General features: G+C 40.8%; 4 protein-coding genes across 4 annotated transcripts; 1 reads left to right on the top strand and 3 right to left on the bottom strand.

Moving 5' to 3' along the window:
• Positions 1-6,280: 6,280 nt before the first annotated feature.
• On the bottom strand, positions 6,281-8,704 carry LOC147460682 (uncharacterized). Its single transcript, XM_086503763.1, has 4 exons — positions 7,627-8,704; positions 7,285-7,530; positions 6,778-7,170; positions 6,281-6,630 (listed from the first exon to the last, which is right to left on the bottom strand). The coding sequence occupies exons 1-4, from the start codon at positions 8,702-8,704 to the stop codon at positions 6,281-6,283; spliced, it is 2,067 nt and encodes a 688-aa protein (XP_086359889.1).
• A 607-nt stretch (positions 8,705-9,311) lies between these two features.
• LOC147460681 (uncharacterized) lies at positions 9,312-10,961 on the bottom strand. The gene has a single exon (XM_086503754.1). The coding sequence runs from the start codon at positions 10,959-10,961 to the stop codon at positions 9,312-9,314; it is 1,650 nt and encodes a 549-aa protein (XP_086359880.1).
• Positions 10,962-21,298: 10,337 nt separating this feature from the next.
• Positions 21,299-24,889, top strand: LOC147460680 (uncharacterized). The gene is made up of 7 exons (XM_086499242.1): positions 21,299-21,519; positions 22,083-22,237; positions 23,381-23,514; positions 23,642-23,868; positions 23,987-24,184; positions 24,364-24,444; positions 24,523-24,889. The coding sequence occupies exons 1-7, from the start codon at positions 21,431-21,433 to the stop codon at positions 24,743-24,745; spliced, it is 1,107 nt and encodes a 368-aa protein (XP_086355368.1). The 5' UTR covers positions 21,299-21,430; the 3' UTR covers positions 24,746-24,889.
• Positions 24,890-53,262: 28,373 nt separating this feature from the next.
• On the bottom strand, positions 53,263-70,052 carry LOC147460679 (uncharacterized). The gene is made up of 3 exons (XM_086508400.1): positions 68,613-70,052; positions 56,034-56,402; positions 53,263-55,711 (listed from the first exon to the last, which is right to left on the bottom strand). Exons 1-3 carry the CDS (start codon positions 69,783-69,785, stop codon positions 55,610-55,612), a joined length of 1,644 nt encoding a protein of 547 aa, XP_086364526.1. The 5' UTR covers positions 69,786-70,052; the 3' UTR covers positions 53,263-55,609.
• Between the last annotated feature and the right edge of the window lie 2,037 nt (positions 70,053-72,089).

Below are 72,089 nucleotides of genomic sequence, written 5' to 3'. Positions count from 1 at the left end.
CCCCCTCCCCCTCTCTCTCTCTCTCTTATATATATAGTTGTGTTTGCTTGATCATCGCCGATACGTTTCAAAGCAGCCCGAGCACTATCTCTCTCTCTCTCTCTCTCTCTCTCTCTCTCTCTCTCTCTCTCTCTCTCTCTCTCTCTCTCTCTCTATCTCTCTCTCTCGTGTTTTAGTGTGTGAGAGTATTCCATTGGTGTTAGGGTTAGTGTAATTCCTTGCTTGTTTGTGGGTTGCTCTAACGATTCTCCTCTTTTGCGTCCTAGTTCGCTCTTAAACTAGGTGGTGCCCCTTGTGTAGTTGGGATTTGGCGGTGGGTTTGTTGTTTTGGTTTGTGTTGTGTTGTGCCCCAGCCCCATTGAGCAGCACGGGAGCCTTGAAGGGTGTCTAGAGGCCACTCTTCTTGTTGCCCGCCCCGGACCGCCTCACTAGGAGGGGGGGAAATGTTAGCCGCACTACTAACAAAGGAGCCTTTGTAACAACCTAATTTATATTTCCCATTTTTTTGAGCAATTTGGATGTCTCTTGCTATACGCCTTCGTAGTTTATTGATTCCCATACTAAAAATGTAAAGGATAATGTGATTATGAGCCAAATAAAGCAGGGCTAAATGCTTCGAGATTGTATCAATAAACTCCTAGGCTGTAAAAGAGTTAAAAGGTTACCCTTTTTTTACCTAAACCTTTGTCTAAGTTATAAAAGCCAATTTTTGTAAGGGTTTTGTAAGTTTTTTGGATAATAAGCATACAACATTTCTATAGAGCACTGTGTACTCTCCTTCTTCTTTCTCCAGCTCATAACTCCCTCTTGAAGTGTTTGTTTGACGTGCCATCTGCTTCGTTGCGTTCATAGGTGAAAGCTCTTCATGACATTGTAAGCTCTTCTAGATTGTATCAGTAAACTCTTGGGTTGTAAAAGAGTCATAACATTATCCGTTTTTGACCTAAAACCTTTGGCTAAGGTATTTTCTAATTGTGTTGTATACAATCATAAGCAAATCAAGTCCTCCAAGTGCAATCAAATTCAAAATATAGTATTGAATCTCTTATACAATTGTATCACTCTAGAGGCTAAGTGACACTTCTATTTGTATCAAGTATTTTTGGATATAAATTGATTTGTTTTAAGTAGGGTGGCATATTTTTTCAATTCATGGCCAATTACTGGCACAAAATTGACACATTCTGGACTCATTAACTATACTTGGGTGTGAGGTTGATAGTTGCAGCATTCTCCTCGGGGGGTGCACTATGTAAACATGTTAATGTACCATGTGAGGTCAACAAGAGGGGTTTTAAAATACAAAAAATTTAGGCAATTTAATAGAAATACATAAAAATAAGGGGTTTTTGTATTCCATTTTGGAAAAAAATCATAAAATAAGGGGTCATTTTATTCAGTCAAACATGTTAAAAAATGGGTATTTCAATTACCCTGCAAACGCACGTTATATAGGGGGGTACTTAATATTGAACCCCCCAAGGCACTCTCCAACTTGTACAAGAATTATATTTTGTGAAATCAAGAGGCTTGAGTTTTGACAGCTCTGTCAATGACATTTATGATTCTTTCAATGACAACTCCCTCTATATGCACACACTAATGTCATATATCCTCTAGGTATATACGTCTAATAATTCACTCCTATTTTCACCTTATCTTTTCCTATATTGTTTTATGAACTGTGAAATCCGTCATCTCTAATGTCGTGGCTTGTACTTGCACGTATTGGAATTTTTTTTGAGATCATTTGACATTAAGCTATATAGCCACTCACACGAGCTAAGGTGCTTTGGGTATTGGAATTTCTTTTAAAATCATTCGACACTAAGCTTTGCATCCACTCACAGGAGCTAAGGTGTTTGGGGTAGTGGACAACCATTTGTAAATACTTTGATACTCAAACATACTCCAATTTGGTGCCAAATAGGTAGTACATGTTTTGTCTGATTTGCTTTTCCTACTCAATGTGGGACGCATGTCTAACCTCACCATCCTATCTTATTGCAGTATTAGTGAGAACCATGATTAATTTGTCAAACCATGGGACGAAGCTGACTAGTGCATAGAGGCGACAGGAGGTTGTCAATCTCTCAGAAAACAACTAACAACTCACATCTAACTCAGGCTACACTCAAGTGACTGAAATCACCAAAAGCCATTCGCTCATCGCGGCAAACGAATCACATCCGTTACAGCATCAAATGACATCCAAACGTAATGAAACTTCTAAGACATGTTTATAAGACCTAAGCACACATGCTTATGGTCTCAAACCCCACTTTAGGTCAAGTTCCAAAATTGCGATTATTAACATCCAAACGACATCCAAACGTAATGAAACTTCTAAGACATGTTTATAAGACCTAAGCACACATGCTTATGGTCTCAAACCCCACTTTAGGTCAAGTTTCAAAATTGCGATTATTAACAACAGTGGATTTTTGACCTAGTCGTTTTTGACCTAGAATGCATCTAAATGCTTAGCAATGATGCCCCAATACCCCAACACCAACTATAAAATCATGCTACAATGGCTGGCCACCATTGCCCTTACTATGATTTTGTTACTCGAGCATATAATGAAAGAGATTTGGATTTGGATTTGGATTTGGTTTGTGATGATTTTTTATCGACAATGTTTATGAAATTGGACTTGCAATTTATGAGAATTTATTATTGAAGGATGCTTGGGACCATTGCTATCCTGATATATCAAGATATGAAATATACAACTTATTCCCTTGTATAGGACAACAAATATGCAGTATGTGAATGACGATAGGCATAAGAAAATTTTATTTGTTTAAGTTTATAAGTTTATTTTTGCACATGATGTATCTGGCACATAATTTTAACCATTGTTGTTGACAAGCATGATTTATCAGATTAATGATATAGCAATTGAGGACAATTGTTTCCTAATAGAGAGACATATAATGGGATTTATTTATGATGCATTAACAATTAATTATTACAAATGATCGGTGGAAAAGCATGACTAGTTTATAGATGATGAAATATGATAGCATTCATGAATATTTTATTATTAAAGTGCTCTTTATGAGCAATGGTGACATACAATTTGTAAACATGGAAAAGGGAAAGAAGTCTTTGTGAAAATCTTACGAGTTTTGATCTCACATGACAAATTCTGATGAAATGACTTACCAACGATTTGGTAATCTCATATTCAAGAGAGCTAGACCGACTCTTGGAATATAGAAATAGTAATGAGGGACCTAAAAGTGGTTTGGGTAGCTTAGTGGGAAGAGATATGACAATTTCCATTGGAAAATCTTCCAAAGAACCGAAAGACTTATTTGACAGTATGGACAAATATACGCAAGAGATTTTTGAGGCGGGGGTAAATTAAATAGTATACGTAGAACAAATTATTTGGAAAAAGAAGGGAATGAGGTTGGATATTTAGATCTATTTATAGATGTACCTATCTCTACCTTTCCGACATTTGTTCCCCTCCCTCCTTTACAATATGAAATAAACTCAACTTTGGTAGGGATAACTGAGTAGTGCATCTAAATCATTGCAAAAAAATGATTACAAAGAATCTATAAATAAATACAAAAATGCTCACTGTTTGCACGGGGGAAGATTGCACCCGGTGTCTATGTTGTTTTTTTCTCTTCTTACCTCTCCTCTCTCTCTCTCTCAGTGCTTGTGTAACACTCCGCTCTAGGAGGTGCACTCACACCTTCTCTCATGCTCTATCGCGCCCTCTATTTCTCTCCTACCAATCTCGCTTTGCATTCGCGTGTCTACGATCTTTCAGGTTTGCATATTTGTGGTTTTGTTGTTTGTCGTATGCTATGCTATGCTATTGTTTGTTTGCACTGATTATCGAGTATCCTTAGCAAGGCAGAGTAGGGGTATTCAACCATAGAAAGAGAGGCATTGGGAATAGTATTTAGTGCCCTTAAGTTTAGACATTAGAATTAGAAGCCTTTCCATTACAACTAGGTAAAACGACACCACCTTTGGCGGCGGCATGGCCCCTCTTGGCCTCAAATCCCTCGCTCTTCCAAATTTTCATAAAAGCAGATGAAAAAAAGTTCTCTCTCTCTCTCTCTCTCTCTCTCTCTCTCTCTCTCTCTCTCTCTCTCTCTCTCTCGTGCGCTTTCATGTATGGAAATGAACATTTAAAAAGATTTTATTCAACCCAAAATGCAATGACTTATGTCCAAAACTATAGCATTACAAAGACCACTTATTGCGTTTAAATTGCAAAGCTATATAACTGCAGCATTATGTTTCAAGTGCAAAACATACAATGCTATCACAATGTGATTTACACACTAACTATGCACTGACATATTCCAAATCGTTGCTATACCAAATTATTTATAGCATCCTTGAAAAGTTTGCATGGCAAGATATTGTTAATGATCTCTAAATACGCAATCAAAATGTCAAAATGTCCAAAATAATATCTATGCACAGTACATAGAGATGCAAGCTTTCTACATCCTAAAGCGCAACCTACGACATGCTCTACCATGGTATCGAACCACCCATGGTCCACAATGTAAGACACATCGACCAATCACTGGGGGGATAGACCCCAGAACAAAAATGCGTAGGGACCAACTACCATGGGTTAGACTTTGAGAAAACACAGCATTCATTGGGAGGGTTCTTCCGAGCTCTGCAATGGTGATACGTGCTTTGAATCCTCTACGGATAGCAATTTGGATGTAGCAGAGCAAACTTGGATCATATGAGGCCTCGAAAAATCCCACCAGCAAGAATTGTGGGTAGTTTTGTAATATATATCCAATCAAAAGTCTATTAGTATAAACAAAATAGAGACAAAATAGAACCTGGTTACTTTACGACATCAACATTGTTACCTTTCTACATCCAAAACCTCGAGCAGATGAATAACCTCCATGGCCCCTCCATAGTATTGGATCTAGAACATAATGGGTGATTGTGAGTTTCAAATTTGTGTGTGTGTGTGTCTGTGTGTGTGTGTGTGTGTGTGTGTGTGTGTGAGAGAGAGAGAGAGAGAGAGAGATAGAGAGAGAGAGAGAGAGTGTAGCATCTTTTACCTTGGATGTGCCGATGTCGCCTTCCTAGCGTATAGGTCACGAAGGCGTTAGGATCCATCTTCATTCAAAAGAAAAAAGTAAATGAAGATCAAAGATTGGTGCTATGTGTTAGGAAATAAGACGTAGCTAAATAGATAATTGAGTAGATTACTTAATGGAGAGAGACAGATTTACATACACGAGATTATAGAGTAGAGAGAGAGAGAGAGAGTACACACGATATACGTGGTTCACCCAATGTGGGCTACGTCCACGGGAAAGCAGCCACTCAATGGCTTTAGTACTTCAAAACAAGAAGTAGTTTACAAAGGGATTATACCCTTAATGGAGCTCCCGCCTTGCTTCACTCTCACCACCTCACACTCACCTTGTTGCATCAACTTCACACTATGAAATGTGTGTAGAAATGACCTCCTTTTATAGGCCAAAAGGGCTGCCCTCTCTTATGAGAGACAGCGTGGTGTAGCCGCCCTTGTGCGAATAAGTCCAAATCGGACCCTCCAATCCGCCCATGTGTGGCCGCCCTTGAGAAGACAAGTCCGCTTTTGAATTCGGCCACCGGCCATTGAATTCGGCCACCGGCCACCGGCCATTGACTTTCGACCACCGGCCACCGGCCATTGACTTCCGACCACCGGCCATCGGCCATTGACTACCGGCCACCGGCCAACCGACCGGTTGTTTTCCGACCACTTTCCGGCTGCCGTCCGGCCATAATATTCCGGCGAAAAAGAATATTCCGGCGAAAAAAAAGTCTCGGGGGCCTCCGCCCCCGAGGCCTTTAAAGTTGCCCCTGATTCTTGTCCGTGAAAATTTTGGTTTCCGGTGAGTGATTTTCCTTCACGCACGATGGATTCTCCTCATAATGGGAGCCTTACAAATGTGCGATTTTACCACAGAAAATTACAAGGGTAAATCAAGCTCCATACTTAACACTATGTATTTTGGGGAGAGAGAGAGAGAGAGAGAAAGAGAGACCAAAAATACATAGCACAATTATGGAGATCCCCTATCATATCACTATATAAGGCCTCAAAATGTAATATTCCAAAGAAGACACCTCTCTGATATATGAGCAAATTGGTAGACTAAAAATGTACGTTTACAAAGCTTATAAATGAGATGGGTGCTTATATATTATATCTACATAGCTACTACATAATCCAAATCTTGCAAGGCTGAATGGGTCTTTACACCTGCATTTCATTTCATAATGAGGTCAATTGCAACACTTCCTTGTAGACAATGTTAGAAGTGTATGTCCTTTGGTCTTCCCCTTTCCTCACACTTGTGTGGTGACCATCATCAACCACAACCTTGATGGCAGAAGACGATCTCACGCGAGACATTGCCACATACAATTGACCATGGGTGAAAACAGGTGTTGGGAGATACAATCCAAGCACTCCCAATGTTTGGCCTTGCGCTTTGTTGATCGTCATCCCAAAAGCACATCTCAGGGGAAATTGTCGACGTTTCAACTCAAAAGGGAGGCCTTCTCTAGCTCCCATGAGAAAATCAATCCTTGGGATGAACACTGCATTTCCTGCATGTGACCCTGTAATGATTTCTGCTTCAATCACTTTGCTGTGGAATTGCTTACAAATCAAGCGTGTTGCATTACAAAGACCACTTCTTGGATCCAAATTGCGGAGCAACATAACTGGAGCATTTTGTTTCAAATGCAAAACATGCGGTGGAAAACCTCCTCCAAGATCTAAACTATTTAAGAACTCGGTTGTGAATAAAATGCCATCACAATGTGATTCACACACTAAGTCTGCACTGACATATTCCTTATAAGTACCAGGACATTTCTGCAATACCAAATTGTTTATAGCATCCACATCCTTGTTGCGAGGTGCCAAGATTGCCCTGTCCTTGAAAAAGGTTGCATGGCAAGAGAGTGTTTCAAGGTCTCCATATATGCAATCAATAAGACCTTGCAAACTATTTTGTGCTGGCATCATGCAGGGTGGCAAAGCTACATTATCATCTCTCTCCCCATCACAAACATTGCCATTCCCAATATCAAGTGTCCATTGCACAAATTCTCTTCCTCTAACATTATTGCAACAATTGACCACTCGCATGTTCTCTGTTAGACGCAGAATTTCTTTACAACACCAAATGTATGAGCGGCACAAAGATGCATCAACAATGTCTGCCCTTCAACCTCTATGTACAACAGGCAAGATCTATCTAAAATCACCACCAAGGAGGAAAACCTTTCCGCCAAACACCATGTTATTATGCATCACATCTCTTAGTGTCTTGTCAAGAGCCTCAAAAGCATGTCTATGAGTCATGGGAGCTTCATCCCATATGATCAATGAAACCATTCGCAACAGCTCAGCAAGTTGGCTATTTACTTTAATATTGCATGTCGAGTCAGAAGTTATATCAATAGGGATCTTGAATCTAGAGTGTGCGGTCCTTCCATTGTCAAGAAGTTGTGCTGCAATACCAAATGATGCGCATGCCAAAGCAACTTTGCTCTCTCCACGTATGCGAGAGAGCAAGGCATTATAAAGATAGGTCTTTCATGTTCCACATGGCCCATCCAAGAAGAACACAGTCCCACTATTCATGCCAATGGCTTCTAAAAATCGATTGTAAGCTTCCCTTTGTCCAGCATTCAAAGATGATTCAATTCGAGCAGACAGGACTCTTTGTTCCTCCACATTATACATTAACTCTTCAACAAGCACTCCATGATCACTCATTACTTGCAATGTGTGATCCACCTGGGGCATTCCAGAGTAATCTGAGAGCCTCTTTCCATATTGTTGAAGCATTGTCTCCAAGTTCAACAATGCTTGGTTTTGTGCCATGTGTTCATAGATACGCTCATTAGTTGTGGAAGTACTCATATGATATACATGGTCCTCAGAAAGCTCCTTACTGAAGTGATTCCATAATGCACCAGGACATATCGGCTCACAAAAAACCAAAATGATTACAAATAGTAGCCGTAATTGTTTTCCTGTTTGTTGAAATGAAGCTTCCTCTAAACAAAGAAACCATTCATCATCAACTTGCAATAATCCCCGTGCATTGCATGCTTCTTTAAATGTTTCATATACTCGTCCATTGAAGGTCCGAATATCCTCAAAAGACCTACATCCTTTGCACTTGTTGAGTAACATGCGCAAATAGTATAACTCTCCGGAAGTGGGAACTATGTTGTACATTCTTCCAATCACGTCTCCTTTCTGTCTTGTAGTCCATGTTCTGCTTGTTGACTTCCAAACCCACTTTGTTGGGAAGTCTATGTACAACAAATCATTGGCCTTTGGATATCTTTGATTTGCAACAAACCACTCAGTGAGTGTAGTCTTTTTACTGGCCTCTCTCTCCACCACACTCTGTATAGTCGCTCTATCATTAAATACTTGATTTTGATGAGGTAAATGAACATGGAGGCGTTGTATGTCAGGTTTCTCTTGATGCAAGTCAAACCCAAATATCCGCCAGATAGCCTCGAATGCTGATACATATCGTGCATTAAGATAGTTTGTAACTTCATCTAAAATCCCTGCAGTGTCTTGTAGAGCAATAGTCGCCCTGTCGTGTCCCTTATACACATACTTGTAGAGATATAGTCGCCCTGTCGTGTCCCTTATACACATACTTGTAGAGATATTTCACAGCGGATATAGTGGAGCAAACCTCGACATTGATATGTGCATTGTACCTTACTGACAAAAATGGATTGTATGGGACAATCCATTTATTATTCATTTGCACATTCTTATAAACAATGTGATTTCCATCATCCCTCCTCATGTATGTTGGGTATCCTTCCCTATCCACATTAGTCGATCCATTGAAGCCTCGAGGGTATTTAAACCTGCACTTTCCCTCTACCATACATGGAGCATTTCTATTCAAGTTTCCACATGGACCATGTACATTACACCGACTGATAATGTCATACAATTGTGGAAACATCACCTTATTAGGAAGCTCCGCACACACCATCTTATCATAATGGGATATCTCTATTGGTTTGTGTTCATGAGAAAGTATCAATAGAATGTGGGCATGGGGAAGGCCTCTCTTTTGGAACTCAATCACAGAAATGTGTCCAATGACCTTACCAAAAATCTCTCCCTTAATCAGCAAGCCCATCAAATCCTTGAACTTATGGTAGAAAACACGTGCAGTAAGGTCAGGACGATTGTTGGATGTTTGTCCAGGCAATAACGCGTCCTCTATCTCCTTCCAACCAGGATTTCATGTGAATGTTATGAAGAGATCAGGCTTCCCCCTTTTACGTACAATTGCCATGGCATCTTGATAAAGTTGGTGCATATAGCGTGGACTACCAGCATATGATGAAGGCAATACCACCCTCCTGCCAACATTAGCACCCAATAACTGTTCTCTATCACCCCTTGTTCCATCTCTTGCTCCGATCATGTCAGCCAAACCTTGATACACCTCACTGCGTAGATCACTTTGATGATTGCGAACCCATAAAAGCCTCAACTCCTCCATACAACTGTATGCATCAACAATATATTGTTGCAGTAGCCTACCACCACGTAGAAGACATTGTGTTGTGTCATCCATGATTTGCAATCTATACTTGTAGAAATCCATTGTAGAAATATACCTTGTATTCCCTCCCCCTTGCTCTTTGCTTTCCCGTGGCCTGTCTAATGCCTGTATGTAGGGATTCCAACCTTCTTCACCACTTGTAAATAGCAACACATATAAGAGAGGCATGTACGACCTGTGGCAATTTGAGATTCTTCTTAGACCACCACCAGAAAGATTCAACACAATATCTCGATGGCCAATGTTGCTCTCATCGCCTTGACCAGGCATGATTGCAGCAACTTCCGCACCTGTTGGAGCAAGGTACTGCCAGCCATTAGTACGTTTCTCAGTGATGACCATCATTATGTCAGGAATATTGGAAGTTTGAACCATTGATGCAAACTGCATGAAAGCTTGAACGTACGGATTTACGTGATGCATCATTGATTGCAAGATTTCCAAAACATCTGGCCTGAGTTTAGAAACATGTTGCATCCTATTTTGCAACTCATTCTCAGTGTCAAAAAAATACAACTGAGCAAAGCGAGGGATTTGATCTGGCTGTTCTTCAGGCATCAATGGACCAATTCTATGATAGATAGATCCATGCACTTTGAAGGTATAGATTCCTTTTCTTTGACAGAGAGATTCATCTATATGAGCTCCTAAAGAAGCAAATGCCAACACACTATTGTATGCTCTAATATGTTTTAGAAATTTCTTGCTTCTAGTATTACCTCCGTGCATTAATTCTCTTAATTCTAAAGGAGGTTCACATAATGGTGGCAAAGAAACACTCCCTGAGTTGCAACAACTTTTCCCCACAAATGTGCGAATGGTCTTCACTTCTATCTTCCAAGCAAAAGCACCACAAAGGGAACATGAAAAATCCAAGCTGCCTATGTTGTGAAGTATAGACTTTTTGTGAAAAAGTGACAACATAGAGATATGCATCAAGGGTGTGTTTTCAGGATATATGTAGGTGATGGATAGGCAATGCCTTTCAAATTTGGAGTAATCTCCCTCTCTAGAGACAAATATGGGCTCCCCATGAACATTTCCATTATTGACTTCCAAATTGCTTCTCACTTCAATCTCCTCTCGATTTTGGAGAAGCATTGGATCAATATCTACATCCATTCCAACCCTTCCCTGAGAGAATTCATTGCATTGATCCACATTTATCAAATGCTGGCAATCTTCCAAGCGAGCTACATTAATCCCCCCTAGAGAGCGCCGAACTCTCTCTTTTGCTGCCTCACGTCGCGTAGCTCGAGAGGCTTGACAGATCCTACTATGTCTTGCATGTCCAAGAGACAACACCTTCGGACCAATAGCCATCTGTCCCAAAAAGAACTCTTATAAGTAATCTTAAATGTGGAGAATTAAGGAGAGAGTGGATCTTCTCTCATAGTCTCCATCCCTGACGTTTCATGTATGGAAACTATGAGAGAGAGAGAGAGAGAGAGAGATTACAGAGGGGGGAGGAGCTTGTGCAACAGATTAGCATGACTACTATGGAACAATAGTTGTGTGTGTGTGTGTGTGTGTGTGTGTGTGTGTGTGTGTGTGTGTGAGAGAGAGAGAGAGAGAGAGCTGGTGCATAACACAACTTTGGAGAGCACCTCATTTAACATGTTATGGCCACAATTTTAGAGAGAGAGAGAGAGAGAGGGGGCTACTTTTCTTACAAAGACCACTCCGAAAAGTAGCTCACAGAGAGAGAGAGAGAGAGAGAGAGAGAGAGAGAGAGAGATCTTGAAAGAGGCAAATCTATACACCTTAAAATAGGCATTGGGACTTTGTGCATCAAATTAGCATGACACTTAGAGAGAGAGAGAGAGAGAGAGAGAGAGAGAGAGAGAGAGATGCGTTGCATAACAACTTTGGAGATCACTTCTTTCAACATATCATGGCCACAATTTTAGAGAGAGTGTGTGTGAGAGAGAGAGAGAGATAGATAGATAGAGAGAGAGAGAGAGAGAGAGAGAGAGAGAGAGAGAGAGAGAGAGAGAGATCTTGAAAGAGGCAAATCTATACACCTTAAATTAGGCATTGGGACTTTGTGCACCAAATTAGCATGACACTTAGAGAGAGAGAGAGAGAGAGAGAGAGAGAGAGAGAGAGAGAGAGAGAGAGAGAGAGAGAGCTCGTGCATAACACAACTTTGGAGATCACTTCTTTCAACATGTTATGGCCACAATTTTAGAGAGAGAGAGAGAGAGAGAGAGAGAGAGAGAGAGAGAGATCTTGAAAGAGGTGAATCTATACACCTTGAAAGAGGCGAGAGAGAGAAGGGGAGAGGAGTTTGTGCACCAAATTAACATGACCATTTAGAGAGAGAGAGAGAGAGAGAGAGATCTTGAAAGAGGCGAATCTATACACCTTGAAAGAGGCGAGAGAGAGAAGGGGAGAGGAGTTTGTGCACCAAATTAACATGACCATTTAGAGAGAGAGAGAGAGAGAGAGAGAGAGAGAGAGAGAGAGATCTTGAAAGAGGCGAATCTATACACCTTGAAAGAGGTGAGAGAGAGAAGGGAAGAGGACAACAACGAGACACTTGAAGTTGTTGAGAGCTTTAAGTACCTTGGCCTTGAGGTTCCATCCAATCACAAGTGGCATGAATGTGCTATGCGTCGTTTGGAAGCGGGAAAGAGAGCATATTATGCATTTGAGAACATGTGTAATGCGGGAAACATCAAGTGTTGGGTTCTCAAGAAGTATCTTTTTTATGCATTGGTGACACCGGTTCTTCTTTATGGAGTTGAAGTGTGGGGCGGGAGCATCTCAAAGTCTACTTGGAAAGAGTTTGAGAATGTCCAAAAGCGTTTTCTTACAAACTTTCTCCAAGTTAAGACACAAACACCATATATGCTCCTACTTCTTGAGTCGGGATCTCTTCCAATTGAGGTTATGGGCATGGAAAGGGTTGTGGAGTACATGATAAAGATGCGTCAAAACCCCTCACATCGACTTCCTACAATTGCATGGGAAGCAAGCAAAAAAGTTCAAAAGACGCATAAAAGCAAGATCTTGAGCACGGGATGGATGCAAGACATAAATAAGTGGTTTGGGAGATGGGATGCATTACACTTGCTACATGATGCTTCAATTGACTCTCAAGTGAATGAAGCTTTTCTACAACGCCAATGTATTACGGCTTGGGAGAAATCCGGTGGGTCACGCTTCATACATTACACCACCTATATTGCCCCCAACTACAAAACCATGTTCTTCGCTGAGAGAGGAAACCGTACTCACACTTACATGCTTCAGCCTATTCCCTTGTCCGGGATACGCACTATCGCAGCAATTCGGCTTAGCTCCCATTTCCTTCGATGCGAGATAGGGCGTTGGGGCAATGGAGAAGAGTCAAATCGATTGTGCACATTATGCTCACTACAAGTTCGAGAGTCTGAGTACCACACACTACTAGAGTGCTCAGCTTTTGATCACATCCGAACTTGCTTCTCTCACATTTTCAGCCATAACTTAGACCTACACACTTTCCTCTCCCAGCCAAAGTGTGGGCTCTCCATTGCGACTCTCATCACTACAATTTTGGAGCATCGAGAGTCACTCATCAGCCATACACATACTACATCACATGTAACTTTGGTCCCATAGGTCATATTTGACCTCCGAGGACGATAATAAAATCTATCTATCTATCTATCTCTCTCTCTCTCTCTACCTATCTCTCGATTTCTGTCTTTCTCTCCATTTCTCTCCCTATCCCTATCTGCGTCGGCTACTTCTCTCTCTATCCGCTATCCCCCCTTTTCTCTCCATCTATCTCTCGATTTTTTTTCACCATCGTTGTAAAGAATTTCCTCCCTCTCTCTCTCTCTCTCTAACTCTCTAGTGGGTGCAGTTATTGGGTGCCTCTCTCTCTATCCCTACAAATCTCCACACCAACTACTCTCTCTATCCCTCTTTCTCTCCATTTCTCTCTCTATCCATATCACGATTTTTCATCTCTACCAATCTCTTGATTTCCCTCCTCTCCTTATCCCTATCCGCGCCATTCTATAATGTCATTTTGACATTTTGAAGACGTCAATATTTCATTTCATTACATATCTCCCTCTCTCTCTCTCTAAATTTTTTCCTCATCCTCTCTCTCCATCTCTATAAATCTCCGCGTTGGCTACTTCTCTATCTATCCTTCTTTCTCCATTTCTCTCCCTATCCCTATCGCGCTTCCTCCTTCTCTACCAATCTCTTGATTTCCCTCCTTCTCTCCTTATCCCTATCCGCACCGTTTTATAACGCCATATTCACCTTTTGAAGACGTCAATATTTCATTTCATTACATCTCTCTCTCTCTCTCTCTCTCTCTCTCTCTCTCTCTCTCTCTCTCTCTCTCTCTCTCACACACACACACACACACACGCATAAAAAAACGCACTCATAGATCATTTTGACCTTTCGAAGACGTCAATATTTCATTTCATTACATCTCTCTCTCTGTCTCTCTCTCTCTCTCTCACACACACACACACACACACACACACAAATAGCTTGAGTTCTTTCTTCTGACTCTTCTATCACAAGGGACAAAAAGAAGCAGGGCTGATAAGTATTTTTGGAGCACCTCATCTACATCTCTATTAAACCGTCCATTACGTGATCACACAAACAACTATCGCAGTAATAGCAGGTGTTTGGGCGCTCTGTTAAAGGCAAGATATGAGTCGCCAAGACTAACCCATACTCCCGTGTGCGTGGAGTATAGTTAAAATAACCTCTTAACTGATGACCATAACTTCGATACAAAAAGATCTTTTGAGATGGAAGGAATTGGGCTAGCAGGTATAACCGCTTTGAAAAACCTGGCTTCATTGAATGTTCTATGTAATAATACTGTGGCCCTAGGCCCAGAGCCTTTGTAACCATCGCCAATCTGATATTATTCCTAAAATGCTCACGACCCCAAAGGGTTACACGAGTCACTCAATTTTTGTATGACCACCATTTAGTCTGGGAAACAGAGATTCCTAATTGTGAGAATAGATATAGTTCATAACGGAGTAAAGTTGCTCTCCGTGTAGAGTCACCTGATTGATAAAGGTGTGCTTTTGCTATGGAAAAAACCAGTTCTCGATTGTAGGCCATTTTTTAACACTCCTGATATGCAAACATGCGGATATGTATATTACTTTTTTACAGTTACTCCTTACTGTTACCTTGGATTGGTTTATATATTAGTGTCTTCTGGCTTTTATAGACTCACTTTTTGACTTTGAATCGGAATTGGAAGTATGAATTAATCACAAAAAAGTGTTGTTAATATGCAGTATATCGTACACTGTTAAGTTCCTTGCTGGTATACTGTACCCCAGTTGTTGGATGCATGACTTGAGCCGAGTATAAGGGTTTGTGGATTTTGTATTGGGATGTGTGGGATAAACCTGAGCCAGGTTCAAAAAGCTCGATAGTCGATTCGAACCAGGTATCGACTGCATTGGTGTTTCTAGTTGGTATACATTATGTGACTAGATATATATTTGACTTGACCTTGCTTTAAGGTAAATAAACATCTCTTTATACTGTACCCCAGTTGTTGGGTGCATGACATATGGCGAGTATTAGGGTTTGTGGATTTTGTATTGGGATGTGTGGTTAAACCTGAGCCAGGTTCAAAAAGCTCGATAGTCGATTCGAACCGGGTATCGACGGCATTGGTGTGTCTAGTTGGTATACATTATGAGACTAGATATTTTATGACTTGACCTTGCTTTAAGGTAAATAGCATCTCTCTCTCTATATACACTCTGTAACGTATTTTTTACTGCCTCTCTGTTGTGTCGGGCTGCCTGCAACACGCTTTTGCCTGCGCTAGGGTTGAGGTGGCAGGTGAGTGTAGTTGCAAATACTGAGGTGAGTTAATCAAGGTCAAACCGGATCTTCAGCTAGGATTATCCCTGAGTATCTCGCCCGTATGGGTGTCGTCTAATTCTGTAGCTGGTCCGTGTTAGTGGCGGATCTGCTCCCGATTTGCTTCAGCAAAGTATAAATGCCCCCTAAAATTGTGAGTACTCTTACTCACTTGGCATCGTGCTGTATTCACTTGTGTGCATTCTATACTGTGTGGGTTAGTAGATATTTTTTACTGTGTGCTCAATCATGCCGAAAAAGAACGGGAAGGAGACTGTGGACGCCTCATCGTCTCCCAATCTACAGGTTATATAAAAAATTCTTTGTCTTGCATTTGGAATCTCTGTGTAGCTTTGCTGTGACCGGTTTTTGGATTAAAAAAAAAAAACCCAGGTATTTTGTTTTCGGATATTAAACCTAAAGCTATTATGTCATGTATTATTCTGAAGATTTGCTAATAAAAAGATTTGAATGGGTTTTTTAAAAAAAACCAGTAATATAGAGTTAGGAAAAATGGAAAATTTTTCCGGATACTTTACTTACACGTCTTTGGGAGTTATTGTAAGTGCGAGTACATTTCTGCTCTGTGACAGTTTGGAATTTATATACTTCTGTGACTAATGATGGTCGTTGTCGTAAAATAAACAAAAAATTGAGTTGTAACCTGGTTCTGGAAACTAAGTGAATGGCTCAGTTAAACTAAGTACTGCCTGGATTCTTGTGAATGATGGTAGTATTCTTGTGAATGATGGTAGTAGTATGCCTGGTTGCCGTATACAGTGCTGTAAAACTGGTTCTGGAAGCTGAGTGAATGGCTCAGTTAAACTAAGTACTGCCTGGATTCTTGTGAATGATGGTAGTAGTATGCCTGGTTGCCGTATACAGTGCTGTAAAACTGGTTCTCTGATGAAAAATCTTTTTTTTTTTTTGAAGGGGGAGACTGCCAAGTAAGAGGCTGTTTTGCTACTGAGGAAAGAGTACCGTATGGTACTTATTAGAAAGGAATTGTATATTAGGGTGATGATGTTATGATTTGGTTAAAAAACTGCTCAATAGATGAAATGAACTCTTGTAAATTAAAAAAAAAAACCAAAAACTCACAAAAAAAATGAGCTGTAATGATCATATAATGTTGATTAGATATTTTGGTTTATGGCTTCACTAATTTACTGCTGTCCATTGGGTAAAATGTCAGTCACATGAATAATTTACTCTCTAGTTTGGGTTCCTATTCCAGTAGATCAGTGGTACACTTGTTTGAGGGCACTTAATACAGGTTTCGGAAAAGGTGTCCTGACTTCTGTTATTGAGTTGGTAGTATGTAGTATCTCATAACCATGTGAAGGAGTAAAGGTTTGGTTTTGGAAATTGACTTAACCATTTTTTACCATACTACATCTCCTACTTGTAAGATAGAACTTGTTTTTTGAGCTTATACTTATCTCACTGAATCGGCTAAAAATCTATTTTATATTTACTTCGTACTAGCTTCTGTTATGTTGCTCTTTTTCTTATTCGTGATAATGCTAAGAGTTGCTACACATCCGGTATTGAATATGAGTGGCAATACATACTCGGATTGTATATGGAGCTAAAGTATGGCAGCACATACCGGATTGATTAAGCTGGTTCCAAGATACTTGTTTTTTTTCACATACGATGATGTTTTTTGATAATGTTCGGTGACTTACATTACTTCAACAGGGAGATTGAGTTCTATAGGGCTTGGCTGGGTTTGAACCTCGGCTATTCTATAAAATTTGTTGGTCTTCATTTGCCGGCTTCCTAAAAACACTCAAAGTATATAGGAGCTGACTCTAACCTAGCATCTTGCAGTATATACAATAGTGCTTCTAGAAGTTGGTTATAAAGGCCTCGGTATTATAAGGAAAGTCATATAAACTCCCTTTATACTGATCTTTTCTGGTTTTTCTTATGTCGTATCTGTCTCGGACCAGGTCTGAGTCTGATCGAAGGACTGACTCACCTAGGGCTTTATGTTTTTTAATAAAAACAACAGTTTATTTCTCGCTAGGGATACAGTATAACAGACATGACATGATAAGCATTGATATTTCTTGAGAAATATAGTCTTTTTATATATAAAAATATATATATAAATCTTAACAGGGGGAGTGTACTTAGATTTATAAATTTGTAAAAATCATAAATGATCCTTTTTGAATATCTCAGGGTGATTTTAAAATCGGTTCTTAAAGTAGGACCTGTTCTAGATGTTTTCAAACCACAAGGATAAGGTTGTCCTTAATTGAGCTGGGTTTTGGCTTGAGATTAACTTTACCTACCGACAATGAGTGAAATTCTCTCCTATCAGATCAAAAAAGAAGTTTTTCGTTTCTCCAAAAAACTTTAGTGTAGCAAAAGATGTTTCAAAAAAAGAGAGATATATATATTAAATTGAGGAATAAACAGATACATAGCTGCTTTATGGGTGTTCAATTTCCTTTATCAGATTGGCAAAAATGCCAAAGAAAGGTTTATTTCAAAACTGAACAATATACTTGTTAAGAACTATATGTTTTTTTAAGGTGACATGGATAACAACTGGGATGCCCTGCATCACTTGCATACAATCACGTGCTAACGAATTGTTTTCTTGTGGCTATGGGTGCAGGTGAGGGCTACCTTCCTTGATTAAATTGTCCAGTTCTTAACAAATGGAGGATATCTTAGTGTGATGCAAATTATCCCAGACTTTGGGTTTATGGATTCTTGAACTATATCTTGTTATCTTCATTACCTTGTACAAAATTTATTTTCAACTGCAAATAAATTATTGTGCAATGCCACTGTACTTTTCTAGAATTTTTGGTCTGTGAACAGCTAGTGTTCGTTTGCGTATATTTATATAGATTTAAAACTGCTACACACACACACACACACACACACACACACACACACACACAAATTAACTCATAGGTGATTTTGACCTTTTGATGAAGACGTCAATATTTCATTTCCTCTCTCTCTCTCTCTCTCTCTCACTCACACACACACACACATAAAAAAACACATAAGTCATTAATATATCATTTCCTCTCTCTCTCTCTCTCTCTCTCTCTCTCTCTCTCTCTCTCTCTCACACACACACACACACACACACACACACACACACACACAAAACGTAGGATAAATATATCATTTCCTCTCTCTCTCTCTCTCTCTCTCTCTCTCTCTCTCTCTCTCTCTCTCTCTCTCTCTCTCTCTCTCTCTCTCTCTCTCTCTCTCTCTCTCTCTCTCGCGCGCGCGCGACGGGTTGACAAAGGGTGAGGAGAGCGTCTGCGGCTCGTCTGCAGCTCACGCACAGCGGGCGACTGCACAGCGGGACAGAGAGGGTGCAGAGAGGGTGGGGCAGGGGGGTCAGCGGCTGCTGGTTGATGACAGCGTGGGTACAGCGAGGTGGCGACAACGCCGCAAGAGAAGAGGGTGCAACGAGGGTGGGGCAGGGGGGTCAGCGGCTGCTGGTTGACGACAACACAGGTGCAGCGAGGTGGCAACAACGCGAAGAAGAGGTCGCGCGAGTGCAAGTCAGGGGCGGGCGGGTTTGGAGTGCAAGTCAGAGGGCAGCCAGTTGACGACAGCGCGGGCGGGCGACTACACAGCATGCAGCGAGGTTGGTCAGCGGCTGCGGGTTGACGACAGTGAGGGTGGGGGAGGTGCAGGTCAGCGAGGGTGGGGGAGGTGCATGCGACAGAGGAGGGTGCAGGTCAAGAGAAACTTGAACAACTGCCTTCTTGAACAACTGCGAGAAGAATGTACCTGAGCCTCTGAGCAGCAGTCGACAAAGCTTGTAGAATCAGCAACAGCAGTCGAGGAGGCCGTAGAATCAGTAGCAGTAGCAGTCGAGGAGCCCGTAGATTGGAGAGAAGAGCCCGCAAGTGTTTGTCAACTCGCAGCCGTGTCTGCTTCTCTCTCTCTCTCTCCCGCTCTCACAATTGTTCTCTCAGCTGCCGTGTCTGCTCTCTCTCTCTCTCTCTCTCTCTCTCTCTCCTGCTCTTGCAGTTGTCTCTCTCTCTCTCTCACCCGCTCTCACAGGTGGCCGCTGTAGCAGTCTCTCCCCCTCTCTCTCTCTCTCTCTCTCTCTCTCTCTCTCGTAGGCAATGGAATTTCTCTCCCTCTTTCTCTTCCAGCGCTGACTCTCTCTCCCTCTTTCTCTTCCGGTGCTGGTACCTCCTTCATTCAAGCTACTCGCGCGACGTGAATGGGGCGGCTTCGGCTTTCCAACGTCAACTCCAAAGTTCAAATCCATCCGGCGGACCTCCAACCGGAGGCATCAGCTGAAGCCACATGGAAGGGGGGGGGGGCCTGAATCCCTCCCCGCTTTATATTAGTATAGATTCTTATCATCATTCCATGTCTATGTTTGGTTTTACAAGACACGAATTAGCTGGAACATGGGTTGTAAAAACTTGAGATAGAAACTTGAAATGTAGGTTGAGATGGGAGAAACCAAAGTACCAATTCCCACGTTCATAGTGGGACACTTTTCTACCTCACAGCACTAATTTCTACTTCTCAAGAGCTTCTCGATCACATCAGAATAGCTTGGTGCAAATATCTGCTTCTCAAAACGAGAGGAATTAAGAATGAAGAAATTTGAGACAACACAGATGTATTTCATTGGATTATGAATCATATTTGATGTTGAATACTGTCTTTAAGAAAGGTGTGAGCTAGTTGCTCATTGACTGCCTCGAGTGCAACAAGTATCTGTTCCAATAGATTGGTCATTAAGTACAAAACTTTGTGCCCACTCATTCCATACTACCTTTGGAGGTATGTGGTCTACTTTGAAATTAAATTTTGCTTTTAAGAATCTCAAAAAGTATGGTGCTCGTATTCGTTTTCAACTTGAGACTTCATCTTTTATTAGTTTAGTGGTAGTTAATATGATGTATTTAAATGGGATTGTTTTTGTTTTGTTTATGAAGAGTTCAAGGAGAATGGATATTCAAAGAACAAGTTCCTAATAATGTATGCGGGGTCCATGTATTGTGGTGGTTTTTAAGTGATAGTTTAGATGGTTCACGATAAGAGGTTTCTCTCTTTCCAATAGCGTTAGAGGTCTTCTATAGTATAAAAGAACAAGAAGCTATCCTACAAAAAACTAGGCTCCATTGTTGATAAGTACCAAAGGACGAAACCAACCAATGAACTTCATCGAGGATTGAGGCACCCCCAACGAAAAAGCAATGGTTTAGTCGGTTCAACTCTGTTGAGGTTGAAGCGCACGCTCTCCGCTTAGAGGGCCCTTTAATTGCACTTTTAGTTGGAGTATGGGGAAGCGCTCTAATCTCCAATTCAAAGTGAACATAGGCTCTGTTCAGACTGCATGCCCGCACTTAAGCCCCTTTCAAAGTAAGTTTCTTTGGCACTGCCTGCTTGTTGCAGGTAGTGATATGGGCGTGGTGCCTACTAAATTGTGTACACATTTTTTAGGCATTCGTTTAGGCTTACTATTAAAAATAGCATATCTCTATCTCTCTCTCTCTCATCTGCGCTACCAAAGGAGTCGAGATCGCCCTCTCTCTCTCTCTCACACACACACACACACACACACACACACACACACACACATAACAACAACAGGGAGTGCCATCGTCTGCGCGTTAGTGTCGGCTTGTTCACACTGCAGCACACGGAATCTTTAGAATTGAAAAGGGTCTCCAGGGTACTTCTCCTCTTGAGCCGGAAAAGCATATAGCCTACACATCCTTTTTGAGACGAGTCCGGAAGCGCTCTAGTTCCTTTAGAATTGTAAAGGGACTCTGTTCTTGCTAGGATTTTGGCGCGAAGTCTAGTTTGAACTCTGTAGGCCTTGCGCAATATACCCCGCCTCCCCCAAAACTAAAAAACACCACCACCACAAACAAACACACACACGTTCATTCTCTCGCTCAAAAATACGTATGGGTACTTGCTGGAAAGAAGCGGAGCAGCTGCTGAAGACGCTTCCGACCCTCATCGCCTCGGAGGAGGACTCCAGCAGAGTGTGTGGGTATGTCAAATGTTTGCATTTCTCGAAAAACACCTGCGCCTTTTGTCACCTGCGTAAATACATAAATGTTGCACTTCATGGTTTGTCAACCGAGAGATGGTTTCACGGATTGACCATATATCCGCTACAGAAAGAGATCACGAAGATCATGCTAGGGAAACTAGAAGAGCCCTCTTTGAATAGTGGCAATTGAAACTCTGCTTTGAGGACATGGCTTTGTTTGAAGTTGTAGCAAGTTTACAGGCCAAGCTCGGATCTTCCTGTAAAATTAGTACATAAAAGATTTCCATTTTCTGCTGGTATGCTAACTCGGATGATATATCTACAAAGATCCTATCTTGTATACTTGTATACGCATCGGCATCAGAACTTGACATGCTGCCTGCGTATCTTTGGAGCTTACCATTGCTTGAGCCATTATACTTCTAACATATGTTGGTAGGAGCTGTAGTTACTCAAAGGGACTTGCCTTAGCCTAGGAATAAGCGTTGTTATGGTGGAAAAAAGAGTTTCTATTCTACTGATCGACTCACAATTGTCAGTACTATGGTTTTTATTTTCAGCCTCAGCAAATGTGCAGCTTGCTTCAAGCAGTTCAAGCAAAAGGCCTTTTTTATAGAGCACATGCAGAAAGCTGGACATTCTCCTCATGAACCCATATGTGCCCATTGTGGAAAGCATTGCAGGTGCCTTGACGCATTGAGGGAGCATCTTTCAGGCAAGAAATTTCTTCTCTTTGCATTGGTTTTAATGCATACTGTCATGTCCTGTATTTAATTATTGTTTAAAAAGCTCATATATCCCAGGCCTCATCGCCTTGGATTAATGTCAGCCATAATTATATTCCCACTCATGTAAGAAGGGAAATAATTAGCAGTAATATATTAACACTAGAATGACAAATGTGGCTTACGAGTCCTTTTGTGTTGTCGTGAAGGAGGTTTCATTGCGCTTGACATAGCTTCATGAGAGCTAGCTCCTTAGGAATGGGAAGAAGGAAGGCTTGGTGATGGACAGGGAGATCTTCTCCTCATTTGATGGAAGCGATCTCATTCACTTCTCCCACTCTTGGAAGAAGAATTGTCACTTGAGGGAGATCTTCGCATCTTTATGGTGCAACTACATATATATAATGTGCCCATGAAAAGTAGGCATTACATCCTATATAATACTGGTTGTAGTTCCGTTTGGACTTCCCATAGTATTGAATTAGTGATTTTCATCAATTTTATCTCTGAGAGTGCATTGAGTTTGCAGGATGTATCTGAAAAGAGGGCGAATTTTTTTTCCCTTGTTATCAAACGCTCCATATATTAGGACAAGGGTTGTGGCTTGGGAGCATGGCCGAGGGGCATATAAGTGGCCGCCTGGGCATGGGCCTCAGGGCAAAGCCCTGCCAAATGGTAGGCATGTAATTTAGGGGCTTGGGTAGCCAAGAGCTACTACTTAAGGATTGGTTTGGTGGAGATCCGTATGCTAGTCTACTGGTACAATATGCCAAGGGTCAATTGGAACAACCTCAGTTCTGAAGCCTTCATATTCATGGTTGCTAGTATCATATCAAGTTCCAAAGCTTATAAATCGGAGTAGTCTGATTAATGGTTTGTCAAATACACCTACTTGTAAGCCCTAATCATTAGTCATTGCTCTACGCAACTACCCAGAGTATGACACATTTTTATGAAACTTTTACATGCTGCCATAGTGGATCATTGCATAACCTCCAATCCAGATGCAGCTTAAATGCAGCATCTGCAAACTTTCTGTTGGTGTTACAGTGCTAGATTCTTCTCTCTATGTGTTTTCTATTTTCTAATATCATATTGAGCTCACATGCCTCACTTGCAAAGGTATATAACAGGTCCTTTAGCCAAAAAGGAGTGTGCCTTGGAGTTCAACAAGAGGGGCTGCTCTTTATGCCTAAACATATTTGAGAGTCCAGACGCACTTGCAGAACATCGACCTTCTTGCCAGCATACAGCGGCAACTAGCAGTGTATGTGAAGCTTTATGCTTTTTAGGGTTTTTTTGATCGTACACACAACGAAAAAAAACACTTGTAGACTGCTCAATCGTGCACTGAAAAGACTTCAGAGTTTTAATGTGAGTTCCTAATTGTGTAGCTTGTAATCTGTGGTGCCACAAATTCGCGGAAAAGAGTCCAAGGTCCAAGAGACTCGATACATGATTTGTCGAATCGAAGGCCTGCAGTGGCTTTAGATTGCGAGATGGTTGGAGGGGGTCCAGACGGTTCTGTTGATCTTTGTGCTCGGGTTTGTATTGTGGACGAGAGTGAAAATGTACTGCTGAATACCTATGTAAAGCCCGAGCTTCCAGTGACCGACTACAGGTATTAAGTAGTACTTGTGATGAATGCAAGCCTCTTGCATGTAAATATACCATATGCATTTGTCTGTTTGCCAATCTCTTCTTATTAACTTTGTCCTTCTCCAAACTTGCAAGTATAGGTTTGGATTCACTGGTGTGCATCCTGAGGACCTAGCTAAAGCCATGCCAATGAAGGTGGCAAGGAAGGCAGTGGAAGAAATTTTGTACGATGGTGCGGAATCCTGGACCGGCAACCGAAATGCCAGGCTTCTGGTGGGCCACTCTTTACACCATGATTTGAGTTGCTTAGGGGTCAAATTTCCGGTACATCTCCAAAGGTGAGTACCAGAAATATTGCATAGAGAAAAGAAAGGAACTCAATCTTAAAACTCTGTAGTCTATACTAGAATTTCCGTGGTGTTGAATTTTTATTTTCTCTCGTGATGCTCCTTTTTGTATAGTAGCCAAGCTGAGCATGCTGCCTTGATTTGGTAAATTGCTTGTACTGTGTATGTAGGGACACAGCTTACTATCCTCCTCTTTTGAGAACAAGTAATGTAAGCAACAAGCTACAATATCTCACCAGCACATACCTTGGGTAATTTCATTTGGGTCTTCTTCAATAGGCTGCAATGGTTATCTCTTTGCATTGAAGGATCATTCTGCTGTATTACAGGTACAAAATTCAAGAAGGAAAGTCTCATGATCCTCATGAGGATGCGATTGCAGCGATGAGATTATACAAGAGAATGAGGATGGCCAGTCACATCCATGGATGGTCCAAACTGGGAGAACTCTCTCTTGCGTTCAGGAAGAATGAAGAGCTCGAAGCTATGAGTCCTGAAGAGCTTCTTGAGCTCTCACAGCCTCGCTTTCAATGCTGGTGTTTGGACGATTGATGCGCAAAAGCCCACGTAGTACAGAAGCCCTTTGGCAAAGTTTGATGTGTTGATTACCGAAATGGGTGGACGAATGTGTATGCTAAGAGAGTTGCTCATGTCCTACAGACATAGGATCAAAACACCTGCATGAAGGTTTTGTTATTTCATGCTGCCATATCACCCGAATCAGTTTTACTTGAAAAACGCAGAGGCTTAGTTTCTTCATTGCGTCCCTCGAGAGATTTCTTGACTGTGCCCTTCTGACTCTCATCCCTAAGACCAACTTCATTGTTGAAGTGTGATATCGAACTCCCTCTATTTCATAAACAAACTCTCCCTTACTTTTGTTGTGTAGGTCAAATTGAGGATGCTTTTTGTGTATAGACATTCTTGAGGGATTTTGAAACAAGGTTAGAACTCCACACTTGTCTTCTAAGATAGCCGACTTGTTTGTAAGTAACTAGGACCCTAGGAGAAAGTCATCTTATTGTGGCAAAAACAATCTCTCTCTCTATCATTCATGCACATGCAATGTGCATGTATATGGAGTGCACACTGAGGGGTTCCAAAATGTAATGGAAAATGGCTTTCGCATTGTGGCTCAAGGGCTAGTGTAGCAAGAGAGCTTTTATGTGAGTATCTATGAGGTGTAGATATGTCCACCAATCAAGCACTTTGAGGTCACGGAAGACTCCAAAAAGTAGCATGGATAAATGTAGTTCCTCTCTCTAGGTTTTCTCACGGAGGCCACAACTCTAGATTGAATAGGGGTTGCATACATCCTCAAAGATAGCTCTAATTTCCCTCCAGATCCTTGACAATGAACTTGTTCTCTAGGTAGTGCTAACTCGGGTCATATTCAAATGTAAAGCTTGTTATTGAGCTACCACTATTGCACTCACATATTGCATGCAATGCTTTTTCGTTGTTCTTGAACTAAACAAAGAGTAAGTGCCATGCTCAATATTTGCTAGGAGCATAGTCCAAGGTAATGCGTGTAAGATGACATGGATATAATTTAATAGTGAATTGTCATTGGTGATGTTATCCTTGACATTATTATTGGGCACAATAATATTGTTCTCCTTGATAAAATTATTGTGCAAATAATATTTGATGCCTTGCCACATTCTTGTTTAAACTTGCTTGGGTTCAGGCTTGTGATAGAGAATAGACTTGATATTGTGAAGTTTGGTGGTCTTGTCTGTATATTGTTGCAAGAGGTACAATCTAGCAATATAGTGTTGAGCATCCATTTTGATAGTATATCAAAAGCTATTTATTATCACTATTGCCACCTCTAATGTTTATGTAGCTCACAAAATGTACAATGCTATGTACCTGTTGCAACCATATTTCCAACACAAGATAGACCAAAAGATTTCAATAACTTGATGCAATCTTCAACAATGGGATTACACACGGCTCAAAGCATGTTTGAGTCATGAGATTCCTCAAAGATAATACTCTATAATGGTGAAGTGCTCTTATTGCCAAACCTTTTGCTCCAAAGACTTGGATATAGTTTAAGAGTGCTTTGGCTAAAAAATACCTTACTATGACTTTTGAGTTGAATATTTTTCCTCTAGAACTAGTTGTTGATGATGTAGCAAATTGAAACTCAACATCTATCATCAATTTTTTTGGGATGCTTATCTATTTACTACATCTTCAAAACATGTTCTTTTGTAGATCAATGCAAGAAGTGCTATTGTGGATTTGCTTCTCCATTGTAGGAGAATTGTCTAACCATCAAAGTCTCTATCGTGCAAGAATTGATTGATCCTATAGAAGTTGGCTACAAGATGATAGCATACAAATCAACAAGCTTTTCATACTCTTAACTTGGGCACCATCCAACGGAAAGTTTTTAGGAGGAACAATTAATGCTACCAATTTCTTGAAACAAGATATTCTTTTTCTACTTGTCCTTTGCGGAAACCCAATTTACCCTTTAATCCTTAATCTCCCATGACAATTAGTGGCCTTTATTGTTGATAATGTTGGTACTCTGATTGAAGATGAGTCTTGAGAACTTAATAGACCTTAGAAACAAGTGAAAGGACAAAAACCTTCTATTTCATTTGATCTTGGAGCTTTAGAATTTCCTTTTCGAGCATTTTGCAAGAACTCTTGGCATTAACTATACTCAATTTTGCAAAATATTCAAGGTGAACTAGCTATAGGTGACACGCCTCCAATTTCTCTTCTCTTCTCTCCAAGTTAAGGTGCAAAACTACATTAGTCCCATCAACTTCCACATCATGAAGTTCTATTTAGTGGAATCCCATGAGCTAAATTGTGACATGGATTGGAATAGATAGGAGGGCCTCAAGGTCTACCAATCCCTATAGCTCTATTTGAGGGGTGCTAGGACAAGTACAACTTCATAATAAAGCATGATAATGCTTGTGTGGCTCTACCAAGAATAGACCAAGGCATTTGTAAATAAAATCATCCCCCGCATATTGAGCACTGATCATCGTCACATGAACACGTGTTTCATCCCCTCAAAACAAAATGAAATACAAAACTCTCAAAATGATAAAAGAAAACTGAAAATGAGGGGGCAAAACACATTTCTTAGGTTTTAAAAAAAGGTCTAGTTTTGCGAGAATACATATTCAACCATCTAACACGTGAGACATGTGAGGTGTAAGATTTTTACCACTAGTGAGTTTTTTTTAATGCATCTATAGGCAAATAGTTTCCCAAAATTCTTGTTTTAATATAAGCTGGAGAAGCATGTGTGTTTTGTGGCATTTTCAAAACAAAATCAAACAAGAACTATAGAGTAACACAAAACCATTTGTGTGCTCAAAATCTAGTTGGCGTACACCTTGACAAGTTCAATAACTAGAGTGCTTTGTTAGCTGCATGTGTATCAAATTAAAGTGAAGTCGAGGGAAAATTTGTACGTGCTAATTTTTTATTTAATCTCACTATTGTGTCCATACTTGTCCTTCATACAAGGTTGTGCTTACCAATTCATTGTCATTCAAACATTCAACAAGAGTATGCATCTCTAAACAAGAACATAGAAGAGGAAAGCTTTAGAGAGAGAGCGAGAGAGAGAGAGAGAGAGAGAGAGAGAGAGAGAGAGAGAGAGAGAGAAATAGATTGATTTATTGTCCTTGGAGGTCATATATGACATATGGAATAAAAAAAAATAGTATGACTCCTTTTGAGTCATGACCATATCGGTTATGGTATGAGGGACCATTGATAGGGTAAAAGAAAAACATAGTAAAAAACTAGGGTAAAAGAAAAACATAATAAAAAACCTAAGGAGGGTCAATTGATGGGGGAGCCAATATGGGAGTCTAGAACTCTTGGATGACCGCTTTACCACCTCAGTAGATTGTCCATTTACCTTGTTTTTGGGCTTAGTGTATCTTTTGTGAGCTTCTTTGCTTTGAGTTTGAATTGGTTGGTGGTTAGTTTCTTTGCAATCCAAAACCTGGTTTTATTGAGGAGGCAATATCGGTGTAATAGCTTCATCCACTCCTCATTTTCCTTGAAGATGATGATGCAGTACTTGGGTATCATGCACATGTTTATATTGTTTGATCCAGGATACTATGTTGGGCTCGATGGTGATTGGTTGGAGGATGTCTTTGAGCTTGGTGATTGCATCCTCTAGTGATCAAAGTCTCTTGATTCTCACTTTTAGGTTGAGAGATTCTTGTAGTTGGTGTGTATGAAGGGCTACATGAATTTTGGTGTCAATCTTCTTTGTGATGCCATGTGTTACCTTGTGGATTTTCTTTTGAGTGACTATGAGATAGGCTCGGTGAGGGAGGCTTCAACCTCTCATGCTTTTGTGAATAGAGTTTGACTGGTTTGATTGTTTTCTTCCTTACAAGTGCTCTTGAGCTCATGCAGATGTTGTTGGAGGGCTACGTTTTCCTCTATGAGCACTTGGATTTGGGCATCAAGAGCCAATATTATTGCTTCTTTGTGGGCGAAGGGCCTTTTGAAGGGTGGCGGCCACAACAAGGAAGCTTTGTGGGTAAGATGCTGGTGTGCCACAGAGAGAGAGAGAGAGAGAGAGAGAGAGAGAGAGAGAGAGAGAGAGAGAGAGAGAGAGCTTGTGATTTGTTTTCCACAAATTGTGTTACCTTGTTGTGACATGATACAAAGCTTAGTACGTTATAATTGTGATGTCCCAACTTTGATATGTGTACCTAGCAAAAGAGGCATATGAAGGGTTATAATTTATTCTAAGGGATAAACAATTGTGATATCATTTCTTTTATTGATTGTCACTTCCTTTCAATGCATGTTTCCTTGCATGGGGGAGTTTGCATAGTCTTGCCCAATTTTCATAATATGTGGGAACGCAACAACGTAAAATATTTTGCACATTTGTTTCTCTGTGTTGTCAATACTAAATAAAAACGTTAGTGGCTTTTATGTGCCTTTATTTTGAAAGTCATTTGTCAGCTGTTGTACATGATGCAAAGGTGTGAACCAAACTTTTTCCATCGAACTTGCTTTTATGTTCTTCCTATGTTGCTCCCATTGGTATATCATGGAGTCAATGCATTCCATGAGAATGAAAATGTAGGTGATATCTTGCTTTGCATCTAATAAAAATATCCCAACTTGCTTGTCGTGCATGCAATCTGAGTCTTTGACCACTATTTTGAGTTGCTCTGTCTTTGGTACTAGTGAGGCAGCAACATTGCAATCCCTACATACTTGCAAGTTTTTGGTATGTCCTTTGCGGTGCATTGATGATTGGAAATCAAAAACCAATTTCTTAGAATGATCACAAAGCAAAAGATTCTTTGAATCAAAGAAAATATTGTGCAAGACCTTATGCAAATTTTGAGAATACCCTTGTAGGTACAATTGAAGTTATAATATTTTGTTGCCTCCACTAGATCTGTCTGTTTTGTGGATTTTCATCAGTATCTTGAACAAAAAATTAATGAGCCTTTCAACTTGAATCAATCAGTCTTTTCTTGCTTCAAGCCAAGGAGACAAATCATGTGATGTAGATCAACTTTGAAAGCCACAAGCACTTGCCGATATGGTGAGAGATAACTCTCTTGCTCTAGAAACTCTTCCTCCTTATTCCCCTCTAAGGAAACACATAACCATTAATAGCCCAAAAAAAGACTTCTCCCTCCGCTTCTCTTCCTCGTCACCTCCTTTCTTCCCAAGAATAGGAAACGGGGTTTCTCTAGTTTATTTTTAGCAAGTGCAACATCTTGCGCGCAACCACTAGCCTATCTTGGCTCCTGTCAACAATCATGTGTAATCCTCCTCTTTAGAGTGGGAAAACCCCTAAGGGAGTGTCCATTGAAAATGGGTCGACAAATGGTCACACTCGATGTGAGATGAGCAAAGAACCAACACATGTGCATGTGAGTGTGCGATGCCATGCAGTGTATTAGGAGACACATATTTTTTGGAGCTCACAGTGATAAGAATACTCACCACTCATTATTCTTAATTATATCCAAATAATAGGGCTAGCGGTTAGTGATGGATGGCCAACCAATTGGCATGAACCCTAACAATCTCCCACTTGAAGACCAATGTGGCCCAAGTGGCTATAAGTGTAAGGGTTAGTATGCACAACTATACAAGTTTAAAGCATGACCATAGCTTCACCCTACGTCCATCATCTCTATGCAATGTGAAAACCGCTTTGAAGATAGGCTTTTTGTCAGAGCATCTTTTGGGTTCTCATCCATGTGGACTTTGGCTAACTCAATGTATTTGCTAGCCAAGATATCTTGTATCACATGATACTTAACCTCAATGTGTTTTGAATTTTGGAATGAACACGGGGTTCTTTGCTAATAAAAGTGCACTCTGGCTTCATACCAAGGTCTCCCATTAGATGAGATAACCACACAACTTCCTTGCAAGCACTTGACATTGAAACATACTCAGCCTCAATGGTGGAAGACAAAGTGCAATTTTGGAGACACGATCTCTAAGAGATTTTTGCTCCAGCAAACAAGCAAACGTAGATGTGGATCTCCTATGGTCCACACAATCCACACAATTAAAATCAGTGTATCCAATTATGGATGAATCACAGTTCCCAAAACATAAGTAGTTGCTGTCTGAACCCTTGATGTATCTCAAGATATAGGCTTCACTACTTCCCAATGCTTCCTGCCCAAGTTTTCCGTATACCTACTGACCACTCCCACTGCAAATGCAATGTCTAGTCACGTGCTAACCATGGCGAACATGAGACTGCCAACTATCAAAGAATATAACATCTTTTTTATCTCTATCTTTTCAACATCCAATTTGGGGCAATCATTCTTGCTGATTTTTACATATGTAACCATTGGGGTACTCAATGCTTTCCATCGGTGTTGGTACTTTGCAATTTGGCTATTTTACGTCGCTTAGCGAAAGGCACTTAGGTTTAGAGGCTTTAGATTTGGGCTAAGAATTTTAGGTTTCTATTGGATTAGGGTTTGTACTGGATCTACATGCATTGTCATGTAGACTTGGGTGTGTACTTATGTTGCACCCTCGAATATAGAGATTGACCTATAAAGCACTACAACTAAAAAGGGGGCCTTTGATGCAGGTTTCGACGCACCCCGTCGGAAAAACCGTCGATATACGTGTCCCTACAAAAACGTCGCTATATGCGTCGATTTACGCGTTGAAAGGTACTATTATCGATGCATATTTCGATGGGCTTAGCGACGCAGATTGCGACAACCATAACAGAAAAAAAAGTTCTTGGACAGAGGATAGGAAGCCTGGCCTGTGCCCAGTGAAAAGATGGACACAACCACAGCCAGACTGCCTGTCCTCTGTCCAAGAAAGCGAGCAGCACCAAAATCAATCGTGCTCCCGTAGAAATTTCGGCAGAGTTCCCTTCGTTTTAACAGAAACTTTTCAAAAAAAACCATATCATGTATACGCCTCCTACATGGTATCCATGTAGGATCTCACATGAGATTTAAGGCCAATGAAAGAAATGATATGAACTTTGTGCAAAACCATAACCGACTTAAAACCATAACCATAACGAAATTAATTTGTGCAAAACCATAACCAAATTAAAACCATAATCGGCCATAACCATATTGTCAAAACCATGATGTAGATAACCATAACCATAAACAAAACAATAACCATAAGCCTAACGAGAAAGTTAAACATAACCATTAAAAAAACAATAACCATAACCATGTCTATACAAGAATATGAGAAATAACCATGTCTATACAATGACAATAACCATAACCATAAGGAAAACAATAACCATAACCATGTCTAAACAATAACCATAACCATATATGTCTATACAAAAAAGAGACATAGAAGCGTGTCTGTGTCTCACAAAGCATATATATGAAATCAACTGATGACTAAGCGTCACAACTTGCACATAGGACAAGTCACAAAATTAGTATTGATATTACTTCACATATACTTATTTAATTAAATCAACTCACACATATTAACGTCTCACCTCAATCGATCAGCGAAACTCTAAGGCCTCCCAGTCTACAGGCTCTCCTGAAGCATCAAGATCATTCAATACTTCATAGATACCTCTGTGATATCCATCTCTCTCCTCCTAGCGTGTCGGGGCTCGATGCATCACAAGATTCTGCGTTTATACAAAAATCAAAGTAATAAGAATACATGATTCATCACGTTCAAAAAAATGCCATAGCTAGGATTGGATTGGAAACTCACAAACTCATAGCGAAAGGTGTCGAAGCCTCCACTGCCAAGATGAGATGTCCCCCTGGTCATCTGTCGTATCTGTGCAGCCTGACGCTTCTGTCTGCTCATCCTCCCTGATCTGTTGCCACGTCTCATGTGGGATGCCTGAAGGCTTCGGCAAGCCGGTCCTGAAAGCTTGCCGAGCTGCATCTTGTCGATGTTTCACGGTGTCCCGTGCAACACCCTTGATCCACCTCCTCATAATAGCCTTTGAACTCGGAGCAGGCTGGTACTCTCTCATGATGGTCTCCACTATATAATTGATTTTGTCCTCATCCTGGTCAGGCCAAGGCGTCAGAATGCTGGTCGAAAACTGCAGCTCCATGAACTGGCGAATTCGCTGTCTCATCTCAGTCCCGACTCTATCCATGTCAACAGAACCATCTGTCTGTGCAGTATAGAGCTTGCAGGCACTAGAATCGTGTGCCCCCCAATGTGTCCAAGGTGTGTCAAGAGGTGTGTCGAGAGGTGTGCCTGGGTAGGACGGGGGTCGTGAACAATGAGGGGTTGAAGCATCTGTGGACCCTCCTCCACAGCAACCACCACCTCCACCTGACAATTGCCAAGATCGACGAGTGCGCCTGTGCTGCGGAGATGAGGACATACCCGCCTCTGCCGCACCCCTAGGTGTCAAAGCGGCCGTGATGGGAGACCTTGCAGGCGTTGTACCCTTAGGCGTCCCCCCCCCATAGGCGTCCCTCCCCCCATAGACGTCCCCCCCATAGGCGTCGGACCCTCAGGTGTGAAGCCCGGAGGCATAGTACCCGTGCCTCTGGCTACCCAGTACTGAGATGCCTCTGCCATCTGACTGGGCGTCATCCGTGTGACGAAGCCCATAAATGCATCTGCACTCATAGAAGCGGGATCTAGAAACTGGTCTGCCATACTAAAGTCCCGCAAAAAGAAAGTAAAATAAAGCATCAGAACACCTTTGTTTAAATTAACTTTAAGCTTAATTTTAATCAACGTCTTCACACAAATACTTACAGGCCTAGGCCTCGACAAGTGAGGCATCATCGATAAGATCTTGCACCGTGACATCGTCTATCTCTAATTGCAGACATAACTCTGTCCCAACTCGTTCTGGCAGATTGTCTTCATCCATTGCATATTCATCTACAAGTGTCAATTCTGCCTCGTCTGCGTCATCCCTCGTATATCTATCAGCTTCCTCTGCCATACCTTCGTCCATCTCATCTAATGTCACAGTAGTATCTGCGTCGTCTGATCGACTTTCCTCCAGGAGCTCTTGCCCTTCAAATACTTGTTTATTTCTTGGAGCAACCTGAACCACAAACCACCATTGTCGCTCTCGAGGGTCTGGTACAAAGACCACTTGCTCGCAATGTTCGGGGAGAGTCAATGTGTCGCCCGAATCTGTCCAAACCTTTGTAGAATCTATTTGCACAAGCTTGTTTCCATCTCTGTGTACCGTTGCATTGCGACCAGAAGTAATCACCTTGAACCACTTCACATCCAACAAAAACATCTCAAACCGCCTGAAGCTGACTTTCAGGATATCTGACACCAGACCACAGTAATCCAGGTTGCTAGTGCTCTCATTCGTGTCTCTGGCACTGGCCCTTCTCTTTTGCATGAAACTAACCATTACCCCACTGTCAAACGTGTTTCTTCTGCTGTCAATTTGTTGTGTTCTGAAATGCTTTCCATGCAACCACAATGCCATGTATGTATGATACTTCCAGTCACATCCAATAGCCAGCTCTTCCTCTTCTAGAGATATGGATTCTCCGATCTGTCGAGCTGCTCTCACTGTCTTGTCCAACCATGACATTGTAGCGAATTTAGGTAGAGGAGCGAGATAGTATGGCAAGGGTAAGCCTCTAGTCGTTCGGCTTCGCCTGAAATCGTGTCGCTCCCTATTGCATCTCTCTTTCTCTTCTTCGTACCTTTCAACCCATTTTTGCATCGGCTCTGAATTTAGTATACAGAACTTCATGATCTTTTCTTGCATGGCGTCGTTCATTTTCTTCGGCACCCCTTGCCCTTTCGGCTCCTCTCCCACCAGTCTTGCATCCTCCTCATCGCTCCACAGTTGAGGCATTTCTGGGTCAGAAATGGATAGAAATTTGATCGTCAAGACAAGAGACTCTTGCACCAGCCATCCTTCTACCATGCTCCCCTCTGGACGCGCTTTTTGGCGAACAAAATCCTTAAGTGTTTTCATGAACCGTTCTAGAAAGAACATCCAACGAATGTGGACTGTGACCTGCCCACTGCAACCTCATCTACTACATGGACGAGCAAGTGCATTTGGATAGTTAGGCAGCTCGTGGGTAGATACTTCTCAATCATGCAAACTGCCTCAATGGAGTTAGCCCTTGCAACTGCAATATATTCCTCCCGTATCTCCTTGGAAGAGATCCACCGCACTGGCTCTAAAATCTTGTATATGCAGGTCAGCACTTCCTCCGTTAAACACCCCTTGATCGCAATTGGAAGAATTAATTGCAAGAACTTATGCCAGTCGTGCGATTTCAGTCCTGATAGTTGATCGTCACGGGTGAATGCTGTCTTGAGACATCGTATATATCCTGTTGGCATCCCGAACTCTGAAATCACCCTTTTAACTTGTCGCTCTTCGCTTTTTAGCAATACCCATGGCTCTCTTGGAAGTTTTGTTTGGCCAGCTGCATTGGTGAAAGGCCACAGCTCTGGCATCTTTCCAACTAACTGCAAATCATCTCATGAAGCTCGATTGTCTTTTCATTCCCATGATTGTCTTCCAGAGGAGCTCTCCCACATTCTTGAATATATGCATTGGATCCAGCAAATGGTTAATTAGTAGATCACCCCAATACGGCAACGTATCGAGAATGGACAAACGTTTCATTCCTGGAACAGGTGGCCCCTCATGTTGCTCCCATCGGCGACGCCATTCTTGTACATGCATAGGACGACATTCGACGCGACCAAGGTGACCTTCGCGCAAGTGATGACCATCTAGAAGATAACGGTGGTGGCCTTGATAAATTGTCTTCTGAAGAGAGGCAAAATAGCGCACATCCCAAGACTGCCCGCAAATTGGACATGCATTGTATCCCGAAGTTGTTAGCCCTGCATATATTAAAGCATCAATCAGGCCAAGGCAAAGTGCTTGCGAATAGCGAGAATTTTGTAAATCAAAAACCATTACCAGAAACTTCTCCGTATCCTGGCCAATCATGCATAGTCCACATAAGAAGTCCATGGATCCTTGCATGTTGTTGTCCTATTGGTTCAACCGCATCTACTATGTCAATCCCATGCCATAACTCCTGGAGCTCGTCAACTAGTGGAGCTAGATAAACATCCATGTTTTTTGCCTTGAACTTACCAGGTACAATCAAGCTTAATATCAAATGACCCTTCTTGATGGCAAGCCACGACGGGAGGTTGTAATTGATAAGGCACATAGGCCAAGTGCTCCATGACGAGCTTCTCAAGCCAAATGGATTGACTCCATCCATTGCCATGCCCAAATGCAAATTGCGTGGTTCACTCTTAAAATGTTGCCACGTATCTTCAATGTGCCTCCAAGCCTTTGAATCGGCGGGCACCCTAAATGTTGTGTCAGTGGATCTATTCGTAGAATGCCACTGCATCAACTTTGCAATGGAACCACAACGAAACATGCTTTTTATCCTAGGAATAATAGGAAAATGCCGCAACACTTTAGCTGGCACTGTCTCGCCAACTGCATCTTGTTTGTAGAGCATTGCTCCGCACTTAGGACACGACAAACAATCTGCGAATTCATTGGCGAAAAAGAATGTAATCATTTGGACATGCATGAATCTTGTTGTAGTCCAAGCCAACTGACGTCAATAGTTGCTTTGCGTCTGGCCTGGAGGGGGGCATTTCATTGCCAGCCGGGAGAAGTTGGTCCCGCAACAACCTGCTTAAGCCACATTAAATTAAAAAGCTCTCCAAGCACGTCACCGTTGCAATCGGAAAATCTCTTTTGTAAATTACGTACCTAAACAAAGCAGTGACGCTTGCATTTGACCACACGTACACTGACTGAAGATTCAAAAATGCCAGACAAGTACGAAGCACAGATATTTTGGCGCCTTCATAGATTGGTTGATGTGCCAACTTCCTCAACGTGTCTTCAGGAGATAGGCGCATGGCTTCTGGTTCTGCTTCTGGCATCCAGCATCTCCTCCATGCCGTCGTCTTCTGTCTGTAAGCCCTTTTCTGCTTCCATCCTTGGCTCTATATTGGTCGGACCTTCACGCATAATCCTTTTTCTCTCTCTCTCAGATGTAGGTGCTATGTCGCAAAAAGCAATGCCCGTTCCGTAGGAGTCGTATCGTACATTCTGTACGGTTTCTCTAGCAAACCCTCCGTACTTGTGCACATGCTCATTACATATCCTATGCTTGCGCAGGATTTGATACTTGCAGAGCGTGCACGAGCATGCAATCTTTTCCTCCATGTTAGTTGATGACGTTGCCATCTACAATGATTATGAATGTTGTTTTAATATATATACTCCTCACAATGTAAACTACCTTGCATTCACTAGTCTTGCCCAATATCCACCTCGGTCCAAAGGTGTACGGAGATCAGGACCACCGGGTCAAAATCTCGTCTTTATTGGTCAAATCCTATATGGGTAGACACATACGTGCACTCCCAGGTGTACATGGCAATGCATGTAGCGGGCAAACCCCTTTGCCTCTTTTAGTTCCATAGTTTCTTCTAGAGGGAGGGAGAGAGAGAGAGAGAGAGAGAGAGAGAGAGAGAGAGAGAGAGAGAGAGAGAGAGAGAGAGAGAGAGAGAGAGAGAGAGAGAGAGAGAGAGTTTCTGTCCTTTTCACACAATTGGTCAGCCAACCTAACTCTTTCTCTCTCTCTTTCTCTATCTACTATCTATCTCTCTCTCTACCTCTGTAGCTATCTCTAGTTAATTCTCTCTCTCTCTCTCTCTCTCTCTCTCTATATATATATATATATATCACTCTCTATTTCTCTCTCTCTCTCTCTCTCTCTCTCTCTCTACTTCCCTATCTCTCTACTGATCGAACGAGCGACTGAGCTAGGGAGATCCAGACGCCGACGACTACGAAGGACTACACAACATTGATAGAGGGTACATTAGAGGATCCAGGTCACTTTGGCTCGACATGCACAACGCCCGGTCAGACTACTGACCATGGAGGAGATTGATGAGATCCGCCAGCGACCGATGGTGGATCTCCTATGATCTACCTATCCCAGCTAGTTGTTTTAGCTGCTTAGTCCACACCCAGCAGTTTAGGATTCCATAATATTTTATTTTGTCATTTTGTCATCTTGTTACTCTGACTTTGTATCAGATCCACCACATTATAACTTTCTGGTCTCATAGGTCACTTTGGCCTTCTGAAGACGTTAATATAACATTTCATTTCATTTCTCTCTTTAATTTCTCTTTCTTTATTTTTAATTTCCTACGCATACATTAATTCTCTCTCTCTCTCTCTCTAGTTTTAATTTCCTACGCATACATTTCTCTCTCTCTCTCTCTCTCTCTCTCTCTCTCTCTCTCTCTCTCTCTCCCTCTCTCTCTCTTTAATTTCCTACACACACACACACACACACTTCCTCTCTCTCTCTCTCTCTAGCTTTTTAATTTCTTATTTACACACACACACACACACATTTCTCTCTCTTTCTCTCTTTGATTTTCTACACACACACACACATTTCTCTCTCTCTCTCTCTCTCTCTCTCTCTCTCTCTCTCTCTCTCTCTCTCTCTGATTACCTACACACACACACACACACATTTCTCTCTCTCTCTCTCTCTCTCTCTCTCTCTCTCTCTCTCTCTCTCTCTCTCTCTCTCTTTCCTACACACACACACACACACACACACACGATGTAGAGAGAGAGAGAGAGAGAGAGAGAGAGAGGGGTTGGGGCGGGGGGGGGGGGGGGGGGAGAGTTTCATAATACCTGCGCAGCAGGTTTTGGCCAAGATCTCAGCACGCGCGTCGCATGCGAAAATGGCCCCTGCGCACGGGTTTCCCTTTTTTTTGCTCCCAATTTTTTTGCGTCGAAATGTGCGTTGATATACTCGTTGTAATATCCGTCGATATACGCGTGGAAAAGTATGCCTTGCCACGCATATTTCCACGCGCATATCAACAGATATTCCGACGCATATATCGACGGGATGAAAGTACGTCGATATCCGCGTCGAAAGGTGCGGTCGTCGATATATACTGCATCGATATCTTGATGTTATGTTGTAGTGAAGACAAAAGTATTACCCGATGGTCCTGATCTCTATGAACCTCTAGACCAAGGTGTATGGGGATCAAGCATGGCTAGAGAATGTGAGGTAGTTAGAGCTAGCGGAAAATGGACTTCAGAAACGGTTTGTGCACTTCAAAAACACAAATGAACTTCAATAGCGCAAACAGACTTTGACAAACAGATTTCAATAGCACAAATAGACTTGAGAATGCAAACAAACTTCAGAAATGCAAGACAGTTTGATCGTTTCTTGGTGTGCTTTAAGACTTCAAAAATAGCACAAACTGACTTTAAAAAATGCAGCGTTTGACCATTTCTTGGTCTACTTAGGGCTTTAAATAGAATCTTGGTGAGAGAGGGGTTGGGGGGGGGGGGGGGGGGGGGGGGGGGGAGAGAGTTTCATAATCCTTGCAAAGATTCTTCAACACTTTCCTATCATTCCAAGAAAAAAGAGCATGTTCAAGTGCAAGTCTATAGCCGCTTTGATGACATGGCATACAAATATTAGATCCATAGATGATGTGACACAGGTGCTTGCTGACTCTTATGCATGGAAGCACATAAAAGAAAGATGGCCTACATTCAAGGATGAGCCTCCTTGTATCCGTTTTGGTGTGGCAATGGATGGAGTTAACCTATTTGGATTACGGAGTTCTTCATGGAGCATATGGCCTATTTGCTTAATTGATTATAATCTTCCACCATGGTTAGATATCAAGAAGGACCATCTGCTATTTTCATTGGTTGTCCTAGAAAAGTACAAGGCAAAGAACATGGACATCTATCTGGCACCACTTATAGAAGAGCTTCAAAGGTTGTGGACATGGATTGACGTGGTCGACATGTCCCAACCGATCAAACCACAAAATGCCCATGTGCAAGGAATTCTCATGTGGACCAAGCACGATTGGCCAGGCTTCGACAAGTATTCAGGTAAGTATCTTTGAAACCCTATGCAATACCTATATGCAATACCAAGGGTAGCATGACTGAAGGATGGCTTGTCCAGGAGTCTCTTATTCTCATAAATGAATTTTTGGATTCAACTGATCCAAAGGTGCCCCAAATGTGGAGTTCTTAGGTCATCGTCAAGGTGACAGGGGGCGAGCCGCACGGACAAGGCATCATGAGAAAGATGGATATCACAATGTGGAAAAAGGTTATGAGATTTTGTCTTCTCAACTTAGAGTCATGCAAAAGTAGCTAGAGAGGCAGGAAGAGGAAAAGCAACAACGCTTGATAGATCGCTTGTAGTTCCAGCAGAAACCTTCCTTTTCCACATCACCTTCAAAAATTGGCAGACTTTGGTCGATGGCTAGATGCAACAATCTCGGAGGCAAAGAGGAACGTAGTGTTGATTACTGAAGAAGAAGAAGAGATGTTGAGGGGTTGTGACTGGCATGTAAATATTTTTACAGCTTCCTTTTACAAATCCATAGGACCACATTACTTTAGTAATATTAAAATTGTTTAATTTATGTGCTTGTAGTATCACAAATATAGAGCTTTGTGGTCCCATGGGAGTGCAACCGATACACAAAAAAAGGGTCACCTTTGACAATGGGGTTAAGGCAAACTTCGTCCAAGAAAATCAGAGTAGTGCAAGGGATGAGAACACAAAGATAGCCAACTTGAATACTTTGGCTACATCTTGAAGATTAGCTTTAGGAAGTTTGATATTTATATCTTTGATGTAAAGTGGCTCAAAGTTATCACTAGTGGGTCTAATACAACTGTGCGCAAAGATAAGAGTGGACTAATTCAACTGAACTCCAGGCGGGTGTGGACAGATGGTCGGGATACCTTTGTACTTCTGCAGCATTATGAACAATTTGTGTTCATAATAGATCCACTATGGGATGAAAAGGATGAAAAAGACTTGTCTAAATGTGTTGGCTCTTTGTTGTTCAAGTTGCTCCATGGAGATAACAAGTGTGTGAAGGATTGGAGGTTGAGGTCAAAGAGCTATATCCAAAGTGCACAGCCGACGGATGATGTAAATGAGGATTTCAAGCTAGAGGTCAGTGGTGGTGAGTAGATACCTGAACCTAGAGATGAGCTCTCAAATATGCAAGTATATGGGGAGAGCGATGTAGAAGTGGAGTTTGATGACAAAGATACAGAAGTACATATTGGGATAGATGTCTTTGGTGCATCAACTCTTATAGAAGATGAGAGATTGACTACTATTTTTGCTAGGAACTCTTTTGTATTGAGCACTTACTTATGACGGATTTTAATTATTCTACAACATTGGATAGATATAATGAGTTGTGTTGCAGCATTGTTTTTTTTTTTTTTTTGAATTGCTTAAGTTGTTCGTTTATGGATATGTGAACTAACATATTGTATCTATGTTATCAAATAAATTTTTGCAGTCATGGACAATGATGATGAGATGTATTCTCCTAGCTTTAGTCTCCGACTAGCATGTCACTTGAGGAGATGGGTGCTTCTTTGTCACAGCTTTCACGTGAGCAAGTTGCTTACATACAAAAACTTTGGGGAGTTGGTCCCTCTAGATCTAGTACAACTGACCCTATATCTAGGACAAGTGTACCCCCTATACTGATCGGCCCTACACCTCTATCAAGTGTGCTAGTTACATCGACAACTCATTCTTCTTTGAGACGAGATAGGTGTCATTTTGGAGGCGATTGTTGTTGTGGTAGTGGTTCTATCGATGCGTCCACACCACCAAGAGAGCTTCCACCTCTCTTTTTAGAAGATATTTCACCAGCATGCACACCACGTACACCTTGGGGATCACATGAGCATGATCCTAGCAAGGTGTACAAGACCAGGGATGGGGTTGTTGCCATGGATAAGGCTAGAAAGGCCATGCAACAGAGGATTTGGCAGCTTTGTTCAATTTGGCCATTCTGTGATGGAGGTTTGGGATGCTCAGTTTGATGAGAGAAAGAATTACATCATCGATGCCATTCACAGAGAGTGTAGACCGACAAAGGGGTACGATCCAGTCTCAAACGATTGGATCTTGAGCGTGGCAATTGCCATGATGTCACACCATCGGTTAGAGACCAAAGACAGGTACAAGACCAATGAACCAAAACCAACATGGTTGGACGTAGAGGAGTGGGTGGGGATTGCATGAGAGACACATGACAAAAATCAGAGATTTCAGCAGCAAAGAGATGCATCTAGAGAACATTTGTAGTCTGTTGGAGCATCACATCTTGAGAGTGGAGGCTACGATACTCTTTGGCATGAGTTTGTAAGTATTATACGTACAATTTAAACTTTCGCATATATATATATATATATATATATTATCTTAATATTTATCTTATGTTTAATTGTTTATTTTGCAGGAAGTTGACACAAAGCGCCCTCCAACACATCGAGAGGAGTACAAGAATGGACTTGTGGCTCTTTTGACCCAGCTTAGGAGGAGGGAGAGGCCACCGACTAGGAGGCACTACCATGAGGGTGACATATTTCATCTATGTTTTTTGATAGTTATGTTCATCCTACTGATTGTATTCATTGTATACAACTTGACATTTATGCTTATGGTTAGTTGTTTATGCTCTTTGTTAGATGTTTATGCTTATGGTTTTGTGATCTGATATGGTTATTGTATTGAAATTAAATTATGGTTATCCTTATGATTTTGGATTGATGTTATGGTCATACTTGTTTCAATAGCTCCTTGGTTATGGTTTTGCATTCAGGTTACGGTTATGCTTTTGTAATCATATAGTGGATATGCTCTTTGCTTATGGTTTTGCAACCAGGTTTATGGTTATGACTTGGTAATAATGTTGTGGATATGATCATGGTTATGGTTTTGAAATCAGGTTATGGTTATGCTTTTGTAATTATGTTGTGGATATGCTTTTTGATCATGGTTTTGCAATCAAGTTATGTTTATGGCTTGGTAATTATGTTGTGGATATGAATTTTGGTTATGGTTTTACAATCAGGTTATGGTTATGGTTATGCTTTTTTAAATATGTTGTGAATATGATCTTTGATTATGATTTTGCAATCAAGTTATGGTTATAGTTTTGCAATTATGTTTTGAATATGGTAACAATTTTTGAATCATGTTATATTTATGGTTTGAGAATCTTTATATCATTATGGTTACGATTTTCAAGTCATGATACAATTATGGTTTGAGAATGTTCATATCATTATGGTTATGGTTTTCAAGTCATGATACAATTATGGCTTGAGAATCTTCATATAATTATAGTTACAGTTTTCAAGTCATGTTTTAGGTATGGTTAGAAAATCTTCATATCATTGGGCTTATAGTTTGGGAGTCAACATTATGGTTATGCTTTTGGAAGCTTTTCATGTCTATGGTTTCAATTTTGTAGATTTGTTATGCTTACAATTTTTTTAATCTGTTCTAACTATACTTCTAGCTCTTCATCGCCAAAATGCAGGAGAAGTGCGGTTGCTTTTGCACTTTTCCTTTGGGCAGAGAGGACTGGTTCTTGGTGCTATAGTACATGCAGCATCAGTTGTTGCCAATCCTCTCTGCCCAAAAATGTTTTGCAGGTTTAAGCATCGATGCAGATGCTGGTATATGCATCAAAATGTGCATGGATACAGGCATCAAAACAAGCATTAGAAATATACATGCTATTCCAACATACTTTCATACGTGCATATCGACGCTAATAGCAGCACTTATTCACACGAACAAGCAACTGCTGTGCATACCGATGCTACAATGCCAATGCACATACCACCACTTACACCAATGCTTTTCATTTTGAAAACAAGTTTTCTTACGTTGGTACATGCATCGATATTCATGCGATGTGTTGTAGTGTCAACTGTAGAAGAATACGAGATATTCTAGCGTAGCAGGTATAGCTTTCTCAATATTGCTAGTTGTTGCTTAGCCCAATTGTATGAATTTTGTAGGTAGTGACTATATTTAATTATAAACTTGAAATTTGGCTAGGTATTGAGTAGTTTCTATGGAATTCTAGAGGTCATAATGCTACACCCAGGTTTTTCATGTTTGCTTTTTTAGCACTTCATCATTGTCCCCAAGGTTCCACTTGGTAAAAATCTATTATTCTTTTGACATGCTCCATGGCTCCTTTTGAATCCAAAGGGCTAAAGGGAGCTAAGAAAAAAGTATATAGTATTTGTATTGAGCGTGACTATAGAAAATTTGACGATAGGTCCGCGGAATGACAAAATTGCAACTTTTTTGTACCTATTTTTTTGCCAACAAAAAAAATAGTGAGGTAAAAGCAACCATATGTTTTGATCATCAAGTTAATGGGGAATTTTATCCCATGTCCTACCAAACTCCCCAGTCTCATTTTTATGAAATCAACCATAAGAAATGGTTTTTTTTTGGGCAAAATGGAGCGGTCTATGAACTTTGGAGGCATGTTGAGACCAAGAGATGAGATTTTTCACAAGTTTCTCATTTTTTCCATATGTAGTACTTGAACTATAAGCCCATGAAAGGATTTTCCAAAATGAGTGGATCTATTATGGTTTTGAAAGTTTTTTACAAAACCCTGAAAGGACACTTTTATGTCTTGTTAGGTTACCAACCTAACACTAGGTTACCAACCTAGTGTTAATCCTAAAGGGCCCCCACTATAGGAGGTGTTGAAGGCTTGTGATGGTTGTAGGGATGGAAATGAATTAGGACATTTTTATCCTTGATGTTGCTTAAAGCATCGGTATGAGCGTCAAAAAGAAAACGTCGCTTATAAACATCACTATTAGCATCATTGCAGGCCCATAATAGCGATGCCGATAGCAACACTGCAAAGCCCTAAATAGCGACACCCAAGCATAAATTCTTTTGGTGGTAGGGAAAACAATGCCCTTCCACCCAATCAATCATATATACCTCAAGTACAACAGCCAACAGTCGAGGTGTTGAATGATTATTTTTTGCAAGGACTGAATAAGGATCTCAGAACTGCTATGGCAAGAGTGGATAAGGTAACCACTCCACTGGATGATGTTATTGCACGAGCTATTGTAGCAGGAGAAGCCTTAGAAGATACTAAGTCACCACAAAAATCAAAGAAAAAGAATTGCAATAAATCGCATCGTAAATCTCAAGGAAGTGGCAATGATAGTTCAAAGTCAGAGAGTACAGACTCAAAATCCTCATATTCAGGCAACAGTAGTAGTTCAGGGAAAGAATCGGAGGAGGCACCTCGAAAAAAATCCCAGCGTCAAGGGAAAGGTGTTTCATCCGGATCTATGGAATCTTCCACGATGGTAAAGAATCTAAAGGAGCTATGGTGTACTCAGTGCCGAAATCCTAGACATGCCGCTCAAGATTGCACAATGAATCAAAAATGGTGTGCAATTTGCACCGCAAATACCCATAATACTATGGAATGCTATTACATTGGGGGTGGCAGTAAGAGTCGGGATCCTTCTACATGGCAGGCACAACACTCAGGACAAGAGCCTGCGGTAGCGGTAGCTCACGCTCATGCATCGGAGGAACAGCGAATCGGAGCCTTCAAAATGGAGAAGCTAAAGTGTGAGTTCGCGTAATCCAGCGTGCGTGCCAGGTGTTATGGCCTAAGCCGCACACTGCGGACCCTATGGATGTGCGGACTTTGCGGACTAGGACTTCATGCGGCTATGAATATTTCTTCACGGGATACCATGGGACAGGACAGGTTTGCACCGTTCCCAATCTGCACTGGAGCGGCGGGTGTATTAGGGGGCATATTGGTCATTGTAGGGATATCACTATCATTCTCATGTAATCATGTGCTCTGCTGTGTATCAATGAAGCCGATGGTGTTCTGTCCCTTTGTATTGTCTATTTTTTCTTCTTATATATTGTTGTTTCTTCTAATGTAAGGAAGTGTGAAGGCATCCATTCCCATAGTGCTTATTGCTCCATTGGGGAGCCATAGGCATTACAGTAGTGCCAAAAGAAATATCAATCACTTTCTTGCCGTCCTCATCCAAGATCAATCCTCCGCTGACGTCGATCAAGTATGGCAAGTCCTCTCGCCTGGGCCACCTGAACCTAGGTGTCACGATAGGGATCTTGAGTGGTGTCTCGAGAGGAGTCACGGCTGTCTAGGCTACAAAGCAAGGAGTTTCAAGTGGGGTGAACCCCAAAGGAGTAGCTAGTGGTGTGTAGCGGGGTGAGTCTCAGAGGAGTAACTAGTGGTGTGTAGCAAGGAATGCCAAAAAGTTGAGCAAAAGCAAGAGTAGAGGGCGACGTTGTGACTGGTGTGGGTGCAGGCAAAGAAGGGAAAGGTAAGGAGCCTTGACAACTACGAGGCGGTGTGGACGCATCAGTGGTGCCTCCTCCACAACAACCTCCACCTCCACCTCCACCACTAGAGCATCGATGCCTAGAGGAGTGTGTAAACCGTCTAGTCAACACCAAGCTCTCGGAGTGCAATGATCACTCAAAAATAGATGAAGAGGACAAAGGAGTGGGATGACGTGCCGATGCATCGGTGTTGTGGTGGGTATCGTAACCCCTCCTCTTCTTAAGATCTAAGGAAGATTAAACCACATCTAGATCCATACATGCATTAAAAAAACACATTTGGAGTTAAAAAATGTTAATGATAGCAATTTGGTTCACAATTATGCTAAAACAATTTGACTCACAATTTGATTCGCAATTTGATTTACAATTTGAATTTTTACAAGTTTAGTATAGAGACAAAAGTGGGCAAAACTACTCAAATACAAAGTCCTTGACAAAAGCCAACAAAATTGTTCAGATACAATGTCCGTGACTTTAAGAGGTCTCTCTCTCATCCTCACATAGCTCAGCATACTCTTTATGTCTATGTAGAGCTCTTCATCTCAGGAAATGTTCGAAGCTTTATCTAGAAGGTCCTTTGCATGCATCCCTACTTCAGAAGCTATTTTGGGCTCGTGTGGTGCCACATCCGTGGATTCTTGTTCATTTTCCTCTCCGGCCTCCTCCACAAATGCAAGGTAACTGGAAAATTATAGCTGTCGTACACCCGTGCACTCTGTGGGGCCACCTCAATAACATACGACCAATATGGATGCAACTTTGTAGGATGGATTATCACCTGCAAGAGCAATGTATCCTACATGAGTAGTAAAGGCACACAGGTCCTCTAAAGTCGGATGAGGCAAAATTTACCGACTTACTTGTTTACAATGCTCGGGTAATACAAAAGTTTCTCGAAGGCTGGTCCACTTCTTGGTGGAGTCCACCTCAAGGAAACTCAACTCTCTAGGTGATAAAGCACAACTTTTGTTGCAAATTTCTATCAAAAGGCATTCAAAAGAATAGCTTATGAGGACATCGTCACATGCATTAAAAGATCATAGATACAGCCAAGTGTCCACATATCCTATTCACAATGGCGTCCTTTAGACCTACACATGGCCAATGTCACATCTTGGAGCATTCTATACAAGCATAATAACAACCTCTTCTTTACAATCCAAGACTTCTGGTTACAAGAAATCCTACGCATAGATCACACAAAATGAAAGTGATTATACCTAAAGAGCACCAAGAAACTGTTGAATCTTGACATGCCTTACTAAGAATTCCATCACTGTCATAGAACTTCCAAAAAAGCAGCATACAAACATTTGTCATAGGACTTCTAGAAAACCAACATACAAACATTGTAATAATTGAAAAGAGTTGGAAAAAATGCATTCACTGTCGATATGTCTTTGAAATATGAAACATAGTCACCTCGAATGAGAAAGGAGAACAAGATTGACAAGATCATGTCCCCTTTTTCACAAATGAAACCATCAAAATTTTGAAATTAGTGTCAATGTACAAAAAGAACTATCAAAATTTCTAAAAATGACAATATTTACAACCCGTACACATAGTACAAAGGGGGTCATGTTGGGCTATATGGGTACTTTAGAATTTGTAGATAAGGGGTTGGGCTAATGCCATGGGGTCCGTAGAGAGAGGGATTTTTTGATATGGTTGCACGTAGGTGATATCCCCCCTTAAGTATAAGTGAATCCCCTAGGGCAAGCTATTTGCAAGATCACATGCACGAATGGATTGCGGACAAGTCGTTTCCGAAGTTCGCAGCATTTTTCGGATGCAAAAAGGCTTTGTGGACTTCAGGAACAACTTTCTCGTGAGTCGTTCGTGCATGTGAGCTTGCAAACAACTTCATACATAAACCTAGCAAGCTACATGAAAGCTATTGCAAGCGTGCATATATGCTCTAATGGCTCAAGGACAAGCCGTTTCCAATGTTTTGCACTATTTTAAATAATGCTTGATTTTTAAACCTACACATACATATACCTTGCACTCTACAACAATTGGAGGACTCTTGGTTGAGTACAAAACAAAACACCGGCTCCACTTGCAACCATAACTTTGGAGGGAGGTAGATACCTAATCATCCCTCTCTCTACCTACACTTAATTATCCCTCTCTCTATAGATGGGTAGAGAGGGGTAGGTTGAGCACAATATGATAGAGAGAGAGGATTTGTGACTAGAGAGATAGGGTACCACCTGTAACGTCCCCAACCGTCTAAGATCGGTGATTGGGAGAGCTCAACACATCCGTTCTGACTCTGCAATGCAAAGTGGAGGAACGATCAAATGAGGTTCCCTAACTCTACATATCTTTTAGCATGGTCATTTCTTCAATAACTTGATTCAAACGTTTAGTTTGACCGTCAGTCTGAGGATGATAGGCTATACTAAAATCCAACTGGGTACCGATGGTTGTAAACAGTGAAGTCCAAAATTTGGAAGTGAACTTAGTATCTCGGTCGCTCACTATCCGCTTTGGAAGTCCATGAAGTCAAAAAATCTCGTTGACAAAGAGTTGGGCTACATCTGAGACAGTATAGGTAGTCTTTACCGGAATGATGTGGGTAACTTTAGTCAGCATATCCACAACTACCATTACAAAATTATATCCTCCCTGAACTTTGGGTAAGCCGGATACAAAGTCCATGTTGATACTCTCGCACTTCATTTGGGGTATATCTAGAGGTTGAAGTTTCCTTGGGAGCTTTACCTTTTCAACTTTAACTCTTTGGCAGATTACGCAGTGACGAACATACCGTAACACATCAACCTTCATTCCTTGCCAATAGAAGCTCTTTTTCACTCCATTGAGAGTTTTGGCATAGCCCGGATGTCCAAATGTTGGGCTATCATGAGCTTCATAAAGGATAGTTTTTTGCAAGATTGCGTTCCTCAACACACACAATCTATGTTTGTGATATAAGCATCCATCTTCGATATCATAAATGTTGTAGAGATGCTTCATTTTGAGGTGTATTATCCTTCACGATAGCAAGCCGGACCAGTGCAAAATGGAGCACCTAAAGTACCTAAAGGTCTCTCTCTGTTCCAAAGACATGCTGCTTTGTTGCACTTTCGTACTACTTCCCCTGTGCAAACCCCACACTTGAAGAAGGTCCAAAAAAAAAAAGGGAACCATCCAATGCTTCATGTCATGAGTCGATTAAATATTAGCAGACTCGAGGACTCAAAAAAATAAAAGATGTAAGCTTATCTATCTTCTTCTCTAGGGCCTGCTTTATCTCGGAAAGGACAAAGGGATTTGAACTAAGGATGATATTGTGTGTTATGTATCGTGGGGGGGGAGAGAGAGAGAGAGAGAGAGAGAGAGAGAGAGAGAGAGAGAGAGAGAGAGAGAGAGAGAGAGAGAGAGAGAGAGAGAGAGAGAGAGAGAATCCAGCAGAGGGATACAATCTAGTCTACAATGATTGGATCACAGAAGTGGCTATTGCGACAATGTCACATCATCGATATGAAGCACAAGACAAATACAAAGTTGGCATGGTTGGCAACAGAGGAGTGGGTAGGGTTTGTTGAAGAGCAGTAGGAGCATCTTTACAGGGTCCAGCAGCAGTGAGATGCAGCCAAAGAATGCCTAGAGTCTGAAGGATCTTCTCATCTTGGGAGTGGAGGCTACGAGACTCTTTGACATGAGTTTGTAAGTGACATACACTATTTAAATAGCGTATGTACATATGATTTTCAATTGTTTATCTTATGGTTAAATGTTTATATTACAGAAGCTTTTCATGAAGCATCCTTCGATGGATAGAGCTCTTTGTCTGCAGCTTTAGGATGAGGGAGAGAATTCAATTGGGAGGTCTACCTTGATCAATGTAGTCAATGTATATATTTTCATTTGAACATGTTGACGTATAGCTACTTATGTTTTGGTTCATATATACTTTTAGACGGTAGCTGTTATGTTTATGGTTATGTCCATTTTGATTATGGTTATGTTTAAAGTTATGGTTATGGTTTCAAAATTTGGTCATGTTTTGATTATCTTTGGTTATGTCCGTTTAGATTATGGTTATGTTTAAAATTATGGTTATGGTTTCAAAATTTGATTATGGTTATGGTTTCAAAATTTGTTTATGGTTATGGTTTTAGAATTTGGTTATGGTTATGGTTTTAGAATTCGGATATGGATATAGTTTGAGGTTATGGTTATGGTTTTAGAATTCAATTATGGTTATGTTTTGCGATTTACATGATGGCTATGGTTATGGTTTTGGTTAGAAATATGGTTTGAGGTTATGGTTATGGTTTCATAATAGAATTATGGTTATGCTTTGTGATTTACATGATGGTTATGGTTATTATTTCAGAATTTGTTTATGTTCAGAATTTGGTTAGAAATATGGTTTGAGGTTATGGTTATGTTTCACTATTTGGTTATGATTATGGTTTCAGCATTCGATTATGATTAGAGTTTGAGGTTCTAGTTATGATTATACTTAAGGTTATGGTTATGATTTCAAAATTCAATTATGGTTGTGTTTTGCAATTTACAAGACGATTATGGTTTGCGAGTGTTGTTATGGTTATGTTTTATTGATCTCGTCATTGTCAATATATACTCACACTTCTATGGGATTTTGAGGCAAAACGAAGGTGGAGTGTGGTTGCATTTTCACTCTCTCCAGGTATGTATTATTGGATTCTAATATATTTCCTTGGACATTATCCTTCTCTCTAAGAGGATGTTCACATTAAGAAACATTTAAACTTTCAATTGCCTATGTGTAAGCCATGTAGACATAATCTATGTGATAAGTGTAGTTTTAAGGTGATGTGGATAACCTAGTCAACCCTAAAAGATGGAATTCTTAGAAGGTGGAATTCTTAGAATGTGTCACCTTATGTATTGTGCATGTTGTGGCACATATTGTTCTTTCTTTATCTATACAAAGGAGCACATATTGCACACACTTTGTGGAGAACAATCAAGCTATTTTTGCATCCATATTTACTTTTTTCTTTGAGTCTCTATTATGTTCTAAGCTAATCTCTTAATCACTATGGTCAAATCATGAATGGTTCCATAGAATGTTTGTCATAATCCCTACAAATTGATATTAAAGGTTATACACATTAGTATTTTCAAATATAATTAGAGCCTAGGCATTTGCGCCCTGTCTATGTTAGATTGTGTGAGTCCTGTTCTTGCACCCTATTAAGTGTGCATGAGATTCCTACACATGCATCATGGAATATGATCATCCATCAACCATCAAACAACAACAAGAAAATGGAGAACAAGTGACACATAATGAACAAGAAAACGAGAAATTAAGCAACAAACAAGACAATGAACATCAGCAACAACATGGCAACAAATAAGTCAAACAACAACAAGTTGAAGATTTTTGTAATGGAGACAACAACTCCATTTCATAAAAATATATAGTCCTATGCATGTATGTAATGCACTCAATTAGGTCTCCCCAATCTCAGAAAATAAAAAATTCTTTCAAAACATACTAATTGCATAAGTGAAGGGTGAGTTTAGGAAATGAAAAGATGGATGAAGGCGGAAAGTCAAAAGACAAATGAAAGTGGAAAGTCAAAAGACGGATGAAGGTGGAAAGCCAAAAGACCTTGTGTGTCCATATAAAGAGGTGTTTTTATTCTCTTTTATTTTCCCTTTAGTGTTTTCTTATGTTGTATCCATCCTTCCTAGCTAATACAATTGCAAATATCGTGCGCATTTCTACGTGCTATAGACAAACGTACCGTTATCATTTTTGTTGAGAGAATATTTGGATTGTGGGAAAAAAGGAATACCTTTTAATTTTTTTGAAGCCATTAGTAATACCCACACCTTCTTTAGGTATAGGGGGTTGCATGCAAAATTGGGTGTACCCACTTTGGATAGATGGATAGTGTGTGAAACTTAAGATGCCCCAAATAGGTTTTGTGGACTCTCCAATATATGAGCTTGCATGGACAACTAGGATTGAGAGGTTAGGAGAAACACTTGGATGATGCAAAAATGCCAAAATACTAGCTTTGGCACATTCACAACCCTATAATCTACAACATAGGTGAACTTAAGAAATGGAATTGATTGAAATGGATGAAAGATCTATGATGCTTAATCTTAATCAAATTTTTCCTATAGGAAACTTGCATCAAGCACTATAGGATATATGAAAACCACAACAATAACATTATAGCCTTGGAATATACTATCCAGGAATTAGACACATTGTCTAATGAGAGAATTAGAGCATCTTGCTCTACTTTACCTATCACATTAGCCTTCGATGTTGGCTTGTTGTATTGAGACTCAGTCTCCTTCTTATTCTTAGACCAGCAATCCTTCTTGATGTGGCCCTTCTTGCTGCAGTTCCAACATTTAAGAACTGACTTTGTGCGTGACTTGCTCCGTCTTGAGCGATCATGACCCTTTTGGTTTTTGAACCTCTCCTTAGGCCTTCCTCTTGTTTCCACTGATAGTGCAGCACTTAATGATTCTCCTGTGCTTCTCCTTCGTATTTTCTCGCTTAGGAGAACACCCACAATATCATCAAACTTAAGAGTATTTGTGCCGGAAATAGAATTACTTACAGTCATCACAAGGCTGTCCCCGTTATCTGGTAGAGATGGTAGTATAAGGAGAGCTCGCACTTCGTCATCGAAATTGATTTTCACCGATCTAAGTTGACTTATGTTTGTGTTAAAGTCATTTAGGTGTTCTGCAACTGAACCATTCTCTATCATCTTTAGATTGAAAAAGCGCTTCATACGAAATACCTTATTGGATGCCGATGGTTTCTCGTACAAGTCATCAAGTGACTTCATCAAGTCCTCCGTGGTATTCATCTCCGAAACATTGAAGGCCACCGTTGACGCTAAGCTTAACCGGATTGTTCCCAGTGCCTTTCGATCAAGGACAATCCATGCTTCATCTGTCATTGTTGCGAACTTCTTCACAAGACCGCCTAGTGGCAAATAGAGGTCCTTCTGGTAGAGATAGTTTTCAATCTGCATCTTCCAATGTTGGTAGTTTTTGCTGTTGAACTTCTCAATCTTGAGCTTCCCTTCCTCCGCTATAACTCTCACTCAATTCAAGGAATGATTTTCTTGAGATACTTTAGCTACAAGCAAACCTTGCTCTGATACCAGTTGTTAGGAAATATGACGTAGCTAAGTAGATAATTGAGTAGATTACTTAATGGAGAGAAATAATTTACACACACAAGAGATTATAGAGTAGAGAGAGAGAGAGTGGTAGAGAGAGAGAGAGAGAGTACACATGATATACGTGGTCCACGGGAAAACAACCACTCAATGGCTTTAATACTTCAAAACAAGAAATAGGTTACAAAGGGATTATGCCCTTTTGGAGCTCCCGCCTTGCTTCACTCTCACCACCTCACACCCACCTTGTTGCATCAACTTCACTCTATGAAATGTGTGTAGAAATGGCCTCCTTTTATAGGCCAAAAGGGTTGCCCTCTCTCATGAGAGGCAGCCATGTGTAGCCGCCCTTGTGTCGATAAGTCCAAATCGGACCCTCCAATCCGCCCATGTGTGACCGCCCTTGGAAAGACAAGTCCGCCATTGAATTCGGCCACTGGCTATTGACTTCCGACCACCGGCCACCGGCCATTGACTATCGGCCAACCGGCCAACCGAACGATCGTTTTTTGACCACTTTTCGACCGCGGTCCGACCATAATATTCCAGCGAAAAGGAATATTCCGACGAAGCGACGTTTCGATTTTGGTTTCGGCAAGTAATTTTATTTTTCGGGGAGTTATTTTTCTTCATGCACGATGGCTTCTCCTCATAATGAGGGCTTTACAAATGTGCGTTTTTAACACAGAAAATTACAAGGGGTAAATCAAGCTTCATACTTAACAACTTTTAAATAGCACAAGTTTACTTAACAACTTTTAGATAGCACAAGTTTCTACAAACTGCAAAAAGTGGGTACTGCACCTGATCTTGCACACGTCCAAGGGATAATTGTGCCTCCCTCCACATACTTGTGTTTAAGGGGGGGATTGTGCCTCCCTCCATATCCTTGTGTTTAAGGCAAGTCTTGTTATAGCACATCTACACCCTTTATGATAGGGGAGACTTGTGTGTACTTCACTCTTTGTGTGTTTTGAGTGAGGGATAATGCGAGTGCTCTAAGTGCAATAAAACACAAAACGAGAGGATTTTGGGATGAGGGATTTGTTGCATCTCTTATGTAAAAGCCCCCTAGATGTGATGTGCCCATCTGTAAGCCATGTAAACAAAACTTATGTGTTATGTGTAATGTGGAAGGTGATGTGGAAAATCTAGTCAAATTAAGAGGTAGAACGCTTAGAATGTGCCATCTTATGCACTTTGCATGTTGTGGCACATATTGTGCACACTTGGTAGAGAATAATCAAATTATTTTTGCAACCATAGTTACTTTATGCATTGAGTCTCTACTAAGTTTGAGGTAATCTCTCACTTATTATGTTCAGACCATGAATGATTCCTAGATTTTTCACAAATCACAAATAATTTTTTGTGCATGGCATTTGGACTATGTCACATTTTTAGCAATCAAAATGCAATCATTGCTATGTTTGCAATCATCTCTCTTCACAAGAGCACTTACATCATAATTTGCATCAAAACAAAAATGGTGGACCAAACCTAATCAAAAGCATGTCTATTTTCCAAAACCTGTTTGTCAACCCATTTTTTCAAATTAAATTTTGTGAGAGGCTAGGCATTGCCCTTGAGGCTACAAGTTGAGAGGTAAGACCACCTTAAAGACCAAGTAAAACCTATCATACTCTAGTTTTGTCCTACTTGTGATGAAACATACAACCTAATGGGGACATCCTGTAGACCTCGCCATAGACATGGAATAGCTTATTTCACAAGTTGGCTTATTCCACATATACACTCATTTGGTCAAGGGGAATGTGAAGCTAATCCATATCTCTATTTGCAGGCATTAGAAGTAGGAAAGACCTATCTCATTTAGTCTATCCAAATGCACATCCATTATTCAAGGGGAGGAAGGCATTAGAAGTAGGAAAGACCTATCTCATTTTGGCTATCCAAATGCACATCCATTATTCAAGGGGAGAAAGTGGCTGTGGAACCCATGAGTTCTTCATATGTCTAAGCTTTGGGGAAGGAGTTGTTGATATGCTTTGCCTTATCAAACTAGTGTGTATTTCCTCGAGTCACTTTATCCAAGCCATCAAGAATAAAGGGAATACCCATGTGAAGGCATATGTTTTTTTCCACTTCGGATGATGGTGCCTAATGTGATGTAGCATCCATGATGTACCCCATGACATCTCCCAATTATAAGAGGCACCTATGTAGACACATTTTCAAGCAAATATAAGCTATTCTTGTGTATCCTCTCTAGTCCCAAAAATAGATGATTAGGGTGTCTTGCTAGAGACCACGATTTGAGTAAATTTTCCCTCAGAAATGTTACAAATGTCCCAAGGAACCTATGTATAATTCTATGCTTAAATCTTTGAAGATACAACTAGACTTCAAGAAGTAAAAATTCTTGAATGATAGGCTTCTTATTATACTTTACAAATAAAGAATCAAGAATTTTTATCCTTTTTGGCTAAAAATGCCCTTTTCTTTACCTAACATTCTATTGGCTTCAACATGCTTTGCATACAAAGCATGTGTTTGATCAACTCCGCAAGCTCAAAAGGTGTAAGAATTTGGAAATCATTATTGTCCAGCTGCAAGCAACATAAATAATAAATTAGTTGATAAGGTACCTAAATTTGAACGTCATATCTCATCACATTATGCATTGTCTATTCCTAGATTTTAATTTTGAAAGCTAGTTTAATCTTAATTCAAATGTAATATCCCCTCACCTTTTGCTAATCCTAGTTTTTCCCAATATGCTTCATACTAAATACACCATATGAACTTTGCAAAGTAAAAGCCAACAAAGAAGCACATGTAAGAAGCACTGAGTAAAATGCAATAAAAACAAAAGCCATTTCCTAATAAACAACTCTTTTTGCAACAAAAAAAACACCATCCCATTGTTACCTCAAGGTTGAAGGAATATATAATCAAGGGTCCAAAGGAGGTGACATTAAGATGTGTCGTTCTCAAAGATAGCTTGGAAAGGGTCAGTAACGTATGCAAGAGTTGATGTGACATTTTTTGAGCTTTGATCTTCATGAAGAAGGTTGTTGATGTCAAGGTTGTGACCTCCACATTAAGAAAACTTGAGGGCATGCTTGCATATGCATCCTCCATAGTACTTGAGTCCACTTCATAGGTTTCTCCAACATATGATCCATAACTCTCAATACAATGGGTTCTCACTTGTTTTTGTAACTTCAAGCATTGTAATACTTGTTGCATTTCTTCAACAAATCTGATAGTTGCACCTACTATGGAGGCTTGGTCTCCCTGTACTTATAAGAAGAGAAAGGAAAGTTACTCAAAAATAGGCTCTCATTAACAAATAACTTTTGAAAACTTTTGAACAATAAATCTCATGAAGAAATTAGGTTGGAAATTGCAACAAGGCAAGTAAATCAAGATCTAAATTGTTTGGCTCGGATAGTTGAAGTGGAAGGGAGTGTGCACGTTTCACTTTGAAAACACCCCTTAGTTAGTAGAATATGCTTTATCCCATCATATTTTGGATGTCTGTTAGGAAATAAGACGTAGCTAAATAGATATTTGAGTAGATTACTTAATGGAGAGAGATAGATTTCACACACAAGAGATTATAGAGTAGAGAGAGACAGAGAGAGAGAGAGAGAGAGAGAGAGAGAGAGAGAGAGAGTACACACGATATACATGGTTCACCCACTGTGAGCTACGTCCACGGGAAAGCAGCCACTCAATGGCTTTAGTACTTCAAAACAAGAAGTAGTTTACAAAGGGATTATACCCTTAATAGAGCTCCCGCCTTGCTTCACTCTCACCACCTCACACCCACCTTGTTGCATCAACTTCACACTATAAAATGTGTGTAGAAATGGCCTCCTTTTATAGGCCAAAAGGGCTGCCCTCTCTCATGAGAGGCAGCCATGTGTAGCCGTCCTTGTGTGAATAAGTCCAAATCGGATCCTCCAATCCGTCCATGTGTGGCCGCCCTTGTGTAGACAAATCCGCTTTTGAATTCGGCCACAGGCCACCGGCCATTGACTTCCAATCACCGGCCATCGACCATTGACTACCGTCCACCGGCCAACCGACCGGTCAATTTCCGACCACCGCCGTCCGGTCATAATATTCCGACGAAAATGAATATTCCGGCGAGGGGGAAAAAAGTCTCGGGGGCCCCTCAAGCTGCCCCTGATTTTGGCCGTGAAAATTTTCGTTTCCGGCGAGTGATTTTCCTTCACGCACGATGGCTTCTCCTCATAATGGGGGCCTTACAAATGTGCGCTTTTACCACAGAAAATTACAAGGGGTAAATCAGGCTCTATACTTAACAATCTCCCACTTGAAGACTAATCTCCAAACCAAACCTGTGACTGCTTTCCATCCTAGCTTCTTATCCTTGAATGCCGATTGAAGATGAGCAAAAGCTCAACTTCTCCTTGTTGACCACCTTTGTAAACATGTCTGCAGGATTTTCACTTGTATGCACCTTTCCTAGCTTTAGCTGTCCCTCTTCGAAAAGAGTGCGTATGAAGTGATATCTCACCTCAATGTGCTTTGTCCTTGAATGAAAGGCTAAGTTCTTCGCAAGATGAATAGCGCTTTGGCTATCACTGTACAAGACACAATTGTCTTGTTTGAATCCAAGCTATTCTAAGAATCTGTGAAGCCACAGAATTTCTTTGCTTGCCTCCGTCATTGCTACATACTCTGCTTTCGTGGTAGAAAGTGAGATCACTTTCTGCAACTTTGAAGCCCAGCTTATTGATGTGCCTCCAACTGTGAATACTAGCCCGTAGTGCTCCTTCGAGTATCTTTGTCACCTGCCATATCTGCATCAGCATACCCTTGAAGAAAAATATCAATTCCTCCAAAATACAAAGCATTTGTTATTGTCCCTTTTAGATACCTAAGTATCCACTTCACAGCTTGCCAATGCTCTTTACCTAGGTTGTCCATGAACCTACTCACAACTCCCGCTGCATGTGCAATGTCTGACCTTGTCCAGACCATAGCATACATTAGAGAACCTACCGCCGCAGCATATGGAACTTTAGACATATAGGCTATCTCCTCTTGTGTCTTTGGACACATATCCTTCGTTAGTTTAAAGTGACCAGCCAAAGGTGTAGAAACTGGTTTTGTATTTTGCATTGCAAACCTTTCTAGTACCTTCTTGATGTAATCCTCTTGAGATAGCTTTATTGTCTTCTTCGTCCTGTCCCTTGATATTTTCATACCCAGTATCCTCTTTGTAGCACCTAAATCTTTCATTGAAAAATATTTAGACAGCGCCTCTTTTAGGTCTTTGATGTCCTGCATGTTAGCACTTGCAATGAGTATGTCATCAACATACAACATTAGGATGATGAATTTCCCATCTCCCAAATTCTTTGTGTAGACGCGGTGATCCGAGTTGCATCTTGTGAATCCATGATCCAACATCCATCGATCAAACTTCAAGTACCATTGTCTTGATGCTTGCTTTAAACCATACAAGCTCTTATTTAATCTGCAAACCATTTTCTCCTTACCGTTTACTTCATACCCCTTTGGTTGAAGCATGTAGATTTCCTCCTCTAAGTCACCGTGAGGGAATGCCGTGTTTACATCCATTTGCTCGAGATTTAGATCAAGAGCAGCCACGAGGCTTAAGACAAGCCTAATTGAGTTCATTTTTACAACAGGAGAAAATATTTCATTGAAGTCAATACCTTTCTTTTGAGAAAACCCTTTTACCACAAGCCTACACTTGTACCTTTTCTTCCCACCTTCTTCTTCCTTCAGCTTGTACACCCATTTGTTTTGAAGTGACCGCTTACCTTTAGGCAACTCAACCAACTCCCATGTTTGGTTGCGATGTAGTGAGTCCATCTCCACTTGCATGCTCTTCGTCATTCTTCTTTGGATTCATGTTGCATAGCTTCTTCGTATGATTCCGGCTCTCCACAATCTGAGATCAAGAGATGGTTGAAGGAAGGAACAAACCTTTCTGGAGGTCTACTTGCTCTTGTAGATCTTCGGGGAATAGGTTGAGGCTCCTCATTTGGTTGACGTTGTTGCACATTGTCACCGTTTGCAGTCCTTGAGTCTTCACCGTCCTCAAGCTCCATGTACTCATCACCTGTTTCTTTTGTTTGATTTCTTTCCAAGTAATCTTTGTACATATTTTGTTTGTTAAAAATTACATCCCTACTCCTAAAGATTTTACCATCTTCAGGATTCCATAGGCGATACCCAAAGTCACCTTCTCCATAGCCAATGAAGAAACACTTTTTGGACTTTGCATCTAGCTTTGATCTTAGGCTTCTATCTATGTGCATGAAAGCCTCACACCCAAACACTTTGAGAAATACATAATTCACCGGTTTACCTATCCATGCCTCTTCTGGAACTCCCCCATCCAATGCCGTTGAGGGTGACCGATTGATTAAGTACACTGACGTACTTACAGCTTCCGCCCAAAGCTCAAACGGTAGGCCAGCATGTAGCCGCATGCTTCGTGCTCGCTCCATGATTGTCATGTTCATCCTTTCCGAAATCCCATTTTGTTGAGGTGTCCTTGGGGTTGTCCTTTGCCTCCGAATGCCATTGCTAGCACAAAAGCTTGGCTATAATATTCACCTCCATTGTCGGATCTGAGGCATTTAACCTTGGTACCTGTTTCATTCTCCACAAAGGCTTTCCACCTTTGAAATATGGAAAATACATCGGACTTATTCTTCATGACATAAACCCATGTTTTTCTAGTCGCATCGTCTATGAATGTTACATAGTACAATGAGACACCAAGTGATGGTGTACTTGCAAGACCCCAAACATCAGAATGAACCAGCTCAAGTTTTTTATTTTATTTTTCATTTTTTGATTTTTGAAATTTCACCCTCTTTTGTTTACCATAAACACAATCTTCACAGAACTAAGTCCACTTCTTTCAAACCTGGTAGAAGCTTCTTTGTTTGAAGGATTTGCATTCCTTTGGCACTCATATGCCCAAGCCGGTAGTGCCACACCGCACTGTCAACTTCTGTAGTTGCTGCACAAGGTGAAGGTTGCGTGCTAATAGTACACAAGTAAAGTGTACCGAACTTTTCTCCTTTGGCAACCACCAAAGATCCCTTTGAGATCTTCCACCATTTGTTTCCAAATGCAATAATGTGACCTTCATCGTCCAATTTTCCTGTAGAGATCAAATTTTTGCGAAGAGAAGGAACATGCCTAACATCTTTAAGCTTCCATTTATTTCCATTAGCAGTTTTGACAGAAACTGTACCTTTGCCGACAATCTCACAAGCTTCATCATCTCCCAAGTATACATACCCAAAATTACCTTTGGTGTAGTCTTGGAAATGTTGCTTGTGTGGTGTCGCATGGAATGAAGCCCCGGAATCTACTATCTAGGAATTAGACACATTGTCTAATGAGAGAATTAGAGCATCTTGCTCTACTTTACCTGCCACATTGGCCTCCGATGTTGGCTTGTTGTCTTGAGACTCTGTCTCCTTCTTCTTCTTGGACCAGCAATCCTTCTTGACGTGGCCCTTCTTGCCACAGTTCCAACATTCAAGAACTGACTTAGTGCGTGACTTGCTCCGCCTTGAGCGATCACGACCCTTTTGGTTTTTGAACCTCTCCTTAGGCCTTCCTCTTGTTTCTACTGATAGTGCAGCACTTGATGATTCTCCTATGCTTCTCCTTCGTATTTCCTTGCTTAGGAGAACACCCACAACATCATCAAACTTAAGAGTATTTGTGCCAAAAATAGAATTACTTACATCCATCACAAGGTTGTCCCAACTATCTGGTAGAGATGATAGTATAAGGAGAGCTCGCACTTCGTCATCGAAATTTATTTTCACCGATCGAAGTTGACTTATGTTTGTGTTAAAGTAATTTAGGTGTTCTGCAACTGAACCATTCTCTGTCATCTTTAGATTGAACAAACGCTTCATAAGAAATACCTTATTGGATGCCGATGGTTTCTCGTAGAAGTCGTCAAGTGACTTCATCAAGTCCTCCGTGGTCTTCATCTCCGAAACATTGAAGGCCACCGTTGACGCTAAGCTTAACCGGATTGTTCCCAGTGCCTTTCGATCAAGGACAATCCATGCTTCATTTGCCATCGTTGCGGGCTTCTTTGCAAGACCGCCTAGTGACAAATAGAGGTCCTTCTGGTAGAGATAGTCTTCAATCTGCATCTTCCAATGCTGATAGTTTTTGCCGTTGAACTTCTCAATCTTGAGCTTCCCTTCCTCCGCCATAACTTCCACTCAATTCAAGGAATCCTTTCCCTTGAGATAATTTAGCTACGAGCAAACCTTGCTCTGATACCAGTTGTTAGGAAATAAGACGTAGCTAAATAGATATTTGAGTAGATTACTTAATGGAGAGAGATAGATTTCACACACAAGAGATTATAGAGTAGAGAGAGAGAGAGAGAGTACACACAATATACGTGGTTCACCCAATGTGGGCTACGTCCACGAGAAAACAGCCACTCAATGGTTTTAGTACTTCAAAACAAGAAGTAGTGTACAAAGGGATTATACCCTTAATAGAGCTCTCGCCTTGCTTCACTCTCAGCACCTCACACCCACCTTGTTGCATCAACTTTACACTATAAAATGTGTGTAGAAATGGCCTCCTTTTATAGGCCAAAAGGGCTGCCCTCTGAGAGGCAGCCATGTGTAGCCGTCCTTGTGTGAATAAATCCAAATCGGACCCTCCAATCCGCCCTTGTGTAGACAAATCCGCTTTTGAATTCGGCCACCCGCCACCTGCCATTGACTTCTAATCACCGGCCACCGGCCTACCGGCCAACCGATCGGTTGATTTCCGACCACTTTCCGGTCGCCGTCCGGCCATAATATTCCGACGAAAAGGAATATTCCGACGAGGGAAAAAAAAGTCTCGAGGGCCCCTAAAGTTGCCCCTGATTTTTTGCCGTCAAAATTTTGGTTTTCGGCGAGTGATTTTCCTTCACGCACGATGGATTCTCCTCATAATGGGGGCCTTACAAATATGCGCTTTTACCACAGAAAATTACAAGGGGTAAATCAATCTCCATACTTAGCAATGCCAAAGGTATATTTAATGCTAACAACATACTACATTGGAATTTTCCTATTAACTATTCAAAAATTTCTATCCAAATTAGGCCTTACATATTTTGGAGGCCAAAAGTATATCTAATGCTAACAACATATTCCAATGGAATTTCCAACTAACTATTTAGAAACTTCTATCAAACTTTTGCCTTACATATATGCTATAGATATGTTCACACATCACAACATTAGCATAGATAAATCCTACCTAGGATGCCTACTTGGACCAATAGATTGCAGATTGTAAGATATATCCAACCCATACTCGGTCTCTAAAAAGACCCTCTCACAATCAATATAAGAGTTAATTCATTGAGAGGAAATGCATTCTCCATCCATTTTCTAGTCAACCTAATTAAGATATTAGTGGTACACCCTAGGAGTTATGTTAAAATTGAAAAACCTAAACATGAAAAGGTTATGATTAGCACCCTTAAATAGCTAGCCAACTCTTTTACAGACTACAAGATGTCAAGGAGGACAAAAGAAGAAGTTCCAACTTTGGCTCAAGGGGGCCGCCTCGGACGACATGAGCACCTACGTCTCGTCCCGGGTCCCTTGCGACTCCACCCTTGCTCTTTCCACTCCCCATGGACCTCTACGAAGAAAAGCAGCAACGAGCAGGTACTCTGTGTCCGGCTACTCCTCCAGCGAAAAGATCTCTCTCTGCCCTCGTGTGGATACATGGCACGTCCTTCTCTCTTCCACGCGCCCTCTGCTACGCAGGCAAGCCCACAAAATTCCTTTCCTTGAATTTGCCTTGACAAATTTGAAACCAAGCAAATTTTTTCAGTTTCCACTCTATGGTCCTCTATTTTGAGAAGGAATTTCTCCTTTTTTCCCTTTTCCCTTAACCGGCATTTTTGAAATTGAAAACGGCATGATATTAAGCTGACACACATTTTCCGCGAACATTGGTACTCTCCATCGCTCCTCTCGCCTTTACACATGCCCATAAAAATCTCCCTCTCTTGGCCATGGGAACTTTCCCTAAGAGACCACAAAAGGCATAAGTAAAAGGTATTCACTTTTTTGCCTCTCAAGTCAAAGAGCATCTCCTTTGATTCTCTCTAAAAGAAATGGAAAAAAGATTGTAGCCAGTATGTACATTGGAATTTTCCCATAAACTATTCAAAAATTTATATCCAAATTCGGCCTTACATATTTTGGAGGCCAAAAGTATATCCAATGCTAACAACATATTCCAATGGAATTTCCAACTAACTATTTAGAAACTTCTATCGAACTTTTGCCTTACATGTATGTTATAGATATCTTCACACATCACAACATTAGCATAGATAAATTCTACCTAGGATGCCTACTTGGACCAATAGATTGTAAGATATATCCAACCCATACTTGGTCTCTAAAAAGACCCTCTCACAATCAATATAAGAGTTAATTCATTGAGAGGAATGCATTCTCCATCCATTTTCTAGTCAACCTAATTAAGATATTAGTGGTACACCCTAGGAGTTATGTTAAAATTGAAAAACCTAAACATGAAAAGGTTATGATTAGCATCCTTAAATAGCTAGCCAACTCTTGTACAGACTACAAGATGTCAAGGAGGACAAAAGAAGAAGAAGAAGTTCCAACTTTGGCTCAAGGGGGACACTATTGAGGTAAGTCCAATGTGGCCTATACTCCTCATTGAGACTACACCTCTCAGTATTTGAGGAGTATTGAAAATTACATAAGTGAATATTACGTAAGTCAATGATCAGGAAAGGCAAACCAAAATCTAACATCTTTCCACATTTAATTGAAATTTACTCTTCTTGTTTTTTGTCAACATTAAAATTGAAGTATAATACATAGACTTGCAGGAAAGGCTAAATCAAATATCCTTCCTTAGACTAGAATTGTTGGGGTAGGGAAATCAAGAAAGTCACATTTCTACATCTTTAACAAATAAAAGACATTCATATCTTAGTGTGTTTCATAAAGTCCTTGAATGAGTTGAAATCTTCAATGATGATCTTTGTTATGGAACTTTCTTACATTACACAAATTACTTATCTTTTTTGGTCCAACAAACAAAAGTTTCATGTAACTTGAATACAATTATAACTTGCGATGCTTCGGTTGCAAAGTTTTTCCAAACAAATATTGCAAGTTGTGAAGACAAGGCTCATGCTAAGCTGTCATACACGAATCAACTCTTGCATTGAAGAAACGTTTATGCTAATTATGCACTAATTTAATCAACAAAAACAACGAAAATTTGTCCCATTGTGTTGTATTTCCTTCTTCAAAGACATATTTGATATCCACACATATGAGTGTTGGAAGGGAGTGGGCATGTTTCACTTTAAAAACGCCCCTTAATTAGTAGAATATGCTTTCTACCATCATATTTTGAATGCCAAAGGTATATCTTCACACGTCACAACATTAGCATAGATAATTAATCCTACCTAGGATTCCTACTTGGCCCAATAGATTTGCAGATTGTAAGATATATCCAACCCATATTTAGTCTCTAAAAAGCCCCTCACACAATCAATGTAAGAGTTAATTCATTGAGAGGAATGCATTTTCCTTTAGCCAAAGCTTTGGAATCCATTGTTATTCTCTCTCTCCCTCTCTTCGTCTTCTAGTCATCCTATAAATGAACATCTCTCTCCATCTCTCTCTCTCTCTCTCTCTCTCCATTTTATAGTCACCCTAATCAAGATATGAGTGGTACACCCTAGGAGTTATGCTACACATTCAAAAACCAATCATCAAAAGGTCATGATTAGTGTCCTTCAATAGCTAGACAACTATTGTACAAACTACAAGATGTCAAGGAGGACAAAGAAGAAGAACAAGTTCGAACTTTGGCTCAAGGGGGACACTATTGAGGTAAGTCCAACGTGACTTATACATGATGACTAACTAAAAGAGAAAGTTATGTGAATTACCCATTTATACAAAATGGAGTACTCCTCTTTGAGACTACACCTCTAAGTATTCTCAAAATGATTAGGCATGATAGAACAAGTCAATAGGGTCTACTTTTATGCTCTCCAACTCTATTGTAATGTGCCTCTTTCTTACATGATAGAACAAGTCAATATACTTTTATGCAGCACCCCAAGTCTATTGTAACATGCTTCTTCTTATATTTGTTGGTAAAACAAACATTATGGTGAAGACTCACATGACGTGTGAGCCTTTTAAACAAGGGAACTATTATATTTACTCGAAAAAGACTATTCAAACAACCTCAAGCACTACATGTGTTTTGAGGAGGCATTGTTTCCAAAAGATGCTTGTACAAATTCGTAGCAAGGGATTGACAAAGAGCTGTTAATGTTACGAGATTGGGCATCCTCCTGTTGTATGTGGTTAACTACAATTCGGATAGCCGATGTGTAATGATTAATTATGTGTTGTCTTTCTATTTTTCCTAATGGTGAGTTGATGTTGTGTAGATTGGAATTGGGCACCCTCTTGTTTTATGCGGTTAACTACAATTTAGATAGCTAACATGGAATGATTATTATTGTGTTGTCTTTTTATTTTTATTAATAGTGAGTTGATGTTATATAATTCTCAGAGTTAAGGAGAAGGCGTCGACAATAAATTATTCTCAATAATTTTTATTTGCATAGTGTTATAGTTTATCTTTCCAATAAGCCACTATGGCTCGCTTGTAAATAATTAGTGAAAACTCACCCTCATGCGATATTTGATATGCTCCACTCATAAACTAAAGTGGAGCTAAGTGTAGAAAAAAGGCCTCCAATTTTGGGCACCCATAATCAATATCAAATAATAAATACCAAACTCCACAAGGGGGAGGTCTAGTTGAGTTTGGGGCTACAATCTTTAGTGTGAGATACTCTCAAATTTTCTCTTTCCCCTCTGTTAACCTATATCTTGTGCTATGGAGCTTCACTGTGTCATCTCCTTGTGTAAGAGTTTATCTCCTATCCTTCTTTGTGTACTATTATCTGTGTGCATGTCAACATCAACCCTTCTATCTCTCTCTTTTCTCTTCTACATCATGGAAAATGGTTGAATTTCATGGCCGAGAGTGGAAGTCCACCCTTGCTCCCAATAGCTAAGTATTACCACTTTGTATAAATCCGTAGGAGGGCACTGACAAAGAGCTGCTAAGTATTACTATTTGAGTGGCTGATGCAATCAAGTGCATGTTCCCTCTTCGGCATTAGGGGATGCTCCTCTCCTAGATCCTACAACATACATGAGCTCAGTCCTCTCATTTACAACATAATTGAATTGAGCCACAACATATTTTTCCTCAAAGACGTAAACGTTTATGGCTTCCCACACTTGTTTCAAATAATTGTATCTAGTGATTTGGGTGCAAACCACGATGGCTCGTTTATGCGATCTACTCCCTAGGATTAAGTCATTCGTATAAAAGATAATCTTCTAGGTCTTTCATACACATTTTCATATTCTTACAACTTAAACGTGTGTGGTAGGGTAGTTTTTAAATAGATGTAGGGTATCCTCCGAAGCGATTTTGCAACTAGAGTAGGTCTTAGAGCCAATCCCTCTATCGCGAATCTTATTCCCATTCGGGATGGCTTCCCATAGCAATTTCCATGTAAACATCTTCATGAAGTTTGGCCATTTGATATCCCATATGATATTAATACTCTTCCACCAACCCTCTTCTGATCAATCTTTCTTCCATACAAAGGAAATATTTTAACGAGTGAAGCAAACCAGTCCGCTTTGTATATCAACTTGTTGTAGGTATCTTGGGTCTTGGTAAGTGTGAACACTCTGTCTTTTGTCCAATGCCAGGCTTTCCAATCTAACTCTGACCAAGTCACACACATATAGGACTATGACAGAACTTCCAAGACTCTATTGATTAAATGCCTTTCATAAGTAAAATTATGTTGAACTACTACTTGTTTCACTTCCTTCCATCGGAGCTTATTATCATCCAAAGATGATGTGAAAGTCTAGAGACCCCTTTGTTACTTAGTATCAAGAAATTTCTCATCTCCAAGAAGGGATCAAGGAGCCCCTTCCAAGTTTCAAACGCTAGGGGGACCAGTGTATAATGAAGGTCTCTTTCCATTCGAGAGATGATGCTGCTTTGTTGCACTTTCGTGCTACTTCCTCTGTGCAAACCCCACACTTTAAGAAAGCACAAAAAAACAAGGGAACCTTTCAATGCTTCATAACATGAGTCCATTAAATTTTAGCAGACTCGAGGACTCAAAACAACAAAAGGTGTAAGGTTACATCTCTTCTTCTCTAGGGCCTTCTTTATTTAGAATAGAACAAGGGGATTTGAACTAAGGATGATATTGTGTGTTATGTATCTTGGAGGGGGAGAGAGAGAGAGAGAGAGAGAGAGAGAGAGAGAGAGAGATTAATATCATAGAATCAATCCAAGAGACCTCATACATCCGTATGACTCAAGAAGGAAATTTATAGGATAACAAATCTACCACACTTGGGTGATAGAAAGGCTATGCTAGTTTCGTCTTCTTATTCACATCCACACACACACCCAGAGTTGATTGAGGTCTCTTAGGATTGTTCCTATATATGTGTTAAAATTTATCTTCATGTGTGTGTGTGTGTGTGTGTGTGTGTGTGTGTGTGAGAGAGAGAGAGAGAGAGAGAGAGAGAACAATCCCAAAAGAACTCAGAAATCTCTCTGACTAGCCCACCCCATGGCAGATATAGTTGCGGTCCTATGCGTGAACTCAGGACGTGTACCCTCGTCACTAATTGACACCTCCATTTGGAGGTGGGATCAATGGCTCACGATCACCGATTGATCGTGACCGTTGGATTGCCTACGGAATGCAAAGGATTCCCACTTTCTCGGATTCGGGACTTGAACCCACTACCCTCTCCCCCACGGGATTGACTCTAACCACTAGGCTAACGCGTGCTCGTTGAAAGGTGTGTGTGGGATAAGTTTATAGATCACGGCGTCGCGGACAGGTTTACACCTAGTTCACACCTAGTTCACATCGAGTTTGCACCAAATTTGGTGTGGTGTGCAGGCCCTCCCCAGTTCACACCTAGTTCACACCGTGTTCACGTCGATTTCACACCCAATTTGGTGTGGTGCACATATCTCCGAGTTCACGCTTAGTTCACACCTAGTTTAAATGTCGATCGGACGGCTCGGATTGCACCCGCTCGCGACGCCTACTGTGGGCCATTGATCCCACCTCCCTGGGGAGGTGTCATTTAGTGACGAGGGACGTGTACCTCAAGAAGGGACTTGGATAACCAATCAGCCACACTACACACACACACACATGAAGATAAATTTTAACACATATATATGTTTGTGTGTGTGTGTGTCTCTATATATATATATATATATATATATATATATATATAGATAGAGAGAGAGAGAGAGAGAGAGAGAGAGGGGGGGGGGGGGGGTAGGTACCCGTTCAATGTAAGATTGAGGCATGAGCAATCGCAGAGCGCGAAGGTGTTCATTCATTTGCTTGCGCCTGTTGCGCTCCACGGCGATGTGAGTCTTTCGCTGCGTCTCCATCTCCTCCACATTCTTGTAGCACCTCCTTTTGCGTTTCCTTGATCTCTTCTTGTTGCTGCTCTTCTGATGATCTAATGTTGAATTAACCGCACTCGCTTGATGGGTACCTGTACCCCCTATTTTGATATGCATTTCTGCATCCACCATTCCACTGTTGGTGCCAATAAGTTTTTCATTGAAAGGGCCAGCGCCAAGGTATCCCTTCCATGCTGCTTGCAAAGTCTCATTAGGTAAAGGTATTAGTTGCCCACCAGCTGAGTACATGCTTGATGGTGTTGCAGACGACGAAGATGACGATGTCACCATCGTTGCCACGAAATCAGGGTTGCAGCCACCTCCATTCATCATACCATTCCAAGAGCTTGCAGTGTTGGAATCTAATTGCACATCACTTGCAATCAAACTGCTACAATCTTCAGCTTGAAGCTGATGATCTCGAGGAAATGAGAATTTCTCTGAAACAAAGCTATGGCTCGGATCATATTGCATATGTTTGACAGAGATTTCATGAGAACTAGATAGGCCGGATGCATAATGGCAATGATAGGGACTATTTTGTGCATCATGGTGAATATTGTGATTTCTTGCCCCAAAAAGGGGGATACATGTGGGAAAATTAGAGCTCACTAATATTGCTGCTTCATCTTCTTTCTCTTCGTGTTTTTCGTGCTCAAATGACTGCATGTATGAAGAGGTAGCTGAGTTTGCATTATCTGGAAGGTGGTGGCTAATGAGTGCCGTATTTTCGACAGGTCCAGCGAGCGATGGTGGAGACTCCGAAGATGAAAAGGCAAGCACATTATAACCCATGATTGGGTGATATGGTGCTTGTTGGGCAAACAAAGTAACAGCACCATACGGTAGGGCCATGTCATCATTAACAGAAGGCCGAGAGCGAGGGTGTACATGTTCATGAGCTGAAGCTTGATGATGGTAATGAAAGCCAGCAGAATGACTTTGCAAAATAGGCGCAGCTTGGCCAGCTTGCAGCTTTGTGAGCATTAATGGAGAGTCCAGTACATCGCCCAACATCATACTATTATCCTTCGGCCTCAGCTTCATAACCGATGCGATGCAGCAGAGAATGTTGCACAGGACTCTTAATTCATGCAGTGCTTATGCTACAACTCTACAATGTACTTGTAACTCTCTCTCTCTCTCTCTCTCTCTCTCTCCCTCTATCTCATTTCAGACTCCCTGCATATGCGCTATTTACCAGGAACACTTTTCGCAAGTGTCCGGGCGGACCAAAGTTAAAAAGAATGATTTTGTATCTATATGTTGTACTCCATATCACTCCAGAAACAATACGCTTGCTCGATGGTAATTTGCTCAAATGTACCACCGTCTCTTTTTTTCTTTTTCTTTTTTGAAAAATCATAAAGGATAACAGGAAAATACAACAACCCCTAAGGAAGGATAGGGGTGATCCTCAGAGAGAACAGGCCAATAAGGGAGTGAGCAAAATACATCAAACAAAGGAGTAGTATCTGAGCATCATATACATTCTTGAAGGCTCGTAAAAGGAGAAAATGATAGATCTCCACCTTTGCCATTTAAGGGCTTTTTGCAGCTCTTTGACTTCCATTAGTGTAGCATCAGTAACCATACCATAAATCTCCTTCATAACTCTAAAAAAATCGATAATCAAGGGAACTGCGGATGGGGAGTGAGCAAGACTAAAAAGAGCTTTGTTTCATTCCAACCAGATTTTCCATAACTGAGCATCCCTTAGGCAGGTCCATGGCGGCACATCAACAAAACTACATTCTCCCAATAATAAGGACCTCCACTTAAGCAATAAGGCATCAACATCGTAGACTTTTTGAAGCTCTGATTTAAACAACATGTCAAATTTGCATTGTACAAAAAGGTGGACCAGAGATTCTTCATGACACTTGCACCTGGGCAAATTCCATCTGATACCCGACTACTTTTGGCTTTAGTTCTTTATAAACATCTTTCCAATATCTGACTTCTACTTCAAAACACTTGTGAGCCCTTCTGGAAAGTTGATAGCATTCTAATTGGCCAAACCATCCAAACCAGATGGAATCATGCATTTAGAATTGAGTTGAGAATCCCAGAATCTTGGGGGAAGTGAAGAGTGTGTGGTGCATGCGAAGTGCGAGGGAGAAGAAGAACAGACACGAGCACGATGTGGTGGAGCTCTACGTGAGGATTGGAATTGCCTTACTACTCCTTATTGTTCTATATAATCAAAAGAATAGATAAAGTTAGTACAGACAATGTGATGGGTGTTCATCTAGTTGGCTTGAACCCTAACAATCTCCCACTTGAAGGCCAATGTGGCCCAAGTGGCCTATGTATGTACATATGTACAACCGTGAAGCATCCGAATGGCATCACCCTACACCCATACTCTCCATCAATGTGCAAATCACTCAAAGGGTAGGCCCTTCGTGAGAGCACCTGTAGGGTTGTCATTTGTATGAACCTTGACTAGCTCAATGCGCTTGCTAGCTAGTATGTCATGTATCACATGATAATGGACTACTATGTGTTTTGACTTAAAGTAAAACACAAGGTTCTTTGCTAATGCAAAAGCACTTTGACTATCACAATGCAACACTAGAGTCTGAGTAATGCCAAGATCTCCCACTAGGCAAGCTAACCATATCGCTTCCATGCTAACATCGAAAACTGCCACATACTCTATCTCTATAATGGAAGATGACGTACAGTTTTGGAGACATGATGTCCATGACACAGCTGCTCTAGCAAATAGGAAAACATAGCTAGACGTGGATCTTTGACTATCCACACAACCTGCATAATTTGCATCTGCGTAACCCACAATGGATGCATCACTATTCCCAAAGCCTAAGCACTTGTATATCATACCTTTTAGATATCTCAAAATGTGCTTCACCACTTCCTGCTTTTTGCCAGGATTTGCCATAAATATGCTTACCACTCCCACTACAAAAGCAATGTCTGGTCTCGTGGCTACCATGGCATACATAAGATTTCCAACTACTAAAGAATATGGCACCTTGGTCATTTTTGCTTTCTCAATATGAAACTTGGAGCATCATTCTTGCTAAGTTTTTCATATGCCTGCATTGGGGTACTCAATGCAGCCTTCCTCCTCTGCATACTAAAATGTTGCAAGATCTTGTGGATATATGTTTCCTGTGACAACTCAAGTATTCCACGTTTTATATCCTTCTTGATACGCATACCAAGAAAGTGGCATGCATCTCCCAAATCCACCATAGAAAATTGCATGCTAAGTCACTTCTTCAAGATGGCAACTGCATCTTTAGACTTCCCCGCAGTGAGCATATCATTAACATAGAGTATCAACACGATAAGTGAACCATCATTCAACTTCCTGGTATA

This window comes from Adiantum capillus-veneris, chromosome 3 (genome assembly GCF_014529385.1).
Source record: "Adiantum capillus-veneris isolate H3 chromosome 3, ASM1452938v2, whole genome shotgun sequence".
NCBI classification, from domain to species: domain Eukaryota; kingdom Viridiplantae; phylum Streptophyta; class Polypodiopsida; order Polypodiales; family Pteridaceae; genus Adiantum; species Adiantum capillus-veneris.
The sequence above is the reverse complement of the archived record's forward strand: the minus strand, read 5'-3'. Positions and strand labels throughout refer to the sequence as shown.

Excerpts from the sequence above, each read along its gene's own strand:
- LOC147460682 (XM_086503763.1), bottom strand. The coding sequence starts at position 8,704 with ATGTGTATAAGGGACACGACAGGGCGACTATATCTCTACAAGTATGTG. Across the intron at positions 7,171-7,284 it reads AAAGGTTTTCCTCCTTGGTG|AGAACATGCGAGTGGTCAAT; the intron begins GTGATTTTAGAT and ends TGCGTCTAACAG. Across the intron at positions 6,631-6,777 it reads TAGTTTAGATCTTGGAGGAG|GGTCACATGCAGGAAATGCA; the intron begins GTTTTCCACCGC and ends AAATCATTACAG.
- LOC147460679 (XM_086508400.1), bottom strand. The coding sequence starts at position 69,785 with ATGAAGCTGAGGCCGAAGGATAATAGTATGATGTTGGGCGATGTACTG. Across the intron at positions 56,403-68,612 it reads CTCAATCTTACATTGAACGG|GGAGACCAAGCCTCCATAGT; the intron begins GTACCTACCCCC and ends TTATAAGTACAG. Across the intron at positions 55,712-56,033 it reads TATATTCCTTCAACCTTGAG|CTGGACAATAATGATTTCCA; the intron begins GTAACAATGGGA and ends TGTTGCTTGCAG.
- LOC147460680 (XM_086499242.1), top strand. The coding sequence starts at position 21,431 with ATGGGTACTTGCTGGAAAGAAGCGGAGCAGCTGCTGAAGACGCTTCCG. Across the intron at positions 23,515-23,641 it reads ATACAGCGGCAACTAGCAGT|CTTGTAATCTGTGGTGCCAC; the intron begins GTATGTGAAGCT and ends CTAATTGTGTAG. Across the intron at positions 24,185-24,363 it reads TTTCCGGTACATCTCCAAAG|GGACACAGCTTACTATCCTC; the intron begins GTGAGTACCAGA and ends CTGTGTATGTAG.
- LOC147460681 (XM_086503754.1), bottom strand. The coding sequence starts at position 10,961 with ATGGCTATTGGTCCGAAGGTGTTGTCTCTTGGACATGCAAGACATAGT.